Here is a 60,948-nt window from a genome sequence, read left to right as displayed (position 1 = left end):
ATAGCCTCGCTACTGTTATTTTATTGTTTCTCCTTAATTATTTGTTATTTTAGTTTATTTTAGTAAATACTTTCTTAACACTTATTTTTCTTAAACCCCATTCTTGGTTAAGGGCTTGTAGGTAAGCATTTCACTGTAAGGTTGTATTCGGCACGTGACAAATACGATTTGTTTTTATTTTATTTGAAATGGATGTCTAGCAATGATCAACAACCAACTTGACACAGCTTGAAGAATTTTGTGCAAATATTTTACAATCCAGGTGTGCAAAGCTCTTAGATACTTACCCAGAAAGACTCACAGCTGTGATTGCTGCCAAAGGTGATTCTAACATGTATTGACTCAGGGGTGTGAATACTTATGTAAATGAGATACTTCTGTATTTCATTTACAATAAATTTGACAAAAAATTACCAAAACATGTTTTCACTTTGTCATTATGGGGTTTTGTGTGTAGATGGGTGAATTTAATTCATTTAAAATTCAGGCTTTAACACAACAAAATGTGGAATATGTCAATACAAATGTGTTACACATTTACCAACCTGCTACCATACAGTGTAGATATTGACTAGTTCTGGAACGTGCACTAAGGCCCTGGACCAGAGCTAGATATTAATATGATCAGGATGACATAAAAATGGTCAGAAAGTGAAAAGGAAACAACATTCACACAGACCAATTCCCACAGAAACACACACACACACAGAGCACAGTCATTTTCCAATCGTGCAAACTCGAAAGCAGTGTTGCATGCATGGTGGACATTATGGGGCCCGAGGGAAAGGAAGTCTTCGTGCCATGGGGTTCGGTTTAGAGTTTGGGTCTTTCTGGCATGGAGCCACCGTGAGGCCCTGGGATGTGTATGTGTGTTGGCCATGGCAACCAGATTAGATTAAGAGTAGAGCCGAACATTCAAACTTCAGTGCCAATGTCTGCCATGGGTCGGTCTCTCTCTCTGAAGTGGGAATATGGGGGATTCATGGAGATAGTTTCACTGCGACACGTAGCCTGTGGAGAAAAGGCTCTGAAGTCCTATGGAAAAGATAAGCAGATTGTTTTTTTGTTTTTGTTGATATGTATGCACTGAAACTGTAATCCCTAGTCAGCTGTGCAGGTGAGGTGCGGATGACGGCAGGCTTAATGGTGGATATTGCAAATAGGCTAATTGGATCTAAGATAACTGCTGTCTACAGTCATATAAATAGAACAATCCTTGGGTAATGCGAACGCATCACTCTCGAACGCACGGCGCTACCAAGTCCGCTGCTTCTGTTTTCTCTCATCTCTCAAGGTAAAAGTAGGTTTGTGCCAATCATCCTATAGCATGTTCCCATCACGTGTTGTAGCTTTGCTTTCTGATTGGTTTCTGGTATGTATTAAGTAAGTAATTAGGCATGTATGTCGGCTACTATGAATGCTGGTATGTAGGATATCTGTTTGTATTGGCAATAACTGATGACTGATATTGTGGTATGAGAAAGGTACGGTGTGTTTTGTAATGTGTTTTGCTGTTGCAGTCTTCTTTTCTACGGATGATATTTTGCTCATACTGAAATAGGGATTATTGTAAGTAGGACGAAAAATCCTTTATGTAGCATTGAGTTGCTATCAGGGTTGGAGTCAATTCCATTTTAATTCCAGTCAATTCAGAAAGTAAACCAAATGTTCCTTATTGAAAAGCATAGAAGAGAATTGGAATTTCAGTGTTCTTCCTGAATTGAAACAGAATTGACCCCAACCCTGGTTGCTATTCAGTTTACCATGTATTTTGCCAGCCACTATTCAGTTACTTAATTTGCATTTTAGTGGAAAGAGACAGATTATTTATTTTGTGAAGTTGGACATATATCATTGAAGTATAACCCATCCCTAACATTTGAACAATAAGCATAAATAGTCTATCTAGCTATTGATTGTACCCATCCGTTGCCCTTAATGACTTATTTTAATGACTCCTTTGAATGCTTAAGATATTTGCACCCCCTTGTGGCAGACAACGGAATCCCTACGTCATGTCAGGTGTCTATTCAAATCCTCTTATCTGTGAAGATCAGACAAGATCAAGAATTGTAGATGAATCAATGACTTCCAGGAAGGTTACATAAGAGGAAGTCATCACTCTAAAGCCCAATTCAAAGTCCACAGCCGCAGAGCCACGGTAATCCGGCGGCCCATTGTAACATGCCTACGGGCCAGTCAAGAGAGCACGTTTTTCTGTATTGATCTTACTTCAAGTAATAATATTTAACCAATTGGTTGTGTTTCAGAGCTGCACCTGTGAGAGTAAGCCAGTGAAGATGAGAGCACTGCTGATTCTCACCCTCTACATTTCATCTCTTGGGGTCCTGCATTGTGGCCCCGACCCCTCTCCCACAGAACTGAGTGAGGATGTTCTCCAGGGTGAGACCTCTTTTGAAATGTACTATACCACATGCAACTTTCATCACCTTTATCTAACATATGACGTTTAGCAAACCCTTTTATCCAAAGTGACTTACAGTAGTGCATGCAAACATTTTCATATTCCTTGAACCCACAACCCTGGCGTTGCAAGGACCATACTTTACCAGGACTATCGGTGTCACATAATGGCAATCAAATCAAATCAAATATTATTTGTCACATATGCCGAATACAACAGGTGTAGACCTTGAAACGCTTACTTACAAGCACTTAACCAACAATGCAGTTCAAGAAACAGAGTATTTAATCAAGTAAACAAAAGTAAATATTAACACAATAAAATAACAATAACGAGGCTATATACAGGGGGTACCGGTACCGAGTAAATGTGTGGGGGTACAGGTTAGTCGAGGTAATTTGTACATGTAGGTAGGGGTAAAGTGACTATGCATAGATCATAAACAGCGAGTAGCAGCAGTGTAAAAACAAAGGGGGTGTCAATGTAAATAGTCTGGGTGGCCATTTGATCAATTGTTCAGCAGTCTTATGGCTTGGGGATAGAAGCTGTTAAGGAGCCTTTTGGACCTAGACTTGGCGCTCTGGTACCGCTTGCCGTGAGGTAGCAGGGAGAACAGTCTATGACTTGGGTGACTGGAGTTTGGGCCTTCCTCTGTCACCGCCTATTATATAGGTCCTGGATAATAGGTATCTTGGACCCAGTGATGTACTGGGCTGTACGCACTACCCTCTGAAGCGCCTTACGGTCGGATGCCGAGCAGTTGCTATACCAAGCGGTGATGCAACTGGTCAGGATGCTCTCGATGGTGCAGCTGTAGAACTTTTTAAGGATCTGGGGACCCATGCCAAATCTTTTCAGTCTGCTAAGGGGGAATAGGCGTTGTCGTGCTCTCTTCACAACTTTTTTGGAGTGTTTGGACCATGATAGTTTGTTGGTGATGTGGATACCAAGGAACTTGAATCTCTCGACCCGTTCCACTACAGCCCTGTCAATGTGAATGGGCCCTCCTTTTCCTGTAGTCCACGATCATCTCCTTTGTGTCGCTCACGTTGAGGGAGAGGTTGTTGTCCTGGCACCACACTGCCAGGTCTCTGACCTCCTCCCTATAGGCTGTCTCATTGTTGTTGGTGATCAGGCCTACCACCATTGTGTCGTCAGCAAACTTAATGATGGTGTTGGAGTCGTGCTTGGCCACGCAGTCGTGGGTGAACAGGGAGTACAGGAGGGGACTAAGCACGCACCTCTGAGGGGCCTCCGTGTTGAGGATCAGCGTGGCAGATGTGTTGTGGTCTACCCTTACCACCTGGGGGCGGCCTGTCAGGAAGTTTTTGTCCAGGTGGGAAAGATGCAGTGTGGAGTGCGATTGAGATTGCGTCGTCTGTGGATCTGTTGGAGCGTTATGCAAATTGGAGTGGGTCTAGGGTTTCTGGGATGATGGTGTTGATGTGAGCCATGACCAGCCTTTCAAAGCACTTCATGGATACCTACGTGAGTGCTACGTGGCTGTAGTCATTTAGGCAGGTTACCTTCGCTTTCTTGGGCACAGGGATTATGGTGGTCTGCTTGAAACATGTAGGTATTAGAGACTCGGTCAGGGAGAGGTTGAAAATGTCAGTGAATACACATGCCAGTTGGTCCGCGCATGCTCTGAGTACATGTCCTGGTAATCCGTCTGGCCTATATCCAGACATTTTCTCTGTTGGTTCTGGGTCCAGGGCTGTCGAGGGATGGTGAGCGTTATGTTGACGAGGAGATGAAGAGAGCCTTGTTTGGGGTGAAGCGGATGAAGGAGGTGATGGAGAAGAACCAAGAGAAGCATGAACACCTCATGAAGACCCTCAAAGAAAGTAGCGACAAGAGGAAGGTAAGCTATTTCACAGACAAAGCAGTGCACGTAAAATCATCATACAGTAATATATACAGTGCATTCGGAAAGTATTCTGAGCCCTGGATTAAATTGTTTTTTCCCCTTCCTCAATCCACACACAATACCCCATAATGACAAATCAAAAACAGGTTTGTAGAACTTTTGTCATATCCAATTGGTAGTTACAGTCTCATCCCATCGCTGCAACTCCCGTACGGACTCGGGAGAGGCGAAGGTCGAGAGCCGTGCATCCCTTGAAACACAACCCCGCCAAACTGCACTGCTTCTTGACACCATGCACGCTTAACACGGAAGCCAGCCGCACCAATGGGTCAGAGGAAACAAAGATGAATGGCGCAAAGTACAGAGAGAATGGGTGAAACTCCCCAAATACAGGTGTGCCAAGCTTGTATCGTTATACCCAAGAAGACTTGAGGCTGTTATCACTGCCAAAGGTTCTTCAACAAAGTACTGAGTAAAGGGTCTGAATACTTATGTAAATGTGATATTTCAGGGCCTCCCGAGTGGCACAGTGGTCTAAGGCACTGCATCGCAGTGCTAGCTGCGTTACTACAGATCCCTGTAGTTTTGGTACCCTTCTGCAGATCTGTGCCTCGACACAATCTTGTCTCAGAGTTCTACGGACAATTTCTTCTACCTCATGGCTTGGTTTTTGCCCTGACATGCACTGTCAACTGTGGGACCTTATATAGACAGGTGTGTGCCTTTCCAATTCATGTCCAATCAATTGAATTTTCGACAGATGGACTCCAATCAAGTTCCAAACTTCTTCCATTTAAGAATGATGGAGGCCACTGTGTTCTTGGGGACCTTAAATGCTGCAGATCTAATTTCCCCATACACAGAAACGCATCACACATTTTCTGCCTCGTAAAAAAAAAGCTCATACAGAGACCACAAAGCAGACACTGAGTTGTGGATGTGGACTTAAGGAGGGCGTAGAGTACAATTTCAAAAAAAACTGTTTTTGCATTGTCATTATGGGCTATTGTGTGTAGATTGATGAAGGGAATTTTAATAGAATAAGGCTCTAACGTAACAACATGTGGAAAAGGTTAAGGGGTCTGAATACTTTCAGAAGGCACTGTATAAGGTACCATGATAATAACAAATCACAGATTATTATCTGCATATGATTTAGGCAGTGAAAGATAGCACTTGGTTGAACACACCACAGCATTTAAGGCACGAGCCACTTTGCGTTAATGTAACTCTATAAAAGCACGTGTACAAATATGTAAGTTATGCTCTTCCCCGAGGATAAGAATGTCCTCCAAGTGAATAAATAACGTCATATCTGATTATATCATCAATAAAATAAATCCCACTGTAAGAAATTAATCCACAGTGAAAGATTGGAGTCCAAAAAAGCATTAATCATCCTGAATCTAACGGGCGGTGTCCCAAATGGCACCCTATTCCCTATGTATTGCATAGGGTTTAGGGTACCATTTGGGATGCAAACAGGCTCACCATCTTCTACATACTGTACACTGACACCAACGATCTGACTTCCCCATACACAGACACCCATCACATATTTTCTGCCTCATAAAAAAAAGCTCATACAGAGCAGACAGTGAGTTGTGGAAGTGGACCTAAGGAGGGCGTAGAGTACAGCCCAGTCAGGATTAATGGGCTGACTGTAGATTTATGTCTGTGTTCTGCATTCGTTCAGAAGGGAGGGTACTGTGAGCCAGGGCCTAGGAGGACCGCTGAGCTGAAGGGGCCTCAGAACCACATCCTCCTCTTTCTCTCCTCATTGACCACACATTCACCCTACACACTGACAGAGATTAGTACAGAGGTAACCAGGAAGAAATGGAGAGGGTACAAGTAGCATTAGGCATGGATATATTAAAATGCAGCACAATACTTTTTCATAGTTATGATCATTGAAATGTGGTTCCATTAAGTCTGTCCAGTTGATCTTGCCTGTTAATACCTGTAAAGAACACCCCAGTTTGCTATTAAATGTACAATTTTGGCTGCATTTTAGTTCCCAATATGGTCTATTCCAGAGTGAAGTTTCCTCTAGGTACAGATCTAGGATCAGCTTCTCCTCTCCCAATCCTAACCTTAACCATTAGTGGGGGGAAATGCAAAACGGACCCAAGATCTGCATCTAAGGGCAACTACACCTTACTCTTTATTTTACTGAAGGGGGCAGTGCAACTGGCCACAGAGGCGGAGCTAAAGCTTCAGAAGGCGGAGGAGCAGTGCCATGATTTGCTAAGGACATCATTTATGGAGTGTCGACCCTGCCTGGAAGACACGTGTAAGACATTTTACACCTCCACCTGCCGAAGAGGCTTCTCCTCCTTCTCTTTCAAAGTAAGGCCGTTATCTCTGCCTTCAAGGCCCCTTACACATCCACGGCTGCATCGACCCATGTCTTATCAAGTAGGCCCAAGATTGGTACAAATTCAGCTCCATTTAGGTATTTGGTTCTCTTCTGCTCACAGGTGGAGGAGTTCTTCAGGAAGTTATCGTCCCAACTGGAAACTCCAGACCAGGTTGTCAATCAGAACCAAGATAACCTGAACCAGACCCAGAACTCAGACGATCCAGATCTGGAGCTGGTGCGGCTGAATGCCTCCTTCAGTCAGATGCAAGGGAAAATTAGCTCCCTGCACAACCGGAGCACAGAGCTGGTCAACACGATGCACCAAGAGTTTGGCCATGGCTTCTGGGTGGCCTTCACCACGAAGCTGAAGCCCAAGCCCCTCTCCCCCACACAGGAGTCCCCTAGTGGGGGCTTCTTCACGGGCATGGGCCGCCTTGGCAGCATGGACCTAGATGATGTGCTGGAGGAAGTGTATGACTTTGGCCGGGCGGTAGTGGAAGACTTCAGCGATGCAATGACAGATGTCCTGGACGAGATGCAGGAGGCTGTAGATGAGGAGTCTTGGCAGCAGAGAGGTATCCAATGATAATAGCCATTCGATACACATTCAGACTACTGGTAAATTTGATCGTTATCAGATTTGTCAGGAAATACAGTATCTATTTCATATACCATTATATAATGTTGAGATTTCAAGATCTAAGTACTATAGTCAAAGATTGTATAGTATGAAGATGCCTGGAAACTGCTCCGCCAATATAAATCCCAGATTGTGCTTGTAGGCGATGTCATGGCAACGTTGGCTAGCTAAGCTCATGCGCATAAACACGTCATCGTGTCTAGCGGTCATTCTCGCACCGAACTGCTCATGTGCAGGCCGTCAAATCAGAGGTACTCTTTCATCACTTTCATGGGGTGGCAGCGTAGCCTAGTGGTTAGAGCGTTGGACTAGTAACCGAAAGGTTGCAAGTTCAAATCCCCGAGCTGACAAGGTACAAATCTGTCGTTCTGCCCCTGAACAGGCAGTTAACCCACTGTTCCTAGGCCGTCATTGAAAATAAGAATTTGTTCTTAACTGACTTGCCTAGTTAAATAAAGGTAAAAAAAAAAAAAAAGAGGTTGGAGTAATAACATGTTCTGCTACGTAAGACATTGACTCGAACCTAGTTTGTGCCTTGAGATTTAGAGAAAAAATAACAACCAATGAAGAATTTATCATTTCTCCCATTCACTTCCCAAACCCAGAGTCTGCTTCGCAAAGCGCTCCCAAAATAATTTCAATGTTGGGCCTCTGGGTTTAGAAACTCTGTGCTATAGTTATCACATTGTTGTGTCTTTCTAATTTGATACAGCTCTGATTATGTTGTCCTGTGTGCTGTGCCCCTTTCCAAAAACACAGAGTCATTCCCTAGCTGGAGCTGGGTCCCAGTTCCATTCCCAGACATGTATCTCTGTAGACAGCTCCGCAGGCAGGCAGCAGAGTGCTGGCAGCTGCAGAGACTGTGCGAGTCCTGTCAGGACACTTTGGTGAAAGGTAAATATTGATGATCATTATTGAACTCTCATTTAATTAAAATGTTTCCTGTCCTATTGGAACACATGGTTCAAATGACACATTGCGCCCCTTGGGGATTCCCATGAAATGGTGTTCTACAGTCTAGATTCTAGACTTTTATCTTAAGTGTTTGAACCATGCCTGTGTAACAGAGTTGGTGTCGATTTGCAAATCACTAGCTTTTCTAGTGTAATTAGCTAAGACAGGGACAGGTAAGGAAGCTATACTGTTAAGCAAGCATAGTGATGCCTGTTATAGGGGAGATTGGGGTAAGTTGAGCAAAAGGGGTAAGTCGAACTACCCTTGTTTCTAGGAAACCATACACAAAATGTCTCATTTCTCCAAATATTTAGGAAGAGGTTGTCAATTCATGGAGTTTGTGAAGGAAGAAACCACATGGGAAAAGTGGTAGCAAGATAGGTCAAAAAACTGATTTTCACCAAGTCTAATTGGGCATGTTAGAGGTTTCATGATGCTTGTATCTAAACCAAAGTAGATCAAGCAGATCATTTAAGATTGTTCTACAGATCAATTGTGGTGTCTAGAAACTTAAATATGAGGTCCTAAACCTAGCATGAAATTGCTTCCTTGTAACTGTGTGGGCTAATATAGTCAAAATGTTTGCCTTGGGGTAAGTTGAGCCAATGGCAAGTTGAGCAAATTGAAGTGTTTTCTTCTCAGGTGTAACGCAAGGCATTATCGCTGGGATATGAGATAACAACAGGGCCTGGCCTATATTAAATGTGTTTAAAAAAGTGTTGAAAAAAACACTTCAACCAGTGTTAATAGCTGCTTAAAATTATTAAAAGACAAAAATGCGATTGTGTTGAATTGTGTTTGGGAAAGAAAGATAGACATGGTTTTAAAAGGTAGTGATGATATTACATTTAGTACAGAAAGTAGGCGGCTTAACATACCCTGTCCAGTGGTAATGTTTACATAAATTCAGATTATTTCCAGGGATACACAACATCCTGACATATATGTAGACATCTTTGTTAGAAAGAATACTATATTTCCCTTGACAGAGTGATGCTGAATGTAAGAAATGTCTAAATTTTCCCCACTCTCCCCTATGACTTAAATGTAAATGTAATGTAAATGTTCCCCCAGAGTGTCCCAGTGTGAGGGTACTCCACTCTGCGTTGGAGGAGACCTACCTGCTGCTCAACACGTCACGTCTGCAGTATGAGGAGATGCTGCAGGTGGTCCAGAAACACACGGATGACACACACACCTGGCTCAACACCATGGAGGCCAAATATGGCTGGGTGACGCAGCTCACCAATGGCACCCTGGGTCCTCAGTACATCTTCAGTGTAAGCGCGGTAAGTTCACAGTACACACATAAACGGTTGTCCTTATGTACCTCCGATGATGATGATGCTGTTGATGATGATTTCAGCCCTTTAGAAAAAAACAAATATTATTCTCATGATTACCGTGTTGTTATATTTTTTCAGGTGGTTCTACAGGTGAGGGATAACGGGTTTAAAGGTGACACCAGAGTGGTGTTGAACATCCTGAACTCTCCTTCATTAACCCTCTCCGTCCCAGCAGAGCTAGAGGTGCAGGACTCTGCCTTCATTCAGTATGTGGCCCAAGAGGCCCTGACCCACTACAAACAGTCAAAGGTAAGTATAAGTCTGCAGCTAGGCAAAACGTACATGCCATGATTACAGTACCCAGACAATTCCTTAGAATTTAAATGTCTCATACAGTATGCTATAGGCCCAAGCTAGTTATACATGCCAAAGTAATGGGTTGTATCCTGCATTGTTTCTGATCCTTTCACAGATATGAAGTAATCCGAGGATTTTGCAAGCTGTGCTATTTATAAGCCTCAATTTACCATTGTGTGTCTGTCTACCAGTTCCTTGGAATGGAGCATTATGTTTAAGGTTGTATGCAACATTTGGTCGAGCTATGAGCTATACTCTATACACTGTAAGTGATGGAATAAAAAAATGTAAGCAAACATGCTTACATGTTTGATCAACTTTGACATTTTACTGATGATTAAACTGTGACTGTGAACATTTACATTGTTATTTTTTTTATTTATGTTCATACATCACTCGTTTCTGATAAATAAAATGCACAAAGCCCCCCCTCCCGCAAAAAAAGGATGTGAAAGTATGAATTTCGCGGCATATAGAGAGGCGGGGATTACATTTTGCGCGTATTTTTCCCAATCACCCATTGGTCCAGTTGTAAACCAAGAAGCACGCTTGCCCTCGTCTTTTACTTGATTGGAGGTATCTTCTATGTAGGCGTGTCTTCGAGGAAAAACTAAATAAACCGGGAAATTTTAAATTTAACACAGGAGTAGAAGGAATCAACCAGTGCTGCTACTGCATTAATTGTCTCATTATTTTTTGTTAAACTAACTAACAAAATGCCTGCTACTTCTGAAATACACACAGCGGCACCTTGTAACAACGAAGAGCCTAAGAAAGAGGATAGGCAGGTGGGACAAAGTTCGTTTTCTCTCTTCTGTGATGAACGCGGGTATCTGAACCAATGTGAATACATTTTGCAACATGGACATCGAAAGGGAGACCGAACAGGAACGGGGGTCATCTCTGTTTTCGGTTCACAAACGAGATACAGTCTCCGGGGTAAGTCGATTTAACTAATGTTCAGTATGTGTGGGAAGTTGTGCGTAGCCTGTTAAATCAAGTCAATGCACGATTTAAAACATGTAATTTTTCCGCAATGGCGGGAATTGCACAACCTAAGTTGAACGTTACCTCATTAACTGGCTTTGCATGGGACCTTTGTTCAAATGACTAGCTATTTTTTTTTTCGTTTATCATTCCAGATCAGTTTCCTTTGCTGACGACGAAAAGGGTTTTCTGGAAAGGAATTCTCGAAGAACTACTGTGGTTTATCAAAGTAAGAAGGAAGCCATGTCCCCCGAAATAATGCACCAGTGACCACGTTTACATGTACACCAATATCTCCATATTATTCGGAATACTCAAGTATTCAGTTTGAGTTGGCTAATATTAACATAACCCGGAAAAGCTTGTGTTCCGGTTATGTGAAACCAGGATAAAATGCCTAGGATATGCTGCTTTTTAGACGGGGAAACTGGCATGTAAAAAATCTTATTCGGTTTACAGTTTGTCGCGGTCTGCGCGGGCTCAGTTGCATAAATCGTGTCATCGTCACACAACACCCAATCCTGCAAACACCCATGATTCAAACGTCATCCAACAACACCATAGACTGTTGGCAGTCTGGTGACGTTTCCATCTGATTTTCAAACAGTAGGTTACCTGTGCAGTTAGATAATAATAATGCCATTTATTTTTCTGATATTCCATACTGGACCTTAATGCATATTGGCTACTTTCACCCCCAATAATTAACTACATTTGTTAGGCCATTTTGTTTGTGAACTATAGTTAAATACACGCAGCTTAACTTCTGTCATAACTTGTTGCCCTAGAAGACTAGTGCTCACCAAAACAATGTCATGCATCGATAGAATGAATGCATTAATCTAGTTAGCACCGGTGAAGTTGTCTGTTTTCGTTTAGGAACCGGGAGAAAACGCAACGACTCCAAAACAGTGGGAAGATTGGACCTGTGTAAAATGTCCAATGCCATCGGTTTTGAGGAAATTAAAAGCTGAGAACAATGAGGCACGTTTCTGATATGACTTCAGTTCGTCTGGGGCGCATGTTTTATGTGGTTGAAATACTGTCTGTGTGCATAAGTGTCGAAGATAACACTTTACATGCCCTTTTGCATTTTCTCGAGATGCTGAAAAATATTATTTCTCCACTCCCGTTGCTGAGAAAATAATAATTTGTTGTATCCGTTATTCTGCAAGAGTTAATATTATATTACCCTATATGTGAAAGGTTATAGGCCTACAGCCAGTGTACATACTTCAGTTTTCTGTTCCATTTTACCCATATGAAATTCAATTAGGAATATTCTGTTTATTCACGGATACTCGTGAACGGGATATCAAATGTGCATGTAAATAGCTATTCCTGAATAAGATCTTAAGCGAGATATGGGCTACTATATGGGAATACTGTGTGCATGTAAACGTGGTCACTGTTATAATGCATTGAATTTAATGTGCCAGTGCCTATACACACTTGCATACTATTTCCACTAGATGGCGTGCCATACCAATACATCGTGCAGAGAAGTTGACAGATCTTGTTCTGTGCGTTTGCGCTTTAGGGCTCAACAAATGCCAAGGAGCTCACAGAGAAAGGGGTGAAGATCTGGGATGCAAATGGATCGAGACAGTTCCTGGACAAAATGGGGTTTACAGACCGGGAGGAGGGAGACTTGGGACCCGTGTATGGTTTCCAGTGGCGGCACTATGGTGCAGAATACAGTGACATGCACAAAGGTACATCACACTGATATGGTGTAGGATTATGATGAGCGTTTCAATCAAACCAATTTGAACTGTAGTGCTTAATTCTCTTGCATAATGCTTCACTTTATAGATTACACAGGAGAAGGTGTGGACCAACTACAGAAGGTTATTGACACTATCAAGACTAATCCAGAAGACAGGAGAATCATCATGTGTGCATGGAACCCCAAGGGTATTTGACTAGAATATTCCATTCTGGTTTCGCAGAGGCCTAGATACTACATTTGCCGTAATGATTTCACTGTGTATTCGACACATAACAGTCAGTGTTGGTTTGTATCGCTCACACCCGCTCCTGTGCTGTTCTCAGACCTGCCCCAGATGGCGCTGCCCCCCTGCCATGCCCTGTGCCAGTTCTATGTCATTGACGGGGAGTTGTCGTGCCAGCTGTACCAGCGCTCGGGGGACATGGGCTTGGGAGTCCCCTTCAACATCGCCAGCTACGCCCTCCTCACCTACATGATCGCACACATCACAGGACTCAAGGTGGGGCAGACACTGGTTTAAACTCCCTACTCTCAACACCTCCCTTCCTTTGACTCAAAGGATGCTATTTTATCCTTTTAATAAGGAGTGTAGTAAAGAGATTTCTTGCCTTTTTCCCTTTAGCCTGGGGACTTTGTGCACACTCTGGGAGATGCTCACATCTACAGCAACCACATCGAACCCCTCAAAGTGCAGGTAGGTTCCTGACCGATACAGCAACATGGGCAACTTTGGCATTGAGATATACACTGCAGTGACATGTGTGTAATGCTACGGCCAATGAGATGTATACATGCATACCGTACCAGTCAAAAGTTTGGACACACCTAGTCATTCAAGGGTTTTTCTTTATTTTTACTATTTTCTACAATGTAATAATATTGTGCGTTGATGTTGTCCGTCAACGGATGACTCCCATTTTAATAACCATTGTCTCAATCCATAGTTTTCGGACACATTGTCTGGCCGCAGCCTAAACGTGATGACTCTTCCCTTACAGCTCCAGAGAGAGATTCGGCCCTTCCCCAAGCTGAAGCTCCTCCGGACGGTTGAGAAAATAGATGACTTCCGTGCAGAAGACTTTGAGATTGTTGACTACAAACCCCACCCCACCATCAAAATGCAGATGGCAGTTTAAATGGGCTTCAATTAACTAATATATGGGTGGAGGTTGTCATTTTAATCGATTTAAATATTCAGGTGCAGTGTCTCCCTGTTGCCCTTTTTTTTTTTTTTATATAGATTCAATTGTGTATTTTGTTTGTCACGTGATTTTTGTAAACAAAGAATTTATATATTTAGTTGGCACAGAGCCTTGGAAACCTGTTCTATATTAAACAATTTTATTGAGACAGAACATTACAGAGTAACATCCCATTTTAGAAAAAGACTAAATGGAATCAACTCTATATTTTGTGCAATGATAACCATTGAAATGCCAATTTGTAAGTCGCTTTGGATAAGAGCGTCTGCTAAATGACTTCAATTAAAATGTGATTACTTTATCATCTTGTCTAACAATGAGGACTGGCACTTTCTTTGCTTAGTTATAAAAAACTGCCTCTGTTTCCTTAAACCAAAGTTGCAAGAACTTTGTTGGTAATGAAACGAGTACTTAATGACTTGTCGTGGATCATGTGATTGCACCGTAGACGGTAATCTTTAAAGGCTTTAACAGTGAGTGCAAGCTCAGTTTGGTCTGAGTATTTGAGCTGCCATCCTTAAGGGCCAGGGGTGCATCGCAATAAGCTAACGTGGTTTTCATCCTTCCCTCGGTGCCGATAAGATATTGAGACGTATTCCCCAGTGCTTCGGGGAATACCTTTGCAAAAAGTCTAAAAACATGTTTTCACTTTGTCATTATGGTGTATTGTGTGTAGATGGGTGAGAGAAATCGATTTCATCCATTTTGAATTCAGGCTGTGACAACAGAATGTGGAATAAGTCAAGGGGTGTGAATACTTTCTGAAGGCTCTGTATACATGTCAGTCTGTGTGTGTATGTTCCTATAGTTGTGCACTGCATTGAGGTTTACTGCATCCAATGGCGTAACAGATTAGATTTACCAGTGTGTTGTTGGGTCCAATCATCTGCCGTATGAGACTTCACTGGCGAATGTCATCCTCTAGGTCAGCCCCCACAGTCTTGCACTAAATGATGGCTGGACCAAGTTCAAAGTGGCTGTGGGGGCTGACCTAGAGGATGACATACGGCAGATGATTGGACCCAACAACAGACAGGTGAATCTAATCTGTTACGCCATTGGATGCAGTATAATGCAGTTGATTGGACCAATTCATCCTGCGGCCAATTGTCTTCTCTGTTTAAGATGATTGATGCCAACCAGAGGTTGGACATGGGCAAACTGGGGGACCAGGCTGGCTGAGTACAAACCCATGTGGATCGAAGAGCCCACCTCCCCTGACAACATCCTGGGACATGCTGCCATCTCCAAGGTGATAAGGGGAAGTGAGAAGGATCTGAGGCCTGGGCTCTTTCTGAATTTGTCTTTCTGTGATTCCTATTTCCTTACTTCCTTCTCAACTGTATTGGAGAAGGTCCAAGGGGTCTCCCCCCAGACCTTCAAAAACAGTTTAAAAAATATATATATATATATTTGCAAATTTATTAAAAAACTAAAACAGAAATACCTTATTTACATAAGTATTAAAACCCTTTGCTATGAGACTTGAGTAAATACAATGGTGTTGATACATCCTCAGTTTTTTCATATCACAGCCATTAAGCTAACTGTTTTAAAATCAAATCTCATTTGTCACATGTACCGATTACATCCGGTTACCATGCACCGAATACAACCTTACCGTATAATGTTTACTTATAAGCCCATGGACTCTTGGTGAAATCCGTGAGCACTTTCCTTCCTCTCCGGCAACTGAGTTAGGAAGGACGCCATTGGCCTCTTGGTGAAATCCCTGAGCGGTTTCCTTCCTCTCGGGCAACTGAGTTAAGAAGGACGTCTATATCGTTGTAGTGACTGGCTGTATTGAAACACTATCCCAAGTGTAATTATTAACTTCACCATGCTCAAAGGGATTATCAATGTTATATCAATGATATTCAATTAACCCATTTACCAATAGGTGCCCTTTGCGAAGCATTGGAAAACCTCCCTGGTCTTTGTAGTTGATTCTGTGTTTGAAATTCACTGCTTGACTGAGGGATCTCACAGATAATGTGTGGAGTACAGAGATGTGGTAATCATTCAATAGAGTGAGTCCATTCAACTTATGTGACTTGCACATGTTTTTCTCTTGAACTTATTTAGGCTTGCCATAACAAAGGGTTTGAATACTTATTGACTCAAGACATTTCAGCTTTTCAATTATTAATTTGTAAACATTTCTAAAAACATAATTCCACTATGACATTATGGGGTATTGTGTGTAGGCCAGTCATGCAAAATCTCAATTTAATGTATTTTTAATTCAGGCTGTTACACAACCAAATTTGGAAAAAGTGAATACTTTGTGTATTAAGGTAGCAAGTTTAGAATTTGGTTCCATATTCCTAGCACGCAATGACAACATCAAGCTTCTGACTCTACATATTAGTTGGATGTTTTTGCAGCTCTGACTCTACTGATACCTACGCTATTGAGGAACAATGTACTCTCTATGCCTGTGATATGTGGTTGTCCCACCTAGCCATCTTAAGACGAATGCACTAAGTCGCTCTGGATAACAGCGTCTGCTAAATTACTGAAATGTAAAAAAATGTAACTGCATTCAGGACCGCCGCTGTGGCCAACTGAATGAATCCTTTCTCTGGTACAATCCGGCACAAAATGGGGAAAAGTGCTGCATACACACACACCTTTCAGTGAAGGGCGGCAGGTAGCCTACTGGAGAGAGCATTGGGCCACTAACTGAAAGGTTGCTAGATCAAATCTACAAGCTGACAAGGTAAAAATCTGTTGTTCTGCCCCTGAACAAGGCAGTTAACTCATCGTTAACTCGTCATCGTAAATAAGAATTTGTTCTTAACTGACTTGCCTAGTTAAATAAAAAAAGGTTGTTTGTGGTGGAGTGGCTGTGTGTAGGCCTTCTCACCCATCACATCTGCCCACTGCTGGTGAGAAGGTAAAACCCACAGAAATAACTCAATCTCCTCTAGATTTCCCCACAACTAGGGTTGGCAGGGTTTCCACAGCACACACCACTGCAGTTTGAAGGGACAAAAGTGAAAGTTAGTGATTCATTTGAAAACAGTATAGTATTATCCTCAGACTAGCAGGTAGGTTGACATTGGGACAACTGGCGTCAGCCTGCATTTGTTCTAGTTGTGCCTATTAAATACAAAGCCAGCCTGTATTGTCTTGACACATATTACCACAAGATGACGCTGTGGATAACATGTATTTGTTGGTTACAGAAAGCCAACCAATTATAATACTCAAAATGTATTGAAATGGTGAAGTTTGTGGATCAAGAATCTGACCAATTTCTGTGCCCCTGCCCACAGTAAAAGTCAATCCATATCCTCGCATTCCTTGATAAGTTTTGATGACAACATAGGCGACAGAGTAGTCCAGGTTGGTGATGAAAGACGCAAATGTATTATTGCATTGTGTAATAGTTAGAACTAACTACTGGTGGTTGGTACCTTATGTATAACATTTTACGTGAAGCAAGCGCAGCAGCAATTCATAACTTCTGTCTGCAACTTCTGCAAGAAATCAGTCATTACATTGATGCACGTACCATTGCGTCTTAATTAACAATGTTGCTCAAAATACGTTTGAAATCGGACATCGCCGACTGTCAATTTGATAATATTTGTAATATTATTTTTTAAACGGGGAAGTAGCCTTGTGTACTATCGCAATTTCAACAGGGAGTCCCGCCCACTGCGACTGGTTGAAATGCCTCTTCGCCTAGCAATAATGTGATTGTCACATGACTTCATGCACAGTGGCTGCAATGTAACTGACAAAAATCAATTCATGCCAAGAATATGAATCATTCTGACAGCTCGAGATTCGTAAAATGTTGTGCCTGTTGTCCGTATTAAACTAATGAATCTAACGAATTCAATACAGAATAACACACAAATTAGAATCTGATTTTTATTTTCCAACTGTACAAATTCCACAGATTAGTATCTAAACCATCATTATTTATCTTTCCCCCCAACGTTATAATAACTTGCGTTCTAGTCTTTGCTGTCCTTTTTATAAAATCAGGATTTTGTACAAAGCCCTTCTTTAAAACCCCAGTTGACCAATCTATGTTCTGCCCATCTGTGTAAGTATGCATAATCAAATGTAACACTTAACGGATGACTTTAAAGAAAAACAAGAGCCAAATGACCCCTGTGGATGCGACATGACGCATTAAAATGACCTTCCTCCATTTTGCGGTCTTAAAATATAACTAACCGTTCACTGGTTCTGACTAATGTATTAAAGGAAGACTCAGCGATATGATGTAGGTGCACAAAATAAACAGCATAGAGGGTCAAATTCCGCAAAAACTAAGAGCTTTGAAGCGCGAGGCTAAACTCCCCCACTGTTTTGGTCTCGTACCTACCACGCTCTAACAGCGTGAAGGGAACCCTTGCGCAAGCGCAGATACTGTATGTGACTGAGGGAGCGAAGGCTTGCATCTCGCTCATCGCAATATCTGCGGTGCTGCTCGTGGCAACATCATTTCGCTGAGTCTACCTTTAAAAACAAAAATGTCTGAATAAAAACGTATCCTCTTTGTATCTAGGCTGAAACTGTTGACTGAATGAAATCCGTTCACACTATAAAATCACAAGTAGTCAAAATAAAAAACAGTTTTCAGGTGCTTTGGCAATATTTTCCCATAAAGGTGAAATGGTTTCCTTTTCGAGCATCTTCAGGTCTGAAAATAGAACACGCGATGAGTCTAGTAAATGACTTATCCATGTAAGTGAAAGAGAAGGCCAAGTCCTTTTTAACATAATTGTGTACAAGTTATTGCTGGCATGCAACTGCCAAATCAGATGGTTGCAACCATAAATTCTAATTCTGGTCCTAGATGTGTTAGTCTATACTAGCTCCATTCAATATTGCCTCCTGTTGCGTAGTGCTATGACATGTGCAGAGACAATCTGAGTTGGCATGTAGCTTAGTGATCTACAGGGCTGTCGGCATTGCCAGGTGACAGCTGAATATTCTCCTATCTCACAGTGATACATTGCTCCGGGGTGAAGTTTCCCTTAGATACAGATCTAGGATCAGCTTCCACTCCTGTAATCCTCACCTAAAGAATTTGTAGGGAAAATGCTAAACTGACTCCAGATCAGAGTACAAGGGAAACAAGGTTTAGTCATACTCTGTAGTGATCTTTAAAGAGGTAATGTAACTTGGCATGGCAAAAGTCTGTCTTGGACACATAACAGGATGGACATAGTGTTGTAGAAATGTCCTGTATGTTATTGAAGGACTCGAGGGCTTCACATGAACCTAGAACCATTTCCATGATATGAATAATTCTTAGTTTATATAGAATAAAATCAACTAATAGAAATAAAATAGAAAATGAGCAGACAAGACGGACCCACGCAACTGTCCCTAATCCGCGCCACTCAAGTCAATCATTCAGAAAAACATGAATGTAGAAAGAAAAGCATTTTCCAGTTGAACTGATGAACACAGAACTGAATTCTCATTTGAAATATTCCCACAGTACTTGCCTTCGAGTTTACACAGGCAGCCCAATTCTGATCATATTTTCACTAATTGGTCTTTTACCCAATCAGATCAGCTCTGAAAAAGATTTTAAAAGATCTGATACGATTGGTCAAAAGACCAATTAGTGGAAGAATGATCAGAATTGGGCTGCCTATGTGTAAACGCAGCCTTACAGTACATTCTTCTCTCTTGTCCTCTATTTTGAAGAGCTCTCATTCCGAGAGCCTCTACCTGATGGGCTTTCTCGTGCCATTTTCATGGTGCAACAAATTTGTTAAAACAACTAACACAGTTGAATGATTGGTCACTTTGAAAATGAACATGATCATTGAGGACAAAAAAAAGGATACAAAAATTGTAAATTCATACAAACTAAGACTAGATGTAGTACCTGAAATAAAAAAAATAAAAAAATGATCATCAGCAATAGCAGTGGTTTGTGCAACTTGATAACCAAGCTTCCAGTTGGCTTTTCTGAAGCACATTATTCATAGAATTACGTCTCCATGCGTCTGTATCCAAGTCTGCTCCTCCTGGGTGGAGAGATACATTGCACGGTGAAGTGGTCCAGGGCTGCGCTGCGGCCAGGCCTGACTATAGGTTATCCCCAGGCTGGTATTGTGGCTCCGTGGCTGTGAAGTAGTCCTCCAGGAAGGACTGGATGTACTCGAAGGTGGGCCTCTCGTCGGGGTCCTTCTTCCAGCACAGCTTCATCATCTCGTGGAGGGACTCTGGGCAGCCCTGGGGGCAGGGCATACGGTACCCCCGCTCCACCTGCTCCAGGACCTCCCTGTTCACCATGCCTGGGTGGAGAGAGAATAAGACAGCGAGAGAAAGAGAGACACAGAAGGGGAGGGGGGGGGGGGGGGGTCAGTCTGTTTAGTGCCCATTACATTAACAGTGCAGTAAACCATGCGAGGCAAGTCACAATAAAAATCAAGATTATCCACAACAAAACAAGGTCTGTGATCTATTTCCATTGTCACAGTCACGAGATGGCGGTGCATTGTGAAATCGCCCAATAGCTCCATTAGACTATTACACCCCCACCAAAAAAAGCATAAATAAAAAAAGGGGGCCTGAAGGCTAGTGTGTGTCAGCGTTTCACAGCACTCGTCAGCCTCTCTCTCCCCTGAGCCCGATCAGTCTGGGACAGATGGTTATAAACAAGAGTGGTGTTCAATCTCCAGACCCCACCAGATGGTCTTCTCTAACCTCAGTCAGTGTTTACCCCGTAGAGACAAAAACAGCCATCACAACAGTGTCACCGCCGGCCCACTTCCTAGGACAGTATTTACTAGTCTAGGCTATAAAGACTTCCTTGTTTACATTGTGCTGGCACTACTCCTCCTGGTTACACAAGACTCCTACTTCCCTGGCTTTGGAGATCACACAATTGACAAATCCTAACCAGATTAAACAGCCTCAGACTGCCATTGTTGTTATGGGATTTGCATTCCAAATGGCATTGTAATCCCTACATAGTGCCCACTCCCTGTGAGCCCTGGTCAAAAGAAGTGCACTATATAGGACAGGGGTATTCAACTCTTACCCTACGAGGTCCGGAGCCTGCTCGTTTTCTGTAATACCTGATAATTATTTGCACCCACCTGGTGTCCCGGGTCTAAGTTAGTCCCTGATCGGAGGGGAACAATGAAAGAACACAGTGGAACTGGCTTGGAGGTCCAGAGTTGAGTTTGAGGGATATAGGGAATAGGGGGCCCATGTGGGACACAAACATTGTTTTGTCTGTGTTCTCACCTGGGTAGGGCACCCTGCCCTTGGTGACCAGTTCAGTAAGTAAGATGCCGAAGGACCAGCCGTCTGACTTGATGGTGAAGCGGCCGTACAGGGCAGCCTCAGGAGCCGTCCACTTGATGGGGAACTTGGCCCCTACAAACCAGGAGCAGGAGGGGAAGAGATGGGCAGAGACAAAGAAGAGAGGGGAGAGAGAGACCAAGAGAAAGAAAGAAGAGAGACAGATCATTAACTTCCACTAGGTGTCATTAGGGAGCCTAGAGTCATAATAGAACCACTGAGAATTGACCCATATCAAAGTTTATGTTTCAGTCTGCCATGACAATTACACTATTGACCTCTGGAACAAAAAAAAAATCAACATTTTTCTTTAAAGGATCATACTTGATTTTTAAAAATGGTTTAAGTCAGATCTAATTGCAAAGGAAACTGATTGAACTAAGATACTACTACTACATTGTCAATAAAGACAGATTCTTGTGGGTGAATTGCAGGGTAAAAAAAAGTCACATTCCAAAAGGTTTAAGACTAGTGTTGAGTGGGAAAAATAGTTAGTCAGGGACGCCTGTTTCTCTGCTCAAACCATTGGTCTTAAATGGTTAAGCAGCAGGCAGCTTGAGAGTCAGAGTTTACTCACCGCAACTAATCAGAGTAAATTTGAGCATCTGCTTTCCGCTATTAGCTGAACTTACCATGGTAGGAAACAACAGGGTTTACTCTACGCCAGTGACCTCACACTTTCGTCCCCTCCCCCCCCTCTTCCCCCACCCCATATACATCTCAAATGACTGTGACATTAAGCCGTGTCCCCGTAATCTCTCCTTTTTCCTGAAGTGTGCACTCGTTGACTACTTCCCACAAATGTAAAAGCATTGTAGTGGTGTAGGCATGGGGTAGATGAAGGTTCCATATATTAATAGTATATTAATAATAACACAATAATATACAAGTCATTTCAAATCCATGACGGGAGGTGAACAAGTAAGGAACACTTCGGGAGAAAGGAGATTATTGGGACGCGACCAGAGAGTTCTAAGCCCCTGTCTGTCTGTCTCGAGGCCTAGCGGTTAACAACGTTAGGCCAGTAACCGAAAGGTCGCTGGTTCAAATCCCCGAGCCGGCAAAGGTGGAAAAATCTGCCGTTCTGCCCTTGAGCAAGGCAGTTCACCCCAAACAACAACTGTTCCCCGGGTGCCGATGACGTGGATGTCGATTGAGGCAGCACCCCACACCTCTCTGATTCAGAGAGGGGTTGTGTTAAATGCGGAAGACACATTTAGGGTTGAAAGCATTCAGTTGTGCAACTGGCTAGGTATCCCCTTTCCCTACCCCTTGCCTATCCTCTTTCCACCCATACACACCTCCAACAACTGGGATTCTAAGTCCCTCTGTCTCGGTGCTCTACTAACCTTGCCTAGCCGTGTACTCGTTGTCCTCGATCAGCCTAGCCAGACCGAAGTCGGCGATCTTGCACACCAGGTTGTCCCCGACCAGGATGTTAGCGGCGCGCAGGTCCCTGTGGATGTAGTTCATCCTCTCGATGAAAGCCATACCGTCAGCGATCTGAGAACACAAGCAGATTAATTTAACAAGCCGTTTGATCACAGAGGCTCGGGTTAATAATTGATGTGATCCACTCGAGAGCAGAGCCGTTGGTCTTGTGTAAGTCCCAAATGGCACCCTATTCCCTATTTAGTGCACTCCCTTTGACCAGGGCTCTTTTGGGATGCAACCTTACAAACAGGAGGGAGAATGCTGGTGATGGATGCGAAAGAAGAGTGCACTAAATCGGTTTTCTTGTGCAACAGTGTACTACGGGCATTAAAAACAGCTCAAACCTATCCTTAGGTGGAAACACTAAAGGGCGAGACACTTGGAAACATACATGGTAGCTACTAGCTACATATGTAGAAGTGTCAATGTTTACTGAGAGGTTGACTTTGGACTTACCTGTGCTGCCATATCCACCAGCAAGGGAAGCTTGAGGAATTTACCGTCTCCCTCCTTTAGGAAGTCCAGCAAACTTCCTACAAAAAAAAAACATCAGCAAAACGCGACAGTTACAGTACCAGAGAGACTGCGGCTAAATGTTGCAACGGAGAAATACCACCATAGAAATAGTGAGACTGAAGACTTCTTAAAATACGCCTTCTTAAAATATTCATGATCCTTCCCTTGGTATTGATGAAGCTAGCAGCTTGCGTCTATGTTCGGTACACGGCTCCTAATGACATCTAGTGCGTGCCCCCAAATGGCACCATATTCCCTATATAGTGCACTACTTTTGACCAGAGCCCTTATGGGACCCTGGTGAAAAAGTAGCAGACTATATAGGGAATAGGGTGCCATTTGGGGCGTAGACGGCGCCATTTCCTCAGTGTGAGAGAGGGAAATTGTTATTTTAATTGACCCCTGAACCAAGATTAGAATCAAGGGGATACCAACGGGATAAAAAAAACACACACACGTTCCTCTGGTGCATTTATACATATATACACAGGGGTCACTGAGTCCATTTAAAAAGGGATTAGTCATCAGCATTCAATCACTAATAAAAAAGAAACAGGGTGACGCATTGCAGCTGAGAAAGATGAAAGCTTGCCACAAACTGCTGCAGTTTTCAATTAAATATATCTCTGCTTCGGGCCTTATAAAACCCCACATGGGATTCCCAAGGACTTTCAGACTGTAGGGTACGTTAATTAAAAACGTCCATACATTTTAAATGTGGTCCTTTAAGGAAATTGTCCTGTATACATTCCGATAGGACGACGTGTGTGTTGTGGCGTGATATCTAAAAGTTCGGATTTCAAAACATCTCATCAATTCGGCGCCTGAACAACCTTCGACGTCGTGCAACTACTAACATCAAAATCTCTGGCATGTGGCCAACGTTCCCTACGTTTAATAAATTACCAAGTTCTCCAACTCCATCACACACGTAATAACTAGGTCCAGCTGAGCCAGCCAGCTAATCACCTCCCCCAGGCATGTGTGTATGGGACCCTTCTGGAGAGAGACTCCAGCTATAATGTTTTAATTACACATCTAATCAGCCGTGAGGAATCTATGTCAACATCATGCTGCCAGCCACATACGTCACCGCATCTGGACTGGCGAAGGAGAGGCTGTGTTTATCTGTGTCTGTAGAGGAAAGTATTCAGACCTTGACTTTTCCCTCATTTTGTTACATTACAGCCTTTTTCTAAAATTTATTAAATTGCTCCTCCCCCTCATCAATCTACACACAATACACCCATAATGACAAAGCAAAAACAGTTTATTTTTATGTTTGCAAGTAAAAAGACAAAAAGAACAAACATAAAATGTACATAAGTAATCAGACCCTTTACTCAGAACTTTGTTGAAGCACCTTCGGCAGCGATTATAGCCTCGAGTCTTCTTGAGTATGACGCTTCAAGCTTGGTACACCTGTATATGGGGAGTTTCTCCCTTTCTTCTCTGCAGATCCTCTCAAGCTCTGTCAGAATTGGATGTGGAGCGTCGCCGCACAGCTATTTTCAGGTCTCTCCAGAGATGTTTGATCGGGTTCAAGTTCGGGCTCTGGCTGGGCCACTCAAGGACATTCAGAGACTTGTCCCAAAGCCACTCCTGCATTGACCCTAAGCATACAGCCAAGACGTTGTTCTTTTGGAAGGTGAACCTTCGCCCCAGTCTGAGGTCCTGAGCACTCTGGAGCAGATTTTCATCAAGGATCTCTCTGTACTTTGTTCTGTTAATCTTTCCCTCGATCCTGACTAGACTTTTACTGAGGAGTGGCTTCCGCCTGGCCACTCTACCATAAAGGCTAATTGGTGGAGTGCTGCAGAGATGGTTGTCCTTCTGAAAGGTTCTCCCATCTCCACAGAGGAACTCTGGAGCTCTGTCAGGGTGACCTGACCAAGGCCCTTCTCCCCTGATTGCTCAGTTTGCCCGGGCGGCCAGCTCTAGAAAGAGGTTCCAAACTTCTTTCATTTAAGAATGGAGGCCACTGTGTTCTTGGGGACGTTCAATGCTGCAGAATATTTTTTGGTACCCTTCCCCCGATCTGTGGCTCGACACAATCCTGTCTCGGAGCTCTACGGACAATTCCTTTAACCTCATGGCTTGGTTTTTGCTCTGACATGCACTGTCAACTGTGGGATCTTATATAGACAGGTGTGCGCCTTTGCTAATCATGTCCAATCAATTGAATCTAACATAGATGGACTCCAATCAAGTTGTAGAAACATCTCAAGGATGATTAATGGAAACAGGATGCACCGGAGCTCAATTTTGAGTCTCATAGCAAAGGGTCTGAATACTTATGTAAACAAGGTATGTTTTTATTTGTAATAAATTTGCACAAAAAAATCTAAAAACTATTTTCGCTTTGTCAATCTACACACAATACCCCATAATGACACTGCAAAAACAGGTTTTTATATTTCACTGATATTTCATTTTTTACATTCATTTTTTAATACATTTCCCAACATTTTTTAAAACCTGTTTTTGCTTTCTCATTATGGGGTATTGTGTGTAGATTGATGAGAAACACCCCCACCGATTTAACACATTTTAGAATAAGCTGTAATGTAACAAAATGTGGAAAAAGTCACTGGGTCTGAATACTTTCCAAATGCACTGTATCTCCACACACACACACACACACACACACCTTTGGCCATGTACTCAGTGACGATGTAGATGGGTTCCTCAGACACCACGGCGTAGAGGGGCACCAGCTTGTCGTGTCTCAGCTTCTTCATGATCTGGGCCTCCTGGAGGAAGGCCTCGGGGGACATGGTGCCTGGCTTCAGGGTCTTAATGGCCACCTTGGTGGTGCCGTTCCACGTGCCTGAATAGAATTACAGAAGTAGAACGAACCGGGTCATGCTGCTGCTTACTGAAGAAGCAAGACAATGGTGTAAAAACAGGAGTAAACAAATAATAGTTTTATAGAGTCCCAAATGGCACCATATTCCCTCCACAGCCCGGTCAAAAGTAGTGCACTACATAAGGAATAGGGTGCTATTTGGGATGCAGACCGACATAATACAGTACGACATAATACAGTACGGGTGTATTTGGGTACATGAACACATGTAGTTATGAGCTGTGGCTGGATGGACTTGTGTCTCTCTCTGAAAGAGAGAATGCTACTTCCTCCGGAGATAAAGATAAACGGAAGAAGCATCTGAAGGAAGTGAAAGATTCCCTGGCCTGGGATAAAAATAGTGTAGTATATTTCCTGTCTGTTCAGACCATCCAGAGTGTGTGGGGGCGCGCATATTTGTTCTTTGTGTGTGTGCGCGCCCGTCTGTGTCTAAACAGTATTTGGTCTTACCCATCCAGACCTCTCCGAAGCATCCCTGGCCCAGTTTGAGCTCCAGGCGTAGAGACTCCCGGGGGATCTCCCAGGCATCCTTGGCCAGTCCCTGGGTCTGGGGCTTCACCGTGGGGCACACCGTGGTCAGCCGGTAGCACAGACCGTCTGCATGCTCTGCGTGGGGGGCACAAACAAACATGTAGGGATTCTTATGAATCCCAGCAGTAAAGTACGAGGGAAACCCAGCGAAGCTTAAAAAAGGGGAAATTTCACACAACACTTCAAGTTTGCCTGTCAGACATGCGATGCGGCTGAATTTAGACATGCCTATAATAACAGAGCTAAATATGAATGAGAATTGGATGATTTAACACGACTGGGACCTCTTGCTTTTATAGTGCACCAGAGCGAGGTTTTCTTTGCCCCAAATGCCACCCTATTCCCTATATGGTGCAATGCTTTTTTTATGTAGGGAGCAGGGTGCCATTTGGGACAGAGACGTAAAGTGGGCTCTCCCAGAGTTTTAACCTCTCTCCTTCTGCTGAAGGGGAGGCACTTAGGGAAGGTCTTTATTAAATATTCAATCTGAGAGCCATTCATCTAGCTGGGGAAATCACAGGGTCAATTACAGGTAAGCCTGCTACTACAGAAGCACAGATGTGAGAGACCGCAGTGAATGAATGTGGATTTTTGATCATAAACTGCACTTGGAGAACGGGAGGAAGCTGTGAATAAGAAAGTTACTGGGGAGCTACACTGGGGTGTTGGGAAAAACAGGTTTTAACTGAGACATTTTGCCAGCGTGAACAGAATGTAAGCCACTTTGTCAAGTGTTCTCTTGCGTGAGCTACCCGTCAAACTCTTGAAAATAGAACCAGTGTCATTTTACGCTGAGCAGTGCAAGCCTCTCGCTGAGCCGCGCTGCTTAGGCCCAGGTTTCATAGAAATGAATAGGAGCATCTCACGCTCAGCAAGGTTACGTTTCCAGTGTAGCAGGCCTGTTAAAGAGTGAGTTTGAGAGAGAAAGTGAGTGCTAGAGAGATCGAGAGACCATCAATAAAAGGAGGTAGAAGACATACCTGTGTAGTGTTTGACCAGTTTCTGCAGCGTGTCAAACTGGGCGCGTGTGGTGATGTAGTAACCCCCGTTGTCAAGTTTGCGGATCTTGTAGTGTTTCACATTGTCGCCTTTGGCATCGTCCCAGTCTCGTATGGACAGGGAGTAAGCACCTGGAGACAATGACCAGATTCTTCGTCCATCCAAGCAACAGTATTAAGACCTAGGCTTTATTCATGGAAATGTGAGTGTCACTGGCTATTTCTCAAATGACTCCATATTCCCCATTATAGTGCACGACTTTGTCTTAGGGTACCAGATGACTTCAGGGCCAGTATTCACAAAGCGGGTCAGAGTGCTGACCTACGATCAGTTCCCACTTGTCCATGTAGTCTTATTCAGTGTGATCTCAAAGGCTAAACTGATCCTTAAAAATCAGCAGTCATACTCTGAGATGCTTGGAACATACGGACCCCCTGTGGCCAACACAAAAGTAGTGCACTACACGAGAAATGGAGTGTAACTAGAGATGCAGCCCGTGCACGTTCTCACGCTAATCGTCTTCACCTTTAGTCGTTTCACTCTCTCGCACCAGGAAGGTGCCCCGGTTGTTGCCTGCATTCAACAGCAGCCTCTCAGCATCTTTACGTCCCATTTTACCAAAGTACCACCTGAGGAAGGACACAGAAATAGAATGAGTAGAGCCTTTGGAAAATGTTGCAGTGCAGCAGTTTCCCAAATCTGTCCTTGAGAATCCCCAGCCGCTCCAAGTATTTGAAGAGCATTTGATGTGTTCCAGAACTAGCACACCATTCTATTTCTATGGAAGGACACACATTTACATCAATACCAGCTTATGTTACTATGAACTTTACTTGAATCAATACTAGCAGGTATTTGGAAAAATCAAACTTCAAATGCACAACGAGAGGAAATAAAGCATCGGAGTCCATCAGGGGTCAATCTAACAAACAGGATGACATTCAATTTCCTTGCTAAACGATCATAAACCTCTAGGCTCATATAGGAGATGGTGGCTGAAACCCCCTGTGGCCATATGTATGAAGTGCAGGGCTCTACACAGAGTACATGTGCTCCTAAGTTGAAAAATGTAGGAACACAAAGAAATGTAAGAGCACAATGAAAGTATTTTAGGAAGATTTATAAGAAATTATTAAAAGTTTTTAAATAAAAAAAGTTGTGTTCAAGCCCAATGCCTCCTCAAATATTTGAGTTACTTAGGGGAGACAAATGTTCAGCTGCCCCTTTAAGGGCGGCAGGTTGGCGTGGCAACAGGGCACTCGCATGGCATGCAGGCTCGCATGTCTGTCTGTGAGGTCTCTTCACTAGCAGTTGAGCAAGTTCAAACTAAAAACAACCTAGCGTGTGAACAAAACGACGTAGCCTAAATAGCCAAGAAACACAAGGACAAAGTCGCACTTCAGTAGACTAAGATGCATGTGCGCTTCAAAAATGAATCTTTCAGCGCTTCACTCACAGTGCAGACAGGCCCCAGACACTGTTGCTGCACGAGGTGGGATAGTACCCGGCTCCACGAGGAAGCCTAAGCCCCCCTCAGTTCAAACTTGTGCCCCTTAGTTTTAGTTCAATGTCCCTATATAAAAACAGCTAAATGATTTGAGTGAGAGAAAAAAATCGGTATCTCCGCTGTGTCAGCACAATGGACAGAGCGTGCCGCGGTGTGTGAAGGGGGGCTATGGAAAGCCACTGGGGCAGTTAGGTATGACTCCTTTGTGTTTTAATAAAAAGCTGGGGGGAAAACAAACACTTCTCATCTCTGTGGTAGGCTAAATGAACAACGTGACACGCCTCCGCCTGTCATATTTGACTTAGATCTATAAGGGCGGGGTCGAGTTTACCAGTCGGGCCATGGTGAGGACGTCGTGTTGGAGGCCAAACTGTCTCTTCCTCCGTTGTTCCTATCGGGGGGGGGGGGGGGGGGGGCTCTCTGCGAGAGTATCGGCCCTATGATGGGGTGTGTGAGGTTTTCATCCGACGTTGACTGATACGGATTTGATTATGACCGAGCTCTTTTCTGGAGCCTGGAGAGGAGAGGGTGTGCTCTGACCCTTTCCCTGGGCTTGGAGAGAAAATGACTGCACAGCAAAATGTTCCTGGTTGCGGCACGGACGTTGTGTCACCGCTGGAGGTATGGAGACAACCCCAGTGTCCACTATGAATCATTCAGGATAGAATTCTCCCCTTACAAGCTTCAGCAAAGGCCCATGCGGGAAGTTGGTGCCCCCGCATCGCCAAGAGGTTAGAGGACAGTGTTTAGGGCCTGGGCAAAGTGTTAATTTACCTCAGGCTAACTGCTATGACGCTCCTTTATTTGGCGGGGGAATATGCATCATGTACCCAGTGCTCGTTTTAGAAAGTGTCATCCCGCCTTGCTGTCACATGTACATTAGTTTGGGTAGTGTGTGTGCGTTTAAGGGGGGGGGGGGGGGGTTAGAAATCCTAAATCATGCTAATTTCAGTTGAGGGGAAAATGAGGACTGCTACGTTTGAGGTTACTGCTTGTGTGTGAGGAACGTGTCTCGAGCATCAGTTTAAATGTCGAGACCAGAATAAAGGGAGGGGGTGCGTGGCGGAGACGCGCTATAGGCACATCTCTCTCCACTATTGCGCACTGACACTATCGCGCACTATGTCTTTCATTGAGTCAATTGTCTGCCAATGTTGATCAATGCCTTGTGAAATAAACAATGTATTCATCAGTAATAATCCCAACATATTCCCCCACTCATTTAGAATGTTTGATGTCTACTCATACCATTCTCCAAGTGTAAATGTTGTTTGGAGCTCACAAACTGCGATACACTTGTGATGAAGACTTTTGGTTTATTTAATTGCATTTATCAGTTTACTGTCAATTTCTTTGTTGTCTTTGTTTGGATAGCATATGTCTGGTTTCTCTTTTTAGCGTGAATAGATATACAGTGGGGAGAACAAGTATTTGATAACCTGCCGATTTTGCAGGTTTTCCTACTTACAAAGCATGTAGAGGTCTGTAATTTTTATCATAGGTACACTTCAACTGTGAGAGACGGAATCTAAAACAAAAATCCAGAAAATCACATTGTATGATTTTTAAATAATGAATTTGCATTTTATTGCATGACATAAGTATTTGATCACCTACCAACCAGTAAGAATTCCGGCTCTCACAGACCTGTTAGTTTTTCTTTAAGAAGCCCTCCTGTTCTCCACTCATTACCTGTATTAACTGCACCTGTTTGAACTTGTTACCTGTATAAAAGACACCTGTCCACACACAATCAAACAGATTCCAACCTCTCCACAATGGCCAAGACCAGAGAGCTGTGTAAGGACATCAGGGATAAAATTGTAGACCTGCACAAGGCTGGGATGGGCTACAGGACAATAGGCAAGCAGCTTGGTGAGAAGGAAACAACTGTTGGCGCAATTATTAGAAAATGGAAGAAGTTCAAGATGACGGTCAATCACCCTCGGTCTGGGGCTCCATGCAAGATTTCACCTCGTGGGGCATCAATGATCATGAGGAAGGTGAGGGATCAGCCCAGAACTACACGGCAGGACCTGGTCAATGACCTGAAGAGAGCTGGGACCACAGTCTCAAAGAAAACCATTAGTAACACACTACGCCGTCATGGATTAAAATCCTGCAGCGCACGCAAGGTCCCCCTGCTTAAGCCAGTGCATGTCCAGGCCTGTCTGAAGTTTGCCAATGACCATCTGGATGATCCAGAGGAGGAATGGGAGAAGGTCATGTGGTCTGATGAGACAAAAATAGAGCTTTTTGGTCTAACTCCACTCGCCGTGTTTGGAGGAAGAAGAAGTATGAGTACAACCCCAAGAACACCATCCCAACCGTGAAGCATGGAGGTGGAAACATCATTCTTTGGGGATGCTTTTCTGCAAAGGGGACAGGACGACTGCACCGTATTGAGGGGAGGATGGATGGGGCCATGTATCGCGAGATCTTGGCCAACAACCTCCTTCCCTCAGTAAGAGCATTGAAGATGGGTCGTGGCTGGGTCTTCCAGCATGACAACGACACGAAGCACACAGCCATGGCAACTAAGGAGTGGCTCCGTAAGAAGCATCTCAAGGTCCTGGAGTGGCCTAGCCAGTCTCCAGACCTGAACCCAATAGAAAATCTTTGGAGGGAGCTGAAAGTCCGTATTGCCCAGCGACAGCCCCGAAACCTGAAGGATCTGGAGAAGATCTGTAGGGAGGAGTGGGCCAAAATCCCTGCTGCAGTGTGTGCAAACCTAGTCAAGAACTACAGGAAACGTATGATCTCTGTAATTGCAAACAAAGGTTTCTGTACCAAATATTAAGTTCTGCTTTTCTGATGTATCAAATACTTATGTCATGCAATAAAATGCAAATTAATTACTTAAAAATCATACAATGTGATTTTCTGGATTTTTGTTTTAGATTCCGTCTCTCATAGTTGAAGTGTACCTATGATAATAATTACAGACCTCTACATGCTTTGTAAGTAGGAAAACCTGCAAAATCGGCAGTGTATCAAATACTTGTTCTCCCCACTGTACCTGGCCTGTGCGCCAAGAAAAGGTGTAGCTAAATGTATTTAAGTGCCCGTTTGGAGATGTTGTAGTTAGTTCACTTTTGGGTAACTCAAAGGAAGGCTGTATCTTAGCATGGCAGACCCAACCTGTGCTTTATTGGTTAAGATGGGTTTTGCCTGATGAAAGGCTTTTTCTTTTGAATGCTGACATTTAAGTCAGAACTTAAATATATATCAAACACACAAGCAGTACCAGTCAAATGTTCGGACACACCTACTCATTCAAGAGTTTTTCTTTATTTTTTTTTACTATTTTCTACATTGTAGAATAATAGCGAAGACATCAAAACTATGAAATAACACAAGTGTTAAATCAAAACATATATTTGAGATTCTTCAAAGTATCCACCCTTTGCCATGATGACAGCTTTGCATTCTCTCAACCAGCTTCATGAGGTAATCACCTGGAATGCATTTCAATTAACAGGTGTGCCTTGATAAAAGTTAATTTGTGGAATGTCTTTCCTTCTTAATGCGTTTGAGCCAATCAGTTATGTTGTGACAAGGTAGGCGTGGTATACAGAAGATAGCCCTATTTGGTAAAATACCAAGTCCATATTATGACAAGAACAGCTCAAATAAGCAAAGAGAAACAACAGTCCATCCTTACTTTAAGACATGAAGATCAGTCAATGCGGAACATTTCAAGAACTTTGAACGTTTCTTCAAGTGCAGTCGCAAAGAACATCAAGCGCTATGATGGAACTGGCTCTCATGAGGACCACCACAGGAAAGGAAGAACCAGTTACCTCTGCTGCAGAGGCTAAGTTCATTAACTGCACCTCAGATTGCAGCCCAAATAAATGCTTCGCAGAGTTAGACTAACAGACACATCTCAACCATCAACTCTTCCCGTTCAGAGGAGACTGCATGAATCAGGCCTTCATGGTCAAATTGTTGCAAAGAAACCACTACAAAAGGACACCAATAAAAATAAGAGACTTGCTTGGGTCAAGAAACCAGAGCAATGGACATTAGACCGGTAGAAATATGCACTTTGGTCTGATGAGTCCGAATTAGATTTTTGGTTCCAACCGCTGTCTTTTTGTGAGACGCAGAGTAGGTGAATGGATAATCTCTGCATGTGTGGTTCCCACTATGAAGCATGGAGGAGGTGTGATAGTGTTTTGCTGGTGACTGATTTTATAATTCAAGGCACACTTAACCAGCATGGCTACCACAGCATTCTGCAGCGATACGCCATCCCATCTTGTTTGCGCTTAGTGGGACTATCATTTGTTTTTCAACAGGACAATGACCAAAAACACACCCCCAGGCTGGTTATTTGACCATGGAGAGTGATGGTGCTGCATCAGATGACCTGGCCACAATCACTCGACTTCAAACCAATAGAGATGGTTTGGGATGAGTTGGACTGCAGAGTGAAGGAAAAGCAGCCAACAAATGCTCAGCATATGTGGGAACTACTTCAAGACTGTTGGAAAAGCATTCCTCATGAAGCTGGTTGAGAGAATGCCAGGAGTGTGCAAAACTGTCATCAAGGCAAAGGGTGGCTATTTTGAATAATCTAAAATAAACACATTTTGATTTGTTTAACCCATTGACGCGTATGATCACATATTTGTGATCATTGTTGTGTGGCTCCTGCAGCGTACAATCTCAAATATGTGATTGGAACAGTAGCAACAGAACATATGATGCAACAAACGCATCTAAACATCATTGTTGTCTGAACAGCATCTAAATATGTTTTTGTACTGATGGAAAACAAAAAGGTCTTAAATGCAAACTTCACCATCCAAGCATCACATGGAACACATCCACAGCCAAACACATTCTATAAACCAGTCTAAATAACAGGTTGCGCTGACAAAAAACAAAACATAAATTAGCGACCTAACTGCTAGACTAGTTTACAATGTACCACATCTCTGGTGAGCACAAGAGACTAATGTAATGTTGTTAGAAAATAAATGCGTGTCAGCTAAGCTAACAACAGCTACATTCTTTATAATGGCAGCCATGTTTGTTTATGTTGGATTAACCGAAAACTCCTTAATCCCAGAATGCCATTCACTATAAGACGCAAATAAACAAACTCAGATGGCTGTACTCATTGCCTGAAAAACATGAACTTAGTTTAGCAACTTTTCAGCACATTACAAATCGTCAATATACTTGTTACAATGTATACAAGAACCGGAGTACATGACTTGACAAGTCGTTTGCCATTTTTGACAAATCACAAAGTCAATACAATGTGTTCATGTCACAGACCTACTGCCTAGCCTAACCATAGCGCGAAAGCTAAACAGGGATGAAACCATTTTACGGGGGTTGTGGGGAGGTTCATTTCATTTGTGGTGGCCCATGGAGTGTAGAAATGGGGCAAGGTATCGTGGGGAGATATGGTGCAGAAAATATTACTATGATTGGGGATATCAATAAATGGGTGGCAAACACAAGGTAAGATTATACACCAAATAAAAATAAAACCCCTGGAAAGGGGGGGGGGGGGGGTCTGGGCTGACAACCCTGAGGTACCAAAGTTACAATCTGATGCTGCGTTCAAAACAACTGGGAAATCTCCGACTTCAGTGCATTCAAGACAACTGGGAACTCGGGGGGGAATGAGTTCCGACTGGGAAAAATAGTTTTGAATGGTCATCCAACTCGGAATTCAAACTCGGGAACTCGGCTCTCTTTCTAGCGCTCTGACCTTCTGACCTGAAGATCGTTGACGTCATGATTTTACCTAGTATTTTTCCAAGCTCACAGTTGTCTTGAAAGCACTATAAATCAGTCGAGTGAACTACCCCTTGTTATAACATCTTTGGTCTGACAGACGCTTAGGTGACAACCAGAATTCATTGTATGATGTCAACAAACATGGCGCCACACATAGCCAATAAATAGCTTAGCATTAGCTCATCATAATCAGTACAACATTTTTAAAAAGTATTTTACACACATCATATGTGTCCATTACAATCTTTACAAGAATCGGAATGCATGATTTGTCACCGGTAGTTGAAAACGTGAATAAAACAGTAAATAGATTATGACCCATACATACATACATACATACATACATACATACATACATACAGTGTGCTATAGCAGAAAGGACAACACGACATACAGAAAATAAGCCACTTACTTTGATAGGAACACACACATCCAATTTGTAAGGAAAAACAACCATGAAGGCAATGTGGACGGCAGACAGAAAATGTGCTGGGGGAAAATGTTTGTGCAAGGCCTGTTCTGACTAGTGATGCGCAATGTCTTCATACTTGATCTCGGGAAACACTAGGGAAGTGCTTGGGCACTCGTTCAAGAGAGAAGTTTGTCCGGCTCAGTAAAGCCTCAAACATAAGTGATCCACAACAGTGAAATGGGCTACTTCTTATGTGAATTAATGAGGCGGCGGAAAACACCTCGATTCAAACTGTTGTTTGAGAAAATAATTAGAAAATTACAAGTTGAAACATAGCCTTTAGATAATTAGCAGGCAGCGTGTCTTGGTTTGAGGGCAGCGCAGGTAACTGTCCTGTTGTGTAACAATCACATTTTGGAACAGTGAGAGCATTCTGCCATCACGAGCAACAACAAAAAAACTCACGCAGGGGCGATGGTTAGAGATATTTGGAACTCACGCTTTAAAAAAGGTTAACACTTTTTTGGTTACTACATTTGCATAGTTTTGGTGTCTTCACTATTAGTCTACAATGTAAAAAAATTGAATGAGTAGGTGTCCAAACTTTTGACCGGTACTGTATTTATAATTTGCAAATATCACCGTCATCTTCGAAAACACCAGCGCTGTGTAAATAAATCCAACACTAATTTTCACCTCTACCTGACAGCCTCCTGCTGAATCTTTGTCCTTATGACTGCTAGAAGGCCCCTATTTTACACTGAGACAGCGCAGCGGAGATAGGTTGACAGCTAAATCTATAGCATGTCACTTGAAAAGCACTCAATGATCTAGGAATCTCTGCATTTGAACTTTGTTTGTTATGGTATAGCGTGATGTTAGCAGAATTCAATATAATTCCAACGCAAGAAACCCCCAAAAATGTAGCCCCCTCGCTGATTTCAACTGCCCCCTTAGTCACTTTATCCTGGCGCCAGATCTGACGGGATTCGTAGTTCTTTGAGTGATTAGCTACCATATGTAGCTAGTTTTGATTCCAATTGACCCTTCACTAAGCCCCACCCCATAATTGTGGGCAACCAATCGCAGCGCTCCAATGGACACATTTTTAAGGCTGCCCCAGCAACTTTTGGTTGATTTAGCAACTTTCCTGTGTGTGTGTGTGCGTGTGCCCGCTCTTGGATCCCTATGGATAAGATCACCTGGAAAGGTGGAACCTGATCTTAGATCAGCACTCCTACTCTGAGACACTTCATACATATGGACCCAGGAGAACAGCAGAAGCTCTGAGATCTTCTAGTGAACGTGCCTCCAGTGAGAGCTGTGTGGTATTATGGTCACGCTGCAGTGATTAGGCTAGCTCGATTTGCTGTTGTAGCCGTGGATAGTCTTAAAATCAGGTTAGGTTAGGAGTGACAAGGGTCTTACTCTTCAGCCTGGATCGAGTCAGCTGGTGCCACATAGTTACTGGGGATGTAGCCCTTCTTCCCTGTGTTGATGGAGCGCGCCTCCCACCAGTCCCCTTCTCTGTAGGGGGGGACAGACAGACAGAGATAGATACAGACAGACAGACAGACAGATATATAGAATCATCCAGATAGATATATATCACTACTATGTCTGTACAACGGTAGTCTGGTTATGAAAGGGACTTGTATGCTTGCTTTATCTGTGTCTTGGCAGTGAGCTTGTACATGCTGTCTTTTATGCATGGATTCTATTGCTATATTATTAAGGCATGCAGCAAAGTATTACATTTGAATTGAACAAAGTCAACCAAGGCTACATTATAGAGCAGAAAGTTATATATGACCGAAGGCACCATCTATGTTAAAGGTTTTGTTAAATTAATCAAATGAAAGTCTCCAGCGATCTGGGTGGAAAAACAGGATCGGGGGGGACACAAATCTAACCCATTTAGGAAGAACACTTGACAGAACAGGTAGTGTTCTCAAAGATATTCTGTCACCGTTACACCACCACCGCTCCTGATCATGATGAATGATGTTCTCAGAGGGAGGCTGCGTCCCAAATGGCATTCCATTCCCTATATAGTGCGCTACTTTTGACCAGGGCCCATGGGGACTCACGTGTTGTTGATGATCTGGAAGCGGTCCCCTTTTTTGAACGACAGGTCGTCTGAGGTTCTGGCTTCATAGTCGTACAAGGCCACAAAGAACGTAACCCCACCTGAATACAGACACAGGAAAACATTAAATAAAACATTCAAGTTAAATGCACAAGTGAAATTCATGACAGTATGTCCATTTAAGAGGCTGAATTTTTTTTGTTGTTGACTAACTCAGAGAGATAAGGTGGAGAACCAGTTAGAATATGAAGGAATTCAGAGCTACTAATAGCCTACTAAAGATACAAAGACTTCCTATAAATACCTACTGACCTTTGTGCCAAGATTGTTCCTGTCATTGTCGCTGAATGTTCACAGTACCAAACTCTGCGGCAAAGGTGTGCAGGCACATTGAAATGACAGGAGACCAAGGGACCAATGGAAGATGAGTCAGAGAATGTAGACCTGTAGTGGCGGTTCTGTTTCCATAGCGCCCGTGACTGACTGGTGTCTGTGGTGTGAATGTTCGTGAGCGGAGAGTAGCATCTGTGTTCTCTAGCCTGCACACTCCCTAACGTTTTTTCACTGTCGGTAATTCTACTCTATAGAAATTTCCAGTGTATAGATTAGAAATAATGTTATGTTGGTCCGGAAACGGACCGGCCATAGGGCAGTTTGGGCAAATGCCAGATGGGTCGCTCTATCTTAAGCCAAGTGGACTGGTCTTTGTGTGTGAAAAAAATATATAATTATGGCTAATGATGGGGGCCTCAAGAGAAACAAAAAAAATATTTAAAAAAATGGGGAGATGTGTTAGAAATGCCCAGGCCAATTTCTGCTCCCGGTCCATCCCTGTGTAGTGCATACTAATGGCAGTGGGATGGGTACAGTTCTGACAGAGTCTAAATCAGTCGGGGAGCGGATTTAACGGTCCGGCAAGGTTGTTGTTTGCTTAGCGTCGTAGAGGAAATGATTACGTCAGCTCGGTGCAAAGCGAACATCATTACAAGACAAGAATAACAACATGGTACAGGGCAATCTCATCTCGCAGTTACGTAATGTCAATAAATACACTGTAAACCATTCTGCTTACTGGGAAGAGACTAGACACGGCAGATTGTGTGGATAATAGGGCTGTGACCATTACAGTACCATGAAACAGAGCAGACCAACTCTTTGGTCCTTTAAATAACCTGCTGTATGTAAAAAAAAAAGTGTGCTATAGCTTGGGAAATAAATACATGTGACTCTGGATGACAGCATGATGTTTGTTTCCAACATTAGGGCCGTTTTCCTAAAGAAGTTAAATCCCTTTGTGTTTTGTTGCCGTGCCACGATTCTAACAAGTATCGCGATACTGGTATCATCCCGGCCCTAGCGGATACATATCTATGGTTTCCTCCCAAATGGCAGCCTATTACCTATATAGTGCCCTTGTCCCAAATGGCAGCCCATTACCTATATAGTGCCCTTGTCCCAAATGGCAGCCCATTACCTATATAGTGCCCTTGTCCCAAATGGCAGCCCATTACCTACAGTGAGGGAAAAAAGTATTTGATCCCCTGCTGATTTTGTACGTTTGCCCACTGACAAAGAAATTATCAGTCTATAATTTTAATGGTAGGTTTATTTGAACAGTGAGAGACAGAATAACAACAAAAATTACCAGAAAAATGCATGTCAAAAATGTTATAAATTGATTTGCATTTTAATGAGGGAAATAAGTATTTGACCCCTTCTCAATCAAAAAGATTTCTGGCTGCCAGGTGTCTTTCATACAGGTAACGGACGGAGATTAGGAGCACACTCTTAAAGGGAGTGCTCCTAATCTCAGTTTCTTACCTGTATAAAAGATACCTGTCCACAGAAGCAATCAATCAATCAGATTCCAAACTCTCCACCATGGCCAAGACCAAAGAGCTCTCCAAGGATGTCAGGGACAAGATTGTAGACCTACACAAGGCTGGAATGGGCTACAAGACCATCGCCAAGCAGCTTGGTGAGAAGGTGACAACAGTTTCTGTGATTATTCGCAAATGGAAGAAACACAAAAGAACTGTCAATCTCCCTCAGCCTAGGGCTCCATGCAAGATCTCACCTCGTGGAGTTGCAATGATCATGAGAACGGTGAGGAATCAGCCCAGAACTACACAGGAGGATCTTGTCAATGATCTCAAGGCAGCTGGGACCATAGTCATCAAGAAAACAATTGGTAACACACTATGCCGTGAAGGACTGAAATCCTGCAGCGCCCGCAAGGTCCCCCTGCTCAAGAAAGCACATATACATGCCCGTCTGAAGTTTGCCAATGAACATCTGAATGATTCAGAGGACAACTGGGTGAACGTGTTGTGGTCAGATGAGACCAAAATGGAGTTCTTTGGCATCAACCCAACTTGCCGTGTTTGGAGGAGGAGGAATGCTGCCTATGACCCCAAGAAACCATCCCCACCGTCAAACATGGAGGTGGAAACATTATGCTTTGGGGGTGTTTTTCTGCTAAAGGGACAGGACAACTTCACCGCATCAAAGGGACGATGGACGGGGCCATGTACCGTCAAATCTTGGGTGAAAACCTCCTTCCCTCAGCCAGGGTATTGAAAATGGGTCGTGGATGGGTATTCCAGCATGACAATGACCCAAAACACACGGCCAAGGCAACAAAGGAGTGGCTCAAGAAGAAGCACATTAAGGTCCTGGAGTGGCCTAGCCAGTCTCCAGACCTTAATCCCATAGAAAATCTGTGGAGGGAGCTGAAGGTTCGAGTTGCCAAACGTCAGCCTCGAAACCTTAATGACTTGAAGAAGATCTGCAAAGAGGAGTGGGACAAAATCCCTCCTGAGATGTGTGCAAACCTGGTGGCCAACTACAAGAAACGTCTGACCTCTGTGATTGCCAACAAGGGTTTTGCCACCAAGTACTAAGTCATGTTTTGCAGAGGGGTCAAATACTTATTTCCCTCATTAAAATGCAAATCAATTCATAACATTTTTGACATGCGTTTTTCTGGATTTTTTTGTTGATATTCTGTCTCTCACTGTTCAAATAAACCTACCATTAAAATTATAGACTGATCATTTCTTTGTCAGTGGGCAAACGTACAAAATCAGCAGGGGATCAAATACTTTTTTCCCTCACTGTATATAGTGCCCTTAGGGCTCTGCTCAAAAGTAGTGCACTACATAGAGCAGTGTTTCCCAACGCCGGTCCTCAAGCACTCCCAAAAGTACATATTTTTGTTGCGGCCCCAGACAAGCACACCTGCTTGAATCAGGTGTTTTTGGGAAACACCGACATAGGATGTGTCCCAAATGGCACCCTCTTCCCTATGACACCCCTCATGGGGAGCTCATATTCATCGTACACATTGCTGAACAACCAAACTGCCAAAACCAATCCCATGATCTGGTCCAGGAACTCAATACCGTGCCATGTAACCCCCCCCCACACACACACACGAGCAGATAATCCAACAAAGAGGGGGATTACAAACCTAATCCCACCTAAACAGGAGAGCTCAATCTCATCTCACTGCTCTTTGGGACCTTATCAGATTGATTAGTCTCCCTGCCACCTTTAAAAATCAATCGTTGTTGATTTGTTGCTAATGACACCTATGGACAACGTGATTGAAGGACATCTTAATCACGAACTCAATACTGCGTGCTTCCGGGCCAAAACAGTGGCGCAGTATTGAGTTCCTGGGCCAGATAACGGGATTGGGTTTGGCAGCTTGGTTGTTCAGCAGTGAGTACGATGAATATGAGCTCCCTATGAGGGGTGTCATAGGATGTCCCAAACGGCAGTTTGGTAGAGTTTGTGCATATATTATATGACGACATTTTGTGACGTTTTTTGGTCGTTTTTGAATTCAGTGAGGGTTTTTTCGTCTGTTCAAGCACACAAATTCTTTCCTGGAGGCAAGCCGAAGTCTACGCCCCTTCGTCAGTGATTGGTCAACAGTAGGGATTCTTCATTAAAGTCAACAAGAACTCATTTTCATGCACAAAATTTGTTCATTGAAAAATACTGCACCAAACAGCTTAGTTAGATGTAAAAGATCTCTTTGGCAAAAACGTCAAAATTAATGACAGATTTGAGTTATCTTAGTCATTCTGACTACTTTGAGGAAGTGTATACTGGCTATGGCATCTCAAAATGGACAAACAGTATTATTGCCGCTTTTTTCTCATTTTTCAAGCAAAGGTATGCCAGCATACTCATTCGGTTCAGCTAGTCGAGTTCAGCTGGGTGCCAGCCAAACTGAAGCATGCTGACGCTTTAAGAGGGAGATGGTGAGAGACCACTGGATTTGAATCATCTGAAACGCAATGGCAGGTGGACTTTGGAGTGACTCTAGATATTGGAGTTGTCAGATCAGCAGCTATTCTGTTGTGGGGAATAAGTATATGGGTCCTTGTGAAGGAACTATAGAAGTTTCAAATGGCAAACTTTAGAGTACTTATATAGTATCGATGCGGTAAAGAGGACAATGGCACTAGACCAAAACAATGGAAATGCCAAGTAAATTTGCAGACATTTAGGCTATTGTTTATGTGTGTATTTCACACTATGTTGAGGTAAAAATCGGAGTAAAATGCTTGTATGGATGTCAACCCCAATACAGATGTTGAATGTGTGCCAATCCGGCATCTTTCTTTTATCCCCCGCGTTCTGCTTTACTGTAGTTACGATAGAAAGGCATACAGGTGCGTAAGGAAATGCACACTTGAAATCTACACGCACACAAACGCATCTCACAAATCATCCATTGATGTCAACGTGTGATTTGCGCAAACATTTTTTATGTAGGCTCTGCTTGAAGATCTCAAGTTAGGATCGTGTGGATAATATAGGCAAGTCTCACCTGAGACGGCACCGGGGAACGTGCCGGGCAGAGCGCCGGAGAAGGAGGTGGAAGCCCCTCCGAAGGGGGTCATGATGGAGGAAGCTCCTCCGAAGGGGGTGATGGCGTGGGGGTTGAAACCTGCAGCGGGCCCCGTGGAGGACGGCTGGTTCTGCTGCAGCTGGGTGGGGTCGGGCCCGTAGTGGCCCACGTGGGGGCCGATGACATCTGAGACCGGAGCGTTATCCGGGCGGTACTTCATGGTAGGCCCCTTGTCCTCTTTACTCTTGATGCAGCCCATGGTCACGTCTAGAGAGAAACAAAGTCAAGAGCTTAGTTTCAGGACAGGACAGAAACAAATCCACAGGACTGAATATTCACTCCTGTGTCAGTCACCGTTGGCATAGATGTGTGATAGCTTTTTTCCCTTCCCACCTCCGCACACTCAGCCTAAGAGCTTACAAATGATTAAGAATTACAGCATACAAACTGGTTAGAATGATTCCATTAATGAGACGTCGACTACCACTGTAGCCACAACCTAGAGAATAGTACGTCTATAAAAATGTACATTTGTAAACCTTTTCTTTGTTGGACAAACTATATGATGTACTTTTATGTCATGGCTAAAGCCATGAGTACAGATGCTGTATATCTAGGACAAAAAAATCCTAAATCTGATCTGAAATGATTTGGTTGTAGAGCGTCACTCGCGGTCATAATCAAAAAACGTGATCTCGTTCATTCATACACATACGACAGAACTAGTCTAGTGTATCCTATGCAAAGTACATACATCATGTTATACCGATTGACGGTCTAAACATTTTATAAGTGGGTTTAGAGCCGTTGTGTTTATCTGTATGACTTTAGGAGATAACATGTTTATTAGATGAATATCCAACTGACAGCAGATGAAAAGCCATCCTGATGCAAATAGTAAGAATTCTGGGAAACGCAGGTTTTACATTTGCTGCTTTTTTGTGTGGGTCAAACCGTCACAATAATGGTTGCAACACATGGTCACCAGCCATTTAAAAACTCAAAGTACATTAGGCTATGTCCCAATTCTCCACAAGTGTGCACTTGCACACTCCCCGTCGTGGATTTAAAAGCATAAGATTGGTGTAAGCATTGGCAGGAGAGAGAGTTTCCACCTTGCCTCAATCCATGCAAGAAAGTGTGCAAGTAGCCTACATACTTCGGGAGAAGGGTGAAGAATCGGCACGCATGCCTTAAAATCACCAGCAACTCTTATGTCAAACCATTATGTCCCGAAAAAGCAACACTTCTATACTGGCGTGTTCACCATCTGCATTGTTCTCATTCTTCCCTCTCAACAGAATTGGTCAGTGTTACCTCGAGGTATTCCCTTTGTGAAGAGAAGGCCACGTAAATATGCTCCAGTCAGGGGATGTTTTGACTAATCTGGAAACAGCTGCCCTAGTCTGAGAGGGTTACAGCCATGCCTCTCAATCGTTTTCGTTACATGGCTAGACTTCCACGAAATTGTGAACCTTCTTCGAAATCTCAAGCTCGCTAGCTCGGCTTGTTTGTAACTACGAATGGCTGTTAAGGGGACATGGGGTTGGCAAACAAGGTTGGTGATTTCATAACTTGAGAACTTCGATTTACACTTGAGAGCTGACTAAAATCAGTTTGAACTGACTATCTGAGGGACCTGTCAGTTAGCAACGTCCCGGGGACTTATACAGGCACATTTCCCCCAAAATAATCCTGCTCATTCGCTCCTGATCACAGCAATATTCAAACTGAGCTTTCTGGAAAACCTGTGAATTTTGGGAAAGTTAACAGAATTTTGCATCCGTATGACTGTGAAACACTGGTCTAGTAGACAGAGACAGAGAAAAGGGGAATGGCAGAAGGTCACTGAGTTTTTCAGCTGCCGAGCTGCCATGTAAAACAACAAAAACGGGGGCAAACCGCAAGAAGACTTCACAAGAAATCAGGGCACTTTGCTCAAATAAAATTGTACACCGAGTACATTTCATGCTATGGCTCGAGTCGCGTGTTGATAGATCTCTATAAAACTGATCTAAGAGTGGTCAGTCGTAGCTAATAGGCCTACATTAAGTCAAATGAGAAGGAAGATACGGTTCATATAAGTCTAATCTCAGATGTTCAGATCGGAGGCCAAGAAATTCTTGTCAGCCACATGAATATGGAACCAGCCCTCACTTTAAGGGAGTCTAACCCACTCTCCCCTTTAACTTGAGATGGTATGCTGGTCTCCTGGAGGGTAAGAGAGGTTGGGTTGGTTGATTGTGGGGTTTGAAGTTCACCATCAGAATGAAGTGGCCCAGAGACTCAGGGTCAGCGCTTAACTTGCCACACCATAAAAGCACAGTTCCAGGCCTACATCCTGGTCATATAGCTGCAGCCTGCATCCTAGCTTTTACGACATCTCAATAAAACACAGACCATCTGTTCTAGGATTTATTTGTCTCAACAAAACACAGTTAACCATTCGCCAACTCTGCCCTTACGTCACATTTGGTCATACACAGAGTATACCAAACATTAAGAACACCTGCTCTTTCCATGACATAGCTTTCACCTGCTCAGTCTATGATCCCTTATTGTTGTCACTTGTTAAATCCCCTTTAAAAATGCAGTGTAGATGAAGGGTAGGAGATGGTTAAAAATCCTTATTTAACCTTTGAGACATGGATTGCGTATGTGTGCCATTCAGAGTGTGAACGGGCAAGACAAAATATCTAAGTGCCTTTGAACGGGGTATGGTAGTAGGCGCCAGGCGCACCGGTTTGTGTCAAGAACTGCAACGCTGCTGGGTTTTTCACGCTCAACAGTTTCCCTTGTGTATCAACAATAGTCCACCACCCAAAAGGTCATCCAGCCAACTTGACACAACTGTGGGAAGCATTGGAGTCAACAGGGGCCAGCATCCCTGTGGAACGCTTTGGACACCACGTAGAGTCCATGCCCCGACTAACTGAGGCTGTTCAGATGGCAAAAGAGGCTACAACTCAATATTAGGAAAGTAATCTTAATGTTTGATATACTCAGTGTATAGTGACCTCCGTCTCTCAGAGGAAACGGACTGGATTGGTTTCGGGCTGGCAGTGACACTGATATGTAAAGTTGGAGAGGCAGTGTATATACAGCAGCACCCGACTGTGTGTGTATACACACACACACACACACACGTTCCTCTGGTGCATTTATATAAACAGATAGCAGAGGAGGGAAACATGATCTTATGATCCAAGCATTCACACCAGTGCCATTTTAAAAGCCCCTTCACTAACCCGCCATGGCCTAAGCATAACACTTATCCTATCCTAAGTAAATGGGGAGACTGAAGCAGGTTCATATTGCCATGAATAGGCCAAGTACAGTATTACAAGTGATTGTTTTTCCATCTTGTGTCATTCTTTCACCCCACACACTAATCCCTATAGCCCTCCCTCTTACACAAATGCCGATAAGCGAAGCAAAACTCCATTGCATGGCAAAGTGGGAGGGAGAGACATTTGCTATGAATGTAGAGATAAAATGACATTAGTATTTGTGTGTGTGTGTGTATCAAAGAGAGACACAGGCTGGGAATGGGACATTGTGCCAAATCCTCTCACATGGGTGACTGTCAGCACAGAGAAGAGCCAGCTGAGAAAAGTCACACAGAGAGCGAGCGGAGCCAGAGAGCGAGCGAGCGGAGCCAGAGAGCGAGCGAGCGGAGCCAGAGAGCGAGCGAGAGGAGCCAGCGAGCCAGAGAGCGAGCGAGAGGAGCCATAGAGCGAGCGAGAGGAGCCATAGAGCGAGCGAGAGGAGCCAGAGAGCGAGCGAGCGGAGCCAGAGAGCGGAGCCAGAGAGCGAGCGAGCGAGCGGAGCCAGAGAGCGAGCGGAGCCAGAGAGCGAGCGGAGCCAGAGAGCGAGAGGAGCCAGAGAGAGAGAGGAGCCAGAGAGAGAGAGCGAGCGAGAGAGAGAGAGCGAGCGAGAGGAGCCAGAGAGCGAGCGAGCGAGAGGAGCCAGAGAGCGAGCGAGCGAGCGGAGCAAGAGAGCGAGCGAGCGAGCGGAGCCAGAGAGCGAGCGAGCGAGCGGAGCCAGAGAGCGAGCGAGCGAGAGGAGCCAGAGAGCGAGCGAGCGGAGCCAGAGAGAGCGAGCGAGCGGAGCCAGAGAGAGAGCGAGCGGAGCCAGAGAGAGAGCGAGCGGAGCCAGAGAGAGCGAGCGGAGCCAGAGAGAGAGCGAGCGGAGCCAGAGAGAGAGCGAGCGGAGCCAGAGAGAGAGCGAGCGGAGCCAGAGAGCCAGAGAGCGAGCGGAGCCAGAGAGAGAGCGAGCGGAGCCAGAGAGCCAGAGAGCGAGCGGAGCCAGAGAGCGAGCGGAGCCAGAGAGCCAGAGAGCGAGCGGAGCCAGAGAGCGAGCGAGCCAGAGGAGCCAGAGAGCGAGCGAGCGGAGCCAGAGAGCGAGCGAGCGGAGCCAGAGAGCGAGCGAGCCAGAGAGCGAGCGAGCGCCAGAGCGAGCCAGAGAGAGAGAGAGCGCGAGAGGAGCCAGAGAGAGAGAGAGCGCGAGAGGAGCCAGAGAGAGAGAGAGCGCGAGAGGAGCCAGAGAGAGAGAGAGCGCGAGAGGAGCCAGAGAGAGAGAGAGCGCGAGAGGAGCCAGAGAGAGAGAGAGCGCGAGAGGAGCCAGAGAGAGAGAGAGCGCGAGAGGAGCCAGAGAGAGAGAGAGCGCGAGAGGAGCCAGAGAGAGAGAGAGCGCGAGAGGAGCCAGAGAGAGAGAGAGCGCGAGAGGAGCCAGAGAGAGAGAGAGCGCGAGAGGAGCCAGAGAGAGAGAGAGCGCGAGAGGAGCCAGAGAGAGAGAGAGCGCGAGAGGAGCCAGAGAGAGAGAGAGCGCGAGAGGAGCCAGAGAGAGAGAGAGCGCGAGAGGAGCCAGAGAGAGAGAGAGCGCGAGAGGAGCCAGAGAGAGAGAGAGCGCGAGAGGAGCCAGAGAGAGAGAGAGCGCGAGAGGAGCCAGAGAGAGAGAGAGCGCGAGAGGAGCCAGAGAGAGAGCGAGCGCGAGAGGAGCCAGAGAGAGAGCGAGCGCGAGAGGAGCCAGAGAGAGAGAGAGCGCGAGAGGAGCCAGAGAGAGAGAGAGAGCGCGAGAGGAGAGAGAGAGAGAGAGAGCGCGAGAGGAGCCAGAGAGAGAGAGAGAGCGAGAGGAGCCAGAGAGAGAGAGAGAGCGCGAGAGGAGCCAGAGAGAGAGAGAGAGCGAGAGGAGCCAGAGAGAGAGAGAGCGAGAGGAGCCAGAGAGAGAGAGAGCGAGAGGAGCCAGAGAGAGAGAGAGCGAGAGGAGCCAGAGAGAGAGAGAGCGAGAGGAGCCAGAGAGAGAGCGAGCGAGAGGAGCCAGAGAGAGCGAGCGAGAGGAGCCAGAGAGAGAGCGAGCGAGAGGAGCCAGAGAGAGAGCGAGCGAGAGGAGCCAGAGAGAGAGCGAGCGAGAGGAGCCAGAGAGAGAGCGAGCGAGAGGAGCCAGAGAGAGAGCGAGCGAGAGGAGCCAGAGAGAGAGCGAGCGAGAGGAGCCAGAGAGAGAGCGAGCGAGAGGAGCCAGAGAGAGAGCGAGCGAGAGGAGCCAGAGAGAGAGCGAGCGAAAGGAGCCAGAGAGCAAGCGAGAGGAGCCAGAGAGAGAGAGAGGAGCCAGAGAGAGAGAGCGAAGCCAGAGCGAGAGAGCAACCTGCACACATGCTTTGTACTCTTTGATAGGAATGCGTTGCAATGTCATCTACGCTACATTGATCACAATGTAGACTATGCTGAAGATAATTCTCTCTAAATGTTAAGTGCTTCTCATGTATCCCCATGTTCACTTACAGTACATGTATACTTGCATGTACATGCCTTCAAAATTATTGGTCTAGAGTTGAGTGATCTAGGCCTACACCTCCAGAAAGATGATATTTTAGTCTGACCAGACCACCATGTCCACTCTCTTTCTCTTAAGGTCTTCCGACTCCAGCTCCTAGGTTTGATTGGGTAGGACTGAGATTTTATTGGGTTTGAATGAGATTATAGGAATAGTCGAGATGCAACATATAACATGACGAACCATGGAGATTGTTACGGTTATAATTACGTAATCTCTCGTGGACAGGCTACTGAAACATTAGGGCTGGGCGGTAAACTGTATTTTACGATATACCGGTATTGTTGCACGGACCGGTTTGGGTGTTTACTTTACCTTCTATAACGGTACTTGAATGTTTGGTTTGTTAAAGGTGATAAGCCGTGTGTAACGTCCATTTTTATAGTTTACTTCGCTACTTGAGTCATCTCTCTCCGCCGCTTTCCACACAGACCTAGCCCCGCCTCCTGTCACTCAAGGAGTGCATTTGTTGTTCCTCGACCGCGAGACACTTGCATTCAGTCTGCATGGTCAACGCAGCACATGCAACAATGATGACAACGTTGTGGTTTTCACTTTGCTTCTTAATATGAATCCACTAGTGCTCTAAATGTACTCTTACTTTGTGTTTCTTATATCTACAAGCTGCTAGTTTGTCTTTTCTTGGCAAGTTAGGCCTAAATCTTGTTAGCCGCTAACGCTAATCGATAGTTAGCTAGCTAATAAATGTACTGAGTCAGAGCAAACGCAATTAGCTATACGGCCTGAAAATACCAGTGATGGTGCAGACCTAAATCAACATGTTGTTTGTGCAACAGTATCTTCTCAATCAAAGAGGAACATGCAAAGCATGAATGTTAGCTACATGAAGTAGCTAATAAAAAAGCTAATTAATAAAGTAGGCAAAGATTATTGGGTCCACTGAGAAACAGTTATCAGCACTTTGGTTCTTATCCTGTAACAATAACTCCTCCCTGGCATTTGAATTCGTCGTCATGTCAAACACTGTATTCAAAGTGCCCACTATTATATTCTAACTATAGAATTAGAACAATAGTTTTATTTCCATGATTCCACCCAAGTGTTTTGCTCTAAATCGCAAGTCAAATCGCAATTTCAAAATTTGGTTAGAAATAAGTCCTAGATTGTTTGCCCATATCGTGCAGCCCTACACGGCAGTGTGGAAATGATCTCAAATGAGTGCAGAAATTGCTGAAACTGCTGGGAATTCGTTTGAACCGTATAAAACAAATCAGAATGGAGAAAGACCCATTAAAAGCCACTTTGAATGTATTCGTTTCCACCCTGTGGGCGGGCACTACTCATGAAGCAAATGTACAACTTTTATGATTCAAAAAACATAAAATACCGTCAAACATTTGCCACATCGCGCAGCCCTAGTTCTAATTACTGACGGCGTCCCGTTGCCTTGAGCATATAACAGCATACCACTACACACACGTGAAAGGATTTCCAGTAGTCTCGTCTAATGTAGCAAGCTGGCGGAATAGGAAAAGTTGAGGTGTTACGTCCCTCAAACATTTCCTCTGTCTGATCTGAAGGGGAGACGGTAGAAATGCAGACCATAGGTGTTGTCTTGTCGGGGAGAAACTCAAGACTTCTCAGGAGCTGTTTCATTACAGCCCGTTAGATGATGCCGAAATAGAAATGTGTCCTTTCGAAACTAGGTCAAAGTTTGTGCATACTTCCAGCTGTCTAAATCAAAAGCATTTTGTGATTTGAGACAGCGAAAGCGTCAGGAATAAAAAGACAGAAAATACCACGCTATGTAGCAGGCGGAGGAAAAACCTACACATTTTGTCCTCAAAAGTATAGACCTGCTTTGCATAGGGATCTTTTGGCACTGACTATACCCTAGTATATTTGGAATGATTTAGCTGGTGTAGGGTGAAGTTGCCCCTAGATGCTTAACTTGGGTCAGTTTCTCATTTTCCCCTCTAAGGATTGGGGAGGGGAAGCTGATCCTAGATCTGTACCTAGGGGAAACTTCACCCTGAAGTCGCTTTAGCTGCACAGTATGCCCTTCATACATTCCACAGAGAGGGACGCGAAGTTACACCTCCACCTGAGGCTCCTTGACCTCTGATCCTTGACCTCCTCATCCCTGGTGTGCTCACCTTACCTAGGACTCAGGCCTCACAGAACACATAAGATTAAAGGGCCCAAGTGGGACCCTTCAGTGTGATCCCAAAGGTCAGCCCAGATTGGTGGGTCAGGGCTGGAGAGGTAACATAGCTAGGAGCTATTATTTAAAGCTGTATAGATTTAAATCAGTTGGTAGTCTGCACTGTGTTATTCAGTTCACTTTACTCCAGTCATCTTTGGATGCAGACCAATAAAGATTCTAGTCACGCGATGACAGTTTCAATCGTAGAGGATTCAAAAAAAATTGCCACCCCAAATCCACATCAAAACAGAGGAGAATACACTTCCATAGTCAGTTTGGGCAAAAAGGGATTTGATGTGCTTACTCTAAAATCTCAGAATCGGAATATTCTGCAGAGATAATGTCAAACAGTATCAAAAACGGCATTCAATCAGAATGAGATGTCTTCTCTTATTCTGCTGAACATGGCAAAACTGAACTATAGTAAACGGTTCTGTGTATTCAATCCTACACCCTGGCCCATTCCTCTCCTGACTGAGTTGGAAAGAACTGGGAATTCCACAGAAAGGCCCTGGGCTGAAACAGCCTGGAGAGTGGACTTCTGGCTCTGGGGTGAAGTTTCCCCTAGGTACAGATTTAGGATCAGCTTCCCCTCCCCAAATCATAACCTTAACCATTGTGGGGAAAATGCTAAACTGACCCAAGATCAGCATCTAGGAGCAACTTCACCCTACTCTGGAGTCTGCATCAGACTTCCGCTCGACAAGCCGATCACATTGGGGTGAATCCTAACTTCCACGTCATCAACGCATGACTACTAAGTGAAAATTTTACTTAGGATTCGCTCCATCATGCTGAAAATGACATGACAGAGCAGCAGGTAGAGCTGTTTGAGGACTGGCCTGATAGTCCCAGATCTGGACTCAGATCTGTTTGTGTTTTTTCCAACTCAATTGCTGTCATTGTTTGGCATGACAAGTCCTCGTGGAACTGTCAAGAGAGCAGAAACAGACTGGCACCCCAGCTAGAGCTCATAGCTAAGAGGGACATCAATCCCCTGTACTGAAATGGAGGGAGTGCTGGGATGATCAGTAAAAAAATGAACAGATCACTCTGGCCCGGACGTCCTTCCGCCCGGGCCTTTGTGTTCCAGACCACCTGATGTATCTTTCACTGAGAGGAATGCAGGCAGGCAGAAACACGCAAACCAAAAAAAAAACGCAAGCACATATGATAGCCTACACACCAGCGCACTTGCACACACAAAGACATGTGCACGCTACGGAAACTCCGATGAATACACCCACTCAATACAGCCAAGAGACCTCTATTTGCTCCTCCTACCAGGGAGATAGACATGAGACAAGGAGTGGGAAAGAAACAGGCTAAAACTGGTTAGCTGATGGATATCAGTCAACCATGTGGTTCTGGAACTTCTGGGACATGGTTTTTGTTACCAACCAGGGTAACTTAAGACATAAAACTGATGCCTGACATAAATGAAAGCTGCAGGTGAAATGACATGCATACACTGTTAAATATCAGTTAGTAACAGGGACATTGATTGACACATTGTTACGCAAGGATAACCACCCCTAAGGTTTGATGCTGGGAGTTTCCACAGCAACTAGGGGTCTGTGAGTAGCCCCACCCTTGAAGTGGACAGCTGTTAGCAACTGACACCAAGACTGTAGACAGGGAGGGTCCTGAGAGCTTTACCATGCTTAAAACTGCCAGCAGACGCCATTGGAGGAAGACGAGGCAAGGGTTACACTGCCCATGGGAAAGTGCAGTTGTACAATATCAAAGAGTATATGCCTATTGCTACTGTAGCTTCAATAAATATTAAAAGGAAGGAAATTGGAACATCACTTTGCTTTGATACCATAGTCTATCAGCATGAATACAGAATTAGGCCTAATGTAGTCTCTCACAAGTGTGGCATGCGAGACTAGGCCTTACATGAATTTTAAAGCAAGAAGCAGTCTAAAATGTGGCTGTGATTATTAAGGATCTGTTACTCTGTTCAAACACCCCATAGCCTACTGTTGGCAAGACATCTCTCCACCTCTGGAGCTGTACCAGGCTGCCAGCCTCACAGAATACCTGGCTACGCATCTGCCAACACATGGGTCAGCTGAAGCTTACTCATAGCCAGGTCTCAGGCTCGACAGTAGACACAGGACTCATTCTATAAGGCTGGCCCTGGAGGACTACCTAAAGGCAGGAGTTCACACGAGTGTGTACGAGCTATTTTAGTAGCGGGAGGTGACCACAGTAAGTCAGAGAGAAGCGGTTTAAACTATCAACGCCTACTTCTCACTCAGGGGTTGCCCTGAGTGCCAATGTGTGATGTGGTAACTTCAGTGACCTCACCATTACTAAGCATTCCTTCACACACTGTGTGCACTCTGTCACACCAATGTACACAACTGTGGTATTGCAGTAGGGCTAATAAGATTAAGCTATATCCTATGCTACTTACTTCAAAAATAGGCTCCCTGGTATGAGTTCACTCAATTTCAATGGTTCCATACTTGGCAATTATCTCTCTGTTATACTTTCTGTTATACTACCATGGAATCACCAAGGACAAGGGTCATATTTTTGTGTGTACACAGTAGCAAAACGAAAATGATGGCATGTTTTATTGAAGTTCAGGTAGTCCCTCCCAATTTCAAGCCGTTTTTCCCCCCCGCTGGTGCCTAGTACATACGTCCCCGCTCTGCCATTGCCCAGCTGGAACAGTTTACCAACAGCTCACAGAAGGTCTTCCACATGCTCCTCAACTCTTCAATATGCAGTATCTGTCCCAGATCCAAGTGAGATTCTGGCTTCAAGGCACAGGCATAGAGCATGACATGACCACATTCCCACTGGCTGTCTAGAGCTATCAAACTCAACTCTGGACCTAGAAATCAGTTCCACTGCGTTTTCTCATTGCTCCCCTCTAAATCAGGGCCTGATTTAGACCTGGGACACCAGGTGGGTGCAATTATTTATCAGGTAGAACAGAAAAACAGCAGGCTCCGGACCTCATAGGGTAAGAGTTGAATACCCCTGGTCTAGAGAACGAGAGCCAGCCATGTATCTCCAGTCATGACCTACTGTAAGAGAGAGGCGTTCTCATTCTTCAATCACAGTGGCTTAGAATTTTTCTTAGGGCATATGTTATTATTGTGAGGTTACACTCCTGTTTCTTCGTAGCCTAAATACCTGGTCATTACTGTACCATAACATTAAGTGCAACCGATATCACATAGAGCAACGCAAGTACCAACTCCAGTGAATGCTAGGGGACATTAAGCTGACAAACAGGCTAATGTTGGTACAAAACATGAGCCCACTCGGCTTAATGCATCCAATACCAGCCATGGTCAGCTCATCCAAGAGGGTGCATCGCTCTCTTTGTACATATTCTTACATAGGTATTCCTTTTGTCCAGATGGGATAGGGCAGTGTGATGGCGTAGTCTGTATACCGCCCCAACCGGTCCACAGACGACACAATCGCCATCACACTGCCCTAACCCATCTGGACAAAAAAAATACCTATGTAAGAATGCTGTTCATTGACTACAACTCAGCATTCAACACCATAGTACCCTCCAAACTCATCATCAAGCTGGAGGCCCTTGGTCCCAACCCTGCCCTGTGCAATTGGGTCCTGGACTTTCTGACGCCCCCCCCCCCCCAAGGTGGTGAAGGTAGGAAACAACATCTCCACTTCGCTGACCCTCAACACTGGGACCCCACAAGGGTGCTTGCTCAGCCCCCTCCTGTACTCCCTGTTCACCCACGACTGTGTGGCCATGCATGCCTCCAACGCAATCATCAAGTTTGCAGACGACAACAGTAGTGGGCTTGATTACCAACAACAGCAAGACAGCCTACAGCGAGGTGGTGAGGGCACTTGGAGTGTGGTGTCAGGAAAACAACCTCTCACTCAACATTTTTTTTTTTAAAAGGAGATGATCGTGGACTTCAGGAAACAGGAGAGGGAGCACCCCCCCTATCCACATCGAAGGCACAACAGTGGACAAGGTGGAAAGTTAAGTTCCTAGGCGTATACATCACAGAGAAACTGAAATGGTCCACTCACACAGAGTGGCTTGTCACCCAAAACCCTCAAACTTTTACAGATACACAATCGAGAGCATCCTGTCGGGCTGTATCACAGCCTGGTACGGTAACTGCACCGCCCTCAACTGCAAGGCTCTCCAGAGGGTGGTGCGCTCTGCACAACGCATCACCGGGGGCAAACTACCTGCACAGTAAAAAAGTTGGTGTAAAAATTACAGTGTTGACTTATTTTAACCCAGGATGAGTATTTTCAACATTATGAGGAGTCAATGAGCTCTAGTGTCGGAATTAAATCAGAGTGTAAAATTATGCAGTCGTTGCAGTGTAAATTCAACTAAATTCAGTGGAATGAAAATTAACTCTGAAATTGTGACACTACCTGTAGAGTAACTTTAAAACTATGTAGACTGGGACCAAATGGTATCTGAAACAGTGTTGAATTCAACTCTATCGGAGCTAAACTAACACTTATTTTTACTGTGTGCCCTCTATGACACCTACAGCACCCGATGTCACAGGAAGGCCAAAAAGATCATCAAGGACATCAACCACCTGAGCCACTGCCTGTTCACACCGCTACCATCCAGAAGGCGAGGTCAGTACAGGTACATCAAAGCTGGGACCGAGAGACTGAAAAACAGCTTCTGTCTCAAGGCTATCAGACTGCTAAACAGCAATCACTAACTCAGAGAGGCTGCTGCCTACACTGGCCACTTTAATAAATGGATCACTAGTCACTTTATACAATGCCACTCTAAATAATGTCACTTTAATGATGTTTACATATCTTACATTACTCATATCATATCACATTAATATACTGTATTTTCCCAATACATACTGTAAATTCCCAATCTGGCCCTCAAACCATCACGGTCACCTAATAATCCCCAGTTTTACAATTGGCTCTTTCATCCCCCTCCTCTCCCCTGTAACTATTCCCCAGGTCGTTGCTGTAAATGAGAACGTGTTCTCAGTCAACTTACCTGGTAAAATAACAGATAAATAAATAAATAGAAATTATACTATCACCTTGCCTATGCCGCTCAGCCTTATATGTACATATTCTCATTCACCCCTTTAGATTTGTGTGTATTAAGTTGTTGCTGGGGAATTGTTAGATTACTTGTTAGATATTACTGCACTGTCGGAACTAGAAGCACAAGCATTTCACTACACTCACATTAACATCTGCTAACCATGTGTATGTGACAAATAACATTTTATTTGATTTTGATCTATGTTCTAGCCTAGGGGGTCACACTTTGGGCTCGTCTAGGTTGCTCTGAATCCCGAGGCCAACCGTAGACATTACAATGCTTAGAGGCCTTGGACCTTTTAGACATAGTGGTTTAGTCCCAGCAACAACAGTCAGTCGGTGGTTCTCTCCATTTAACTGACACCACTCCAACATCGGATGTGGAAGTGTTATTATTAACAAACTCAAGCATATGCCTCAGATATTTTTAACGTGGTGTGGAGTTGGTAAGTTTTTATGGGGTTGGTACTCTATCCCCTTCTACCAAAATAACCTATGCATTCAGGGATTACTACTGTAGGCCTATAAGTAAATATAATTGGAGGTCATTAATTTATTTACGCTCAGTACTGGCAATCATGGGCTACGTGTAGCCTCCAGATGCACATTATTCAGCTAACCACAATCACATTCCATAACACACACTTAGTTGCTTTATCTCAATTAACTAGTATCAGGAATATGATTTGTTACCAACCATGAGGTGAGAGTCCAGACAATGCTAGTGTTGCTACTTCAGCTAGCTGTTCCATGTGTTCTGTATTGGAACAGCCGTCTTGCGTTATCGGACACTAAGTTACCCTCCAGCAAACTGGACTAGCTTGATTGTCCAACAAGAAACAATTGTTTTGTCGGCGTTTGAGAAATGCATTATTTCACTTAACGTCTTATATATAAGACGTTAAATAAAATGCTGTCTTTGGGGACGTCAAAGTCGTAACCTACAATTAAAACGTCAATTAGTCTACATGTTCACACCAGAGAGTGAACTACAGTAGGCCTGTGTTGGTCTCCAAAAACATATTTAAACTCAACACTTTATACGAATTTAATGTACCTTTAATAATAGGCTATATTTACCGCAATTCTTTAGGTCAGAACAAATATATGCAGACAATGCTCTGGAAAATCGATCCTATCAGAGGACTGGTGGGGCCCATCATTGGGTTATTGGATTGTCAACTTATTTTTCTAATTTAAAAAATCTTACCTTTTAGAAATTCACGATCTTGTGTCGCTTGTGTTTGTATTTCCAATTTATTTCTGGGTTCAACGAAAAATCAGCTAGTATTCCAACATGGAAATCACAGTCGCCCCCATCCCGCCTCCCTCCAACACAGGTCTTTCTCAATCGTTTTTGTCCTCGGTGAATGAAATAACAATGAAGTTAAATCAAAGCAAAACGAATGATAAAGAAATTAAAGGAGTTGACACAGACAGAACGCCTTAATGAATAAAACCCCAGCAAAATGTATCCAGCGACATGACAAAATAAGTCACCAAAAGTAGGCTAACCCAGCTCCTGTAGCTACACTTCCTACCTCTAAACTTGCATCAACCCCCACTACAACATGGCCGACGCGATTCCAGTAAATGACGCCGCAGTTGGAGATATCAATCCTGCAGACCCGTGTCTAGATCGTTAGACGATCATCACAGACTCAAGTGAATATAGCAACAACAACAAATGTATAAACAAAACATTGAAATGAAGAAGTAATTTTGTGAACCAAAAATGTGTCTGTATGCCGTGTGTGTGGCTTTCAAGGGATTTGTGTATTAAAGATTAATATAATTCTCTCTCCAAAACTGGTCTTCTATCGCCTTCTACTGGCAGTATCGCCTAATATCGGAATACTGTATCAGTGGTTTGCCTACCTTTCTACTGTTTGAGTGTGGAAGTGGTTACATCTTTTGCTACAGGGGCCAAGGGCCAATCTTCTCAAAATCCACCGGGCGCCCCACTGACTCTTCTTGTCTGCTGCTGTTGAGGCACTGAGGCCTAATACATCATTTAATTAAATCCAAGTATTAGTATTTAGTATTTTATTAAGATCCCTATTAGCTGCAGCCAAGGCAGCCACTAGTCTTCCTGGGATCCAAACAGGAACAAAACAACACACCACAACAAAACATCATCTACATCATCAATAAAACAATGCATCACACCAGACATTGTGCACTATACATATTTACACTGCTAAACCAGTACACATTTACAATATAAAATGTACAATATTACAAAAATACAATACTAAACTATAAGAAATGTGCTCACTGATGAAGTCTTTGAAGTCCAGCTTTCTAGCTAACTGACTTTCAATTGACAGAATGGCAAGACTGCAAAGCCTGTCCTGGGACATAATGGACCTCAAATTGTTTTTTTATCAGTTTTAGCTTACTGAAAGCTCTCTCACCACCAGCAACAGTCAAAGGCAGTATGCAAAATATACATAAAGCAATCCACACTTCTCCAAAAATGCTTTGCGGCTGCATCTTACAAATTGCATTCAGGAGACCAAGTTAGGGGGGAAAGTGTCAGCATATAGAGTGTTCAGGTGTCTTACTTCATTTTTAAACTCAGGAGTAAGATCTCTGGAATAGTTTGTCATCAGTGGTTGGCACACAGAACGGGCTTTATCCTCACTAATCTGCCCCACTTTCAGAACAGCAGAAAATTATTCTACAATTTTTACAGTGGTGTGGAACCTTGTGTCCAAGTCACTTATGATGTTGGCCATAGCAGTAAAAAAAAACACTGTGTTCCGAAACACCATTGCTGCACTGTCCTGACCTGTCTCCTCTTGAGAGGTCTCATCATGGATTCTCTTCTTTTTCCTCTTTTGTCTGTGTTCCTTGCTACATTGAGGTACAACATCCACTTGTGTAGCGATCAGTGTTGCCTCCGACAGGAGAGACTCCCATCCATCTCTAAGAGCCTGCATCTCTTCTTTTAAGGCTCTGATATTGCCTGCCTTTGTGTCAAGTGATATTTTTCCTGACTGGAGAATTACATTCCTGTACTCAATGCATTGCAGTACCTGCAATTATGTCAACTGACATGTCATTCAACACAATGCTGCTCACCTCCTTCTTCAGTTGGGAGTAGGGCTGGTTCAGGGGTATGGGGATGGGGAGACAAGGCTGCTGAGCCTGAAGCTGCATCTGTTGGACCTGGCACCAGACGGGGCAGGGACAACTGATTCAGCCTCAAGTATTTATGCTGCAGTAGTTTATGTGTCGGGGGGCTAGGGTCAGTCTGTTATCTGGATTATTTCTCCTGTCTTATCCGGTGTCCTGTGTGAATTGAAGTATGCTCTCTCTAATTCTCTCTTTCTTTCTCTCTCTCGGAGGACCTGAGCCCTAGGACCATGCTTCAGGACTACCTGGCATGATGACTCCTTGTTGTCCCCAGTCCACCTGGCCGTGCTGCTGCTCCAGTTTCAACTGTTCTGCCTGCGGCTATGGAACCCTGACCTGTTCACTGTGATTACTATTATTTGACCATGCTGGTCATTTATGAACATTTGAACATCTTGGCCATGTTCTGTTATAATCTCCACCCGGCACAGCCAGAAGAGGACTGGCCACCCCTCATAGCCTGGTCCCTCTCTAGGTTTCTTCCTAGGTTTCGGCCTTTCTAGGGAGTTTTTCCTAGCCACCGTGCTTCTACACCTGCATTGCTTGCTGTTTGTGATTTTAGGCTGGGTTTCTGTACAGCACTTTGATATATCAGCTGATGTAAGAAGGGCTATATAAATACATTTGATTTGATTTAGTATGAATAGCTTGCTAAAAGTTTGCCTGCATTGATTAAATGTCGGCTAAAAGAGGAGCGAAATGTAAACACTCAGAATTTTCTATGAAGATATTAAGTAACAATGTTAGGGGAGACAAATTTGCCTATTTTACTAGGACTAAACAAACAGGTTAATTTCCACCACTCGCGACTACACCCACCTTCCTTTGTGAAAAAGTGGGTGACTTTTTTTATTTATTTTCTGTCTTAGTAAAGTTGTTTTTGCGGACTAAAGCCTCCCTATCTGTGTCAATCTCTGCATACTCCACCCAACACACCACGGTTTACCACATATGGTGGAGAATGCGGGCAACTCAATTGATTTGGGTGCCATGGGGTCGAGTGTGCAGAGATTACCATGGAGGAACTGGTGGCTCAGTTCATCCTCAGCCAGCTGAAGCAACAGGCTCTCCAGGAGCAAGCGCTGGAGGAGCAGTACCAACAAAACCGCAGACTGGTAGCGGAGGTAGCCTAGTTGGAGGTTGGGAGGGCTCAGGAGTCTGGTCCGAATCAGTTCTTGGTTCAGTTAAGGGAGGAAGATGACGTGGAGTCGTATCTGTGCACCTTCAAGAGGATGGCACAGCGGGAAGGATGGCCCAAGCCCCAGTGGGCCAGCCTGTTGGCACCCTACCTCTCTGGGAAGGCCCAGAAGGCCTACTTTGATTTGAACACTGACTAGGCCACGAATTATGAGGGACTCAAACAGGAGATACTAAGCCATTATGGGTTCAATCTCGCACGCAGTGAACAACTGGTCCACGACTGGGCCTTTGACCCCACACTTTCCCCCCGTGCGCAGATGAGCGACCTGGTGCGGCTGACCAAGGGCTGGCTACTGACGGAAGTACCGTCCCTCCCGATGCTTGACAAACTTTTCCTGGATAAATTACTTCGGGCCCTGCCCTACGAGATGAAGAAGACGGTGAGCATGCAGAACCCCCAGAGCCTGGAGGAATTGCTGACAGCGGTGGAAATTCACCAGAACACCCAGGACCTGCTGAGAGGGGCCCGAGCGGAGAGAGGAGGGTACGGCTAAAGGGGGGCAACCAACACAAAGAGAGGCGAGGAGCTGAAGGGGGCCCGGACGGAACCAGCCGAGGCTGTGAAGCGGGAGAGTGACCCAAACCGACGACGCCAGCGGCTGCTGGACCCCGATCAGAGACGCTGCTATGAGTGCGGTGAGCCGTGGCACCTCGCGTGGAGCTGTGATTATTGTCTTATTTCGCTGTAGAGCCCCTAACCCTGACCAATATGCCTTAGATAGCCCTTTTGTTCCACCCCCCCACACATGCGGTGACCTCACCTGGTCTTAACTGGTGCCTCTAGAGACAAAACCTCTCATCGTCACTCAATGCTTAGGTTTACTTCTACTGTACTCACATCCTACCATACCCTTGTCTGTACATCATGCCTTGAATCTATTTTTCCGCGCCAAGATATCTGCTCATTTTACTCTCTGTTCCGAACGCACTAGACGACCAGTTCTTATAGCCTTTAGCCGTACCCTTATCATACTCCTCTTCTGTTCCTCTGGTGATGTAGAGGTTAACCCAGGCCCTGCAGCGCCCAGCACCACTCCCATTGCCCAGGCGCTCTCATTTGTTGACTTCTGTAACCGTAAAAGCCTTGGTTTCATGCATGTTAACATTAGAAGCCTCCCTAAGTTTGTTTTATTCACTGCTTTAGCACACTCCTCCAACCCTGATGTCCTAGCCGTGTCTGAATCATGGCTTAGGAAGGCCACCAAAAAAACTGAAATTTCCATCCCTTACTATAACATCTTCCGACAAGATAGAACTGCCAAAGGGGGCGTAGTTTCAATCTACTGCAGAGATAGCCTGCAGAGTTCTGTCATACTATCCAGGTCTGTGCCCAAACAATTCAAGCTTCTACTTTTAAAAATCCACCTTCCCAGAAACAAGTCTCTCACCGTTGCCGCTTGTTATAGACCCCCGTCAGCCCCCAGCTGTGCCCTGGACACCATATGT

At 44.3% G+C, this 60,948-nt stretch overlaps 3 protein-coding genes across 4 annotated transcripts; 2 read left to right on the top strand and 1 right to left on the bottom strand.

The window, feature by feature from the left end:
* The first annotated feature begins 934 nt into the window (after positions 1 to 934).
* LOC139531966 (clusterin-like protein 1) lies at positions 935 to 10,214 on the top strand. 2 transcript variants are annotated; one of them, XM_071329007.1, is made up of 9 exons: positions 935 to 1,294; positions 2,271 to 2,403; positions 4,141 to 4,289; positions 6,477 to 6,647; positions 6,779 to 7,235; positions 8,060 to 8,194; positions 9,329 to 9,543; positions 9,679 to 9,849; positions 10,013 to 10,214. In XM_071329007.1, the coding sequence occupies exons 2-9, from the start codon at positions 2,301 to 2,303 to the stop codon at positions 10,016 to 10,018; spliced, it is 1,407 nt and encodes a 468-aa protein (XP_071185108.1). In that variant the 5' UTR covers positions 935 to 1,294; positions 2,271 to 2,300; the 3' UTR covers positions 10,019 to 10,214. The 2 variants fall into 2 exon arrangements, with proteins under 2 accessions (XP_071185108.1, XP_071185107.1); XM_071329006.1 differs by lacking the exon at positions 10,013 to 10,214 and having other exon boundaries at positions 9,679 to 10,004.
* A 283-nt stretch (positions 10,215 to 10,497) lies between these two features.
* Positions 10,498 to 14,119, top strand: tyms (thymidylate synthetase). Its single transcript, XM_071329010.1, has 7 exons — positions 10,498 to 10,836; positions 11,040 to 11,113; positions 12,425 to 12,599; positions 12,700 to 12,801; positions 12,940 to 13,115; positions 13,239 to 13,310; positions 13,615 to 14,119. The coding sequence occupies exons 1-7, from the start codon at positions 10,614 to 10,616 to the stop codon at positions 13,750 to 13,752; spliced, it is 960 nt and encodes a 319-aa protein (XP_071185111.1). The 5' UTR covers positions 10,498 to 10,613; the 3' UTR covers positions 13,753 to 14,119.
* A 3,570-nt stretch (positions 14,120 to 17,689) lies between these two features.
* LOC139531965 (tyrosine-protein kinase yes) lies at positions 17,690 to 56,723 on the bottom strand. The gene is made up of 12 exons (XM_071329005.1): positions 56,372 to 56,723; positions 42,081 to 42,368; positions 37,236 to 37,335; positions 36,574 to 36,672; positions 27,989 to 28,092; positions 27,445 to 27,594; positions 26,384 to 26,539; positions 25,715 to 25,894; positions 23,005 to 23,081; positions 22,464 to 22,617; positions 21,058 to 21,189; positions 17,690 to 20,099 (listed from the first exon to the last, which is right to left on the bottom strand). Exons 2-12 carry the CDS (start codon positions 42,358 to 42,360, stop codon positions 19,891 to 19,893), a joined length of 1,641 nt encoding a protein of 546 aa, XP_071185106.1. The 5' UTR covers positions 42,361 to 42,368; positions 56,372 to 56,723; the 3' UTR covers positions 17,690 to 19,890.
* Positions 56,724 to 60,948: the final 4,225 nt, after the last annotated feature.

The sequence above is a fragment of the Salvelinus alpinus genome, chromosome 10 (genome assembly GCF_045679555.1).
Source record: "Salvelinus alpinus chromosome 10, SLU_Salpinus.1, whole genome shotgun sequence".
Classification (NCBI taxonomy): Eukaryota; Metazoa; Chordata; class Actinopteri; order Salmoniformes; family Salmonidae; genus Salvelinus; species Salvelinus alpinus.
The sequence above is the reverse complement of the archived record's forward strand: the minus strand, read 5'-3'. Positions and strand labels throughout refer to the sequence as shown.

What these genes read in the sequence shown, in the direction of transcription:
- tyms (XM_071329010.1), top strand. Translation starts at nt 10,614, where the DNA reads ATGCCTGCTACTTCTGAAATACACACAGCGGCACCTTGTAACAACGAA. An exon ending in AACTACTGTGGTTTATCAAA is followed by an intron (nt 11,114 to 12,424) that starts GTAAGAAGGAAG and finishes TTTGCGCTTTAG; the next exon opens with GGCTCAACAAATGCCAAGGA. An exon ending in TCGAACCCCTCAAAGTGCAG is followed by an intron (nt 13,311 to 13,614) that starts GTAGGTTCCTGA and finishes CTTCCCTTACAG; the next exon opens with CTCCAGAGAGAGATTCGGCC.
- LOC139531966 (XM_071329006.1), top strand. Translation starts at nt 2,301, where the DNA reads ATGAGAGCACTGCTGATTCTCACCCTCTACATTTCATCTCTTGGGGTC. An exon ending in AAAGTAGCGACAAGAGGAAG is followed by an intron (nt 4,290 to 6,476) that starts GTAAGCTATTTC and finishes ATTTTACTGAAG; the next exon opens with GGGGCAGTGCAACTGGCCAC. An exon ending in TCTCCTCCTTCTCTTTCAAA is followed by an intron (nt 6,648 to 6,778) that starts GTAAGGCCGTTA and finishes TTCTGCTCACAG; the next exon opens with GTGGAGGAGTTCTTCAGGAA.
- LOC139531965 (XM_071329005.1), bottom strand. Translation starts at nt 42,360, where the DNA reads ATGGGCTGCATCAAGAGTAAAGAGGACAAGGGGCCTACCATGAAGTAC. An exon ending in ACTGGTCAAACACTACACAG is followed by an intron (nt 26,540 to 27,444) that starts GTATGTCTTCTA and finishes CCCCCCACGCAG; the next exon opens with AGCATGCAGACGGTCTGTGC. An exon ending in TGGTGGATATGGCAGCACAG is followed by an intron (nt 22,618 to 23,004) that starts GTAAGTCCAAAG and finishes TTGTGTTCTCAG; the next exon opens with ATCGCTGACGGTATGGCTTT.